The following is a 72,089-nucleotide window of genomic DNA, read 5'->3' as shown; positions in this document are numbered from 1 at the left end:
GTGTGCAAGAATCTGGTTTGCAATTCATTGAAGAGTCTGTTTTAATCCTTTTATTCTTGAACATCTTAATTCTAAATTCCTCAGAGCATTAAGATTTACATGGATTATAATTCTACTTCCTGAAAAAACAGTGGAAAGCAGAGTTAAGCCAACACAGTGCTTCAGAAAATCTCATGGTTTAAGTAATTTTTCATGTCAGACTGACAATTTACAGCTCTAGAAAAATGTATTTAAGAACGCTATGCTTTTAAAAAGATACCATCTTTTCTGAACAAATAACTCATGCAATTTTGCAGACACAGTTATTTGGAGGAAAAATTAGTATCACTATGACATTTAGCTACCTGATGAGAAAAAAACAGTTTTCTCATTCCTCAAGTCCCTGAAATTGTGAGAAAAGACAACAGAGGATCTAAAATTCCTCTTAGGCTTTGTATCTCTTAAATTATAATGGAAATGGAAATACTTTCAACTTCATGCATCCACAAACTGAGTATTTAATTATGACTTACAAATAGGAGTGTAGTAACATGGTAGCAATGACACATGGCTTGAGGGTCTATATAAAAAGAAAAGGCAGTATAAGAACTATTTTTACTTCTTTGTGCAGGCTGCTCAAACATTCTGTCTTTGGATGGTAGGGTAGGGCTGTATGTGCTCCCTGAAAGTGAATGGGTGTAGAGTTAATTGTATGATATGTAGCTGTGACAGCAAGATACTTTCTTCCTGTAACTATGGAAATCATGATTATTTCATGTGCCATTCCATGGTAGTAAGGTTATAATCCCTCTTTTAGGTATAGTGTTATTAACAACATGTGATTCAAATGGTGATCTAGGTCTTGAATTTCCTTTTCAGTTCTGGAAAGGAGCCCAATAGCTCTGTATTTTATGTTTGCACCCCAGCCCAATCTCTGTGTATTTGGCATTAATAAGAAGGTTCTAACCTCAGTACCCATCTTAACTGTGCTTTGGGGTAAGTCCAAAGAAGAAGCAGTTTGGAGTTTACCCAATCTCTCTGAAGTATAAAAGACAGCTTGCGTATCAAGTCAGACCAACAGTAGATAAACAGGAACGTTCAATTGCTTCTCAGTAAAAGTTTGAAGAAGTAGCAGTAAACATCTCACTTTCTCCTGCCTCCAAATTCTCTTAAACCTATGTTTAACATTGTCTAAGGCTATTTTGCTGTTCGACATGCTGTTCTACAGAGCAAAAGCTACTTTAGCAAATCAGAAGTAAAACTTAACTTTGCATTCAAATTCCAAATTCATCAGTTTTAGTCTTTCAATAAAATCATGCCTGAGCGGTGTTATACAATCAAGATAGTATTATTTACACCCCAGTGTGAATTCACACATTGCTTTGTAGCCAACAATTCCACATTGATTTGTCTAGATCTCCCCTTAAGATTCTCCATGTTATCAGTGAAAATATGTCTTTAAATATTTTGAGAGAATTCTGGTAGACTGTAGGTTGCATGTGTTACTACACATTTAAAWATATGTTTCAAAGGTGTAGTTCTGTGTTTTTTACACAGAATTTAAAATAAATATTCCAGGAATCGGTCCAGTAGCATAGCTTTCRGAGCAACTGTAGCGGGACAACAGTGTCATGACACAGAGAGGAAACAAGTTAGTGGATTTGGACAAAATGCTTCATTTAATTGTTTCTGTGCATTGTGGTACAGAGCACTATGCGTATGGTTGTTCAAAGAATCTTGTGATGGTACTTGTATTTACATAGTAGGCAACTCTTGCTATGAAAAATACTGACTGTCCAAAGGTTAAAGTAAATCCTTATCCGTAAGAAAAATTGGATTTGTTTAATAAGGAAAGCCAACAGTGTGTTTCCAGAACAGTAATTTGAAGTTGGTTGAAAACAGGTGAAATTCACATCTTCCTGATTGGTCTTTATAAGAAGTCTGTCTTGATCTCATCTGTAGCATGAATTGTTCATAAATAGTAAGTGCAAACTGTTGTAAAAATGTTTCCAGAAAACTGWTTTACTTTATATTTACAGAACTATTTTCCATTATTCTTTGTTTATCTGCCTGATAAAGCAATTTCCCTCACATACATCTGAAAAGCTTCCAGAGGAGGTTTTTGGGGAGTGATGTGATCTTTATTATTAGACAGTCAATCAGCTAACATAGAAATACAAGTAAGAGCTTACAGAACTCCCAGCAGCCTTTTCTACACTGACACTGACTTCGAAAGGCATTTTCCAAGGAAATAAAGCAACTTTATCTGAACAAGCAGTTTTCTTTATTTTTTCTATTTTGCAGAAACAGCCATGATTTTTACTATTCATTCTGAATGTATATTTTTACTAAATGCATATCCCCCCTGATGACCTTTATTTTGCCACTCTTATTTATTTTACTTTTTAATATGGTGATCTGTAAGGATAACTTTGAAGGATGGAATGACTTCCTAAAGCAACTTTGTTTTGGAGGATTTAATTTTTTATATCAATGAGCTAAAGTGCTTTAAAAGGTGCAAAATAAATTCTTGGAAAGAATTAGAATATGTGAGCTTTTTATTATAGAATAGGGAGTTACAGACGAAATATTTCAAAGATCCCAAAAGCCTGTAGAAAATAGTGACATCTGTTTACCAAGAGTAAGCTTTCTCTTTCTTGATTAGAGCATTCCACCGTATTGCACAGTTTGAGTTCCACTGTATTGCACAGTCTGCTTGCCTGTTCAGTAGTAGGAAGAAAKTCCTAATGACAATTTAATGTAACAGTGCACATTTTTGAGAGATTTATAACTTCCTCTTTGGCCATATATAATTAATTGTAGTTCTAGCCACGTTAGCAGTCCACAGGATATTCACATTTATATATGCATGTTGCCTTTTATTTCCTGTTACCAAGCTAAAGTGAAGCTGTTTCTGCAGTCTTAAAATTCGCATTTCGTTGTATGAGAGTTCTTATTATGGGCTTATGCCAGTGACCTGCAGGCAGGAGTAAAGTAAAATGGCAGCAGCAACTAGTAAGAGTTGCCAATTAGAGAATATGTCTCCATCTGACAAAACAGTGAAACAGATGACTTCTATGGATATCAGTTTTCTGCAGTTTCCCTGAGGAGAAGGAAGAAGCTGGAGTAGCTTTAGAAACAAGGAAGAAAATGTTCTCTTATCAACAGTAGGATTAAATTCAAATCAAGAGAGAACAACAGTGATGGGTTTTGCTACTGTGTGGACTTCCTGGTTGCAGTACCTAGCAAGAACGGGGAAAGCTATTGTAGAAGATGGACAGTAGGAAACCTGTGAATCAAAGAGGTTATGAATTAAATGAGGACGATCATGAAGATCATAGATGTGTCTCAGAGCGTTAATGAAACGGGCAAGAAAAAGCATGATAAGATTTCCACCCCATTTGGGTTTGTGCTAWCTGAAGTAAAAGGACTACAGCTTTTGGAAGCTAGGGTAAAGTTGATATATCAACTTGCTTTCCCTTATTACTGAAGTAAGTATCTGTAAAGCTTGAGCAATCATAAAGCTGGAATTCTACAAAAGTATGTTTTGAGCTGTTCAAGACATCTTAAATCAGTGTTTTTCCTGAAGTTCTAGAGTAGCTAAGTTGTACTTTCTCACGTGCATGAAGTTGGTACTTTCTGAAGCGCAGGGAGAAGACAAAGACTGAGAAATGGTGATTGGCATCTACAAAGTCAGTAAAGCTATAGTCTTAAAATACTACGTATGGCAGCAGTGTTCTAGTCTGATGTTTCAGTCTCCTTCCTCCTTTTTCCTTTAAAAAAAAAAAAAAAGAAAGTGTGATCACAGACAGTCATTGGCCTGAATCTCTTTTGCACTGTTTTTTTTTTTTGTGCAGTCTTCAGTGCTTATGTTAAGTGAGGACAGAATCAAAATGCTAGTGCTGTTGTGTCAGACATCAGATTACACTTGTCAGTAACTACACATGGTGCATGTCAGAATATGATTCAGTATATACAGCTCACTTTAAATAATTCATAGGCTTTGTTATAGAATGGAATTCTGTAATTTTTTCCTGTCTCTGTATCAGCTATTTTCATTACAATATGTCCTTTAAGGGCGTAGGTTTTTTTTCTTATTCCATTATTTTCCCCAAGAATTCCTTTTAAATATTTCCAAAACAAAACATCAAAGAGTTTTTTTTTTCTTTGTTATGAACTCCTCCTCTCCCCTAGTGAGCAGACAGGTTCCTATATACTGAGAGGAAATGGTATCTTATCTTAAATTTCCTCTGTTTCCTAGTATTTGCAGCTCTTTCCCTCCAAAGAACCAAGACACTTCTCATAACAAAGAGTGCTTTCTTTGAATCAATAATAAATCAGCAAGAATTATTAACGTGCTAAACGAGAAAGCATGTTTTTTAAGCTTTATTCACTCATTTTTATCTAGTCTTAATGGAACACTTAAAATATATTTAAAATGTATAAACAATGTATAAAACAGTGAAATTAACCATTTTTATTTTAAAAAAAATCAAACCTGATAAATATAGTCAGTTTCTATTTGTTCCTATAAACACTTAATTGCCATAAAAATCTGAAAATACCTTTGAACTCTACAGTGCGAAGTTTCTCACCCTTTGATTTGTTTGGCTTATATATTAAGAAATGAGATTAATTAGGATTCTTGAGGAGATTAACAGTGTTTAGTGTTTGACATTGAATTCAAAGTTTGGCATCACTTGTCCTAGCTTTGATGTGTCAGTTTCCATCCCCCAAACAAAAAAAATTTATCAAGTGCATAATGTATGTTCTTCTTCCAGTAATCTTGCATCTTGTTTAATCTTCAAATAGACCTTATTTTTAGTTCAAATCTGGCCATTAGAAGGGTGCAGAGTCAAATACTGACATTCAGAGTTTATTGTATATCTTGTAGTTTGATTCTTATGTTGGCTCTTAAATTCCTGACCACTCATTCTCYCATTGCCCATTCTGCAATCATTTGGGTGGGAACAGTCCTGAGAAGGACTGAAAAAAATAATACCTTGGGCAAAAACTTGTTAAATTGATGAAACCAACCACTTTGTCCGAAGTTACAGGGTACACCATGATCACAGTTTTGTGTAGCTAATGTGTTTTCAATATTTGGAAATCCTGCAATGTATACAGTAAGCTCTTGTCCTTCTAAGGAGCTCTGAACTCCTTTCTCTTCTAAGGATCCCAATTCCCACAAATAGGTACCTGTCTCAAAGTAATTTTAGGCCAGTAGCATCCTAAAATTTTGCCAGGTTTGTCATAATGCTCAGTGAGGGTTAAATTCTGATCTTCACTTCTGAAGTGGTTATATTTCCATCTTGAAACAGCTTTTACTAGAGCAATAGTGTAATAATACATGATTCTATACCACATTCAAACTATTATACTTGGAATATTTTTAAAACAGAAGCCATAGTTTTTTCTACAGATGAGTAAATATGTTATTGAAGGCCTTTGGTAGTCCTTTTTTTAGATCCAACATAAGGCATCATATAAAGCGAGGAGGAGGAAGTGTGGCTGCAAAGGGTTTAGACTTTGACTGACAAAGATCTGTTTTAAGTATCAGTTAAACACAGAAGCTGGACTTCAGAGGACTAGAAGATTGCCGTTTTTTCTTGCTATGCTTGCTTTTCTTCTAAGAGCATACCTAGAGATTTTCTATCATGTCCAATTTACTAGAGATTAAACAGTGCTTTAGTCCTGTCTCTCAGCATCCTCTCGCTTAATTGTAGCATCGTTTATTTCCTCCATATACTTTGCTTTCTAACTATGCATTAAAGCTAACCAAAAAAATGAACATACTGCTTTCTAATATTTCTGGTTGCATCACCTGAATTAAATCAAAATTGTGAATTAAAATTAATGTTCATGTAGAAAATAAATATTTTAACATTCTTAATCTAATGAGAACTGAAAATACCCTTATATTCAGGCAAAAAGTGAAATTGAAAAAAAATTTAGAAGCATTTTTCTAATGATTACAGGTGAGTAATAAGCAATTTTTCCTTACTGCTGTTGTAATAGTACTTGTCTCAACTTTTATCTTCCAGTAATAAATTAATTTAACAGACTTCAGACCTCAGTAATTTACTCATATTAAATGGACAGCTAGGGGACTTACAGGGATCTACAGTGAAGAGGTAGAAAATATAGTGCATGCAATTAATAATTGTTTTTCTTAATCACACTACAGAGTTAAGTCTGCAAGTAGATGGAAATGCATAAACACACGAGAAAATAGATAATAAGAAAGAAAAGCCTCCTGAGTCAGGCATTTTGGTTGGAATTTTTGGAAACCTCTATGATTAAAATTCCTAATTTCCATTAGGAAATTAGTTCTGTTCACTTAAAGGGAATCCAGATATTTTAGGTAGCTTTGAAAACCTTAGCCCTTTTATTAACACTCTCCAAATAAAATGGATGGATATTATGCTTTTCATTTTTTTTCCTATTAGAAATCTGTAATGAGCTTTCTTTTCACAGTAAGACAGCCAGAATCATAGAGGGATTCCTACTGGTTTGATGAGACTTCGCAACAGATCTTTTAAAATAAGATCTGTGTTCTGTCTTATGAAGAGGCAGAATAGGATGCACTAGAGGAGTATTGGTAACATGCTGATAGTTTTATCTTACTAAAATACAGTCTTTGGGAAGATCAGGGGATATAGCCTTCCTTAGATCCAGCACTTGCTGTAGGTANCCCATGTCTTCCTAGAGTAAACGGATTTGTAACTTGTATGTTTGAAGTAAATGCCTGAATAGCTGAATTGTAATAAATCTAGCCCTGAGCAGGAAGGCAGTGTGATTGAAAAGTAAGTATACCTGCACACCTTAAATGTTATACTATCATTTGACTTCTAGGGCAGGAAGAAAGGTGTTCTTCCTGGAATGATTACTTGTTTGCTCTTAGGGCATCTACTGGAAGACTAAATAGCATTTGTCTCCTCAAAAGCAAAGATGCAGTATGTGGAAAATGACACTAACATCCAGATAGCTGTATCTTCCATGACTGGCCTTTGTAGAGCCGGTATTTATTCCATCTTCAGGTTGGTCCTGCCAGCCAATGTCAAATTCCTGAGATAAGATCTCTCCCTTTTAGTGCAATGTTTTACTTTTCTGTTTTCTTCCAAATTTTAGTTTCTGACAGCTCTAGAATTCTTCTGCTATTGAATTAGGTATAACATCTTTTAAAGTTTGTCAGTGTACTGAATTCACTGGGCTAACTAAAGGTCCAGTGAATTTTGAGGTCCAGAATTTTTTGACATTTCACTCTTCTTCCAGAGTTTCTCCTAGTGAGGGATCAGAGTTCTGTTATCCTCCAGAGTGTGTTTTAGGATAGGGCACCAAAATGCCTTTCTCTTTCTCTGTATAATTTGAAGTGGCTCTGGGGCTAACTGTGGCCTACCTGGAACATCTTACAGAATGGCCATGATCCTCTGTTGCTCCTAGTCTTACGCCAGTGTCACTAGAAACTAAGTGGTCTATCTAAATTACACTGAATATGTGAATACTTGAGGATTTTTTTTTTAGGCTTTTCTTTATATTTGAAATCTTGATGGTATATGGGGACTGGAAAGAAACAGGAGCTAAACACTTCTTAGGTAAAATGACGTCTTTAAGACATACAGCATACTACATACAAAGTGTTATCACTCTGCTTCAGWCTAGATTTGCTTTCTCCCTCTTTTGTATCTTTTAATATAGATACTTTTCCAGGTCAGGCTTGTTTTCTTCCATATATTTTTTGGAAACTTGGTGGGAAGAGGGAATGTGCAATTCTTAGGCAGAGGGAAGGCATCTGGAAGAGGATCTTCCAGATTGTATGGTAAGGCAGGCAGAAGAGAAGGAAAGTCACAGCAGCTCAAGAGAAACTGCTGAACAGAAAAGGGACCAGACAGGTTGACCTCAGGAGTGAGAAATTATGATTCTTTGGACCAAAGAGAGTGGTGCTGCAAGTCAGAAAGCAACTGGTGTACTGAAAGCAAGACTGGAAGCAAGGGTGCGTTTGAAAGGACATGCAGGGCAGGGAGASGGATGCTCCCATTTTATCTTTGTTTCACCATGTATTTAAAATGCATTTTGTTACTGCATTTTGTACTTCAGGTTTAGTATGTTTGGTTAGTTAGCTTCTTATTGTTCTATTACTCAATTCCCTCATGTTCTTCCGCAATGCAGATCTGCAGGGTTTGCATCTTACCTGCATCTGACCCTGGTTCCCTAAATGATGAAGAAAATGAGTCTTTTGGAAATTCACCTCTAATTAGCAAGACAGTGATGCGCATTCTTCAAACAGGAGAGAATTACTGCAGATGCAGAAGGAGGAATGCAGGCTATTAAATCTGAAAACAAGGATGAAATGCAAAGAGGGAGACAGTAATTTTTCCAGAGCAAAGAAGATTCCTTCCTGTTACCTACTGTAGGAGACACTTCTGAAACTTCCAGTGCAAACTCCTAGAAGCAGATTCTGATTTAATTTCTTACTAATCAGGATTTTACAGGAATTACATGTGATCCCTGGAACTGGCTGTAAGGTGGTTACCCTTAGCAACTTGTCATTTACAAAATAACATGAGTTCAGTGTATGTAGTGTTCCCCAGCTGTTCTCCTTAATAGCTGCAGGAAAGTAGAGAGAATATTGCCCTAAGCTATAAACAGTTCACTTTCTTAGGGAGGCCTTCCACTTGTTGCTTTACAGCTATATATTTCTGTGCTCTGCAGTTCATAAACTGCATTTCAGACCAAGTAGAGGGGAGAAAGCATCTAAACATAAGAAATCAGTCCGATTAAACCACCCCTCAACCCCCACAAAATGAAGAGGGCAAACTATAGTATTCAGTGGTGTTTAAGATATATCAGTGAATGGGTTGCGCAATAGAGAGTGGTGTTTTCTAGCTGAACATAAAAATATTTCTTACTTATTATTCAGACAAAGGCAGTAATCTTTCCAGGATAAACTCTGTATTTCTTCCAAATTGTCCTTGCCACAAGTAGGAAAGGAAAGGTAATTTTTCTGGTTTCTAAGATATTTTGAAATCTCTTGATACTTAATAATGAATTGGCCCTTTTGGACCAGCAGAACCTTGTGAAAGAGAAGCAGAAGYGGAAAATCCTGCCTCTACGTATCAGATTCTCTGGAAACTTTCACAGAGCTGACAATAATGAGGAAAAAGCTGGAGGATGTACATGAACTGCTTCATAGTTATTCCATGTCTGACTTAACTACTGATGCACTTGTTTCTCTCTTTTTCTGCTTTGAAGTGAACACATGAAAGGTCACATGAGAAACTCCTTCCAGGCATGCAGGCTAACAGAATACTTTCTAGTATAGTCCTGTGGGAGCCACTCTTACATGAGAGAAGCCTGAAGGCAAAGACATTTCTTCCTGCCCACCACCTCCAGACAAACTGGCCTCTAGCACAGTCTTGAGGTGGGTTTGTGGTATTTCTTTCCCTTCAATCAGAAAAAAGTATTTTGCAATTGAAATAAACAATAGGAGACCAGAGATTTGGCCCAGAACCTTCACAGTCTCTGAGGTCTATTTGTGTCTCAGATTTCTAGCCAGGGTTATTTAATTTACTGTTTGTGCTTTCAAATTCTTCTTCCACAGAACCTTGTGTACCATCTCTCACTGTCTTCTAAAGCCTAATTCAGATACAGTTTGTCCTTTATTGTAGTTACAGTTAGTCATTTAAGAGCAGCAATTACCACTAAAAACCCTGTGCTTAGATTGGCAGTCTGTGAACACTAACTACAGTAGTATGCATGTAAATTGGTCAGATATAAGAAATGTCACTCAATCTGACGAGATGAACATCTAAAATGCTTGGAGCTTCATCTTTTGAACTTTCTCTATAACTAATAATATAATTCATTGTTTAACACTTAAACTGCAAGGTGCTGAATAACTGAACTCAAAGTTCGGAAAAACTCATGTCTTGTGAGATTAAATATTGGGTAAATAATTTCCATCTWAATCCAAGCATTTATTCAAACACCTACTTAACATGAATTTCTGGTCCAGCTCTATGGTTAACATGTATTTTTTGGGCTTAGAGTCAGAATATTCGGCACTCTACAGGATCAACCCCTTGAAAAATTAAGTTAAACAATTCACTTTTGCAGTCTTTACTCAGAGAAAAACAAACAAAAGAAAAGACTTATGTGGAACTGAGAGTTCAGTAACTCTGCAGAGAGATGGCCCATAATATGCTTTCAGCAAATTAAAATCTAGTACGGTTTGTCTATATTTCACTTATGCCTTCAGGACAAATTAATGGTTGTTTTTTTTAAAAAAAAAAAAAAAAAAAAAACTTCAAAATGAAAATGGTGAGAACTCAGATTAACCTGTTTGTAGAGTTTTTAATTCAGGTTTCATCTGGGAATTGAATGTGACTGTTAAGCTCCTGGAAAGTAAAACATCAGTGACAACTACCTTGCATTTTTCTGCAAATTTTCACTCAGAAAGGTACAGTGGGATTTATAAAAATAAATATGGAAAATAAAAGTTAAAGGAGAACAGGGGAAGACCAACTGAAGTTATTTCATGCTCCAGAATTCAAGTTTGGTTAATAGACAAATTACAATGCGAGAGAACTGTATTTACAATATGCAGTGATTATTCTTTTAAAATTCACATAGATTAGAAAGTGGTCATGCCTCCCATGCAAAGTCTGGCAGTCTTTGCTGTGTTGTAAGATGGCCAGAACTTTAAATGAAACTTGTTTTTGTTATATGAAATGTAAGCAGCAAAGCCTAGCCAAAGCAGGGAAAGATGTATGTTTATAGATCGACCAGTCTCTCAGTGAGAGGGAATCCTCCCATGCACTTAATAAAGGTTCTGTCTGTCTAGCAGGATCCTAATAGAGTGCAAAGAGCCCAATATAACAGATTCAGAGGGAGATACTTGGCTTCTTTATTGTGAAGTGGTTATTCTGCAGGGAAGTTCAGTCTTCTGAATTATTACTAGGAAGGCAGTTAAGGTCACCATAGCCCTCTTGAAGCATTTCCAGCTTCTGCCTCGCAGCTGCTGCAGGAATCTACCTTCTGAAACGTGAGGAGGAGGCCATATATGGTGTACATACATGTATTTATCCTGTGAGAAGGAGTTAGAAGTAGCTTGGGTTTTTTGCTTTTTCCTAGACTCTCAATCACATTTTCAGGGCTTGAAATGAAATGTTACTTYAAGTAGTAGCTAACATTATTCACTGGCTCAGTGTGTCTGTGAGGTGGGAGCAGTGAAGAAAGTCCCAGGTGTATTTTCTTAGTTGTTAGCTTACCTATGGAAGTTGGAGAATATATGGTAAGCAAGCTATTCCTGCCTGTGATGTTTGACAGCAGAACTTCTGAATTCAGTGTGTCTGATGATATTTAATCACCCTATAGTCAACTTTTGAAGTAGTTAAACAAAGCAGAATTCTAGTAAGAAAAACGTACAGAAAAATACTTCCTATTTTTGTTCCAAGTTATTATATGTATAGCTGATATACTTTAAAACTGTTTTTCCAAAGCAAAAAATGCCTTTATCATATCCCATCTCAAAATAACTATATATACATTGTGGCTTTATTTAAAGTACAAATATTGTTCTGCTTTTCCACACAAAGCCTCCCTGCAGGTTTCAGAGTTAAGGTTRGTTTTTCCTTTTTTTTAATGGAACATTAAATCCTAACTCTTCTACAGCTTCTGAGCTGACTGTCATTCCTTTTCACCAATTAAAACTGGCTGCTCCTTTGTGGAAGGAACAGATATGAAAACCCACTGACAACCACAGCAGCAATTTCATTCATGGCGTATAAACCCAGAGGGTGAATGTCAGGAAGACAGCAATCTGTTAAACACATTATCCATGTTATGCAGAAAATATTTCTTACTAGTTGTGTCTTTTTTTTTTCATCTTTTGGTTTAAAAGAGCCCATTGTTTTGTGAAATCTAATTTGAGTTGCTGCATAGAAATGTATTAGTTGAATAGATATATTCTATCTTGTCTTGGATAGTTAAAAGGCTTGTTAAACGTCCATTCGCTTCAAGGCAAACACAGATCACCTCAGAGGTCAGAAAGCAGTTGCCTTCCATGGTGAAGCAATATTTGGTGTAATATTTACTATACTAAAAAAGATTGGGTTTTTTTGTTTTTTTGTTTTTTTTTTTTTCACTGCTCTGTACCATGGGTAGCTATGGTTTCTGATTTAGTGGGTTTCTGCACTCTGTCTAAGCCTCGGTCTCTCTAAAAATGTGTAAGAAAATAGAGACTTTTATGTAAAGGCTTTCCTACAAAGCCTTCCATACCAACCACCACTAGAGTTAAGTTACAGGGCCAAATGAACTATTGATCAAATTTGGTGTGATATTCCTGCTTCCACAACCAATAACTGCAACCAGACAGATAACGGTGGGCCTGGTCTCCCCACAGCCTTTCATATTACAAAGACCTCTACTTGCCCAGAATATTGCAGGATGCGGTCATTGCTAATTTAGTAGCATTTCACAGTGGTGCAGATCACTGTTTGTGGTACAAGATACTGAAAATGCCAGCATCATTGTGGTACAAAATACAGAAAAAGTAAGCACTGTCCTTCAGTAAGGATTCAGTTCAGGAAGCAGCCTACAAAACATGAGGCTCTATCATATGTGTTGAATGAGTTGCCATTTTTTTTTTTTTTTTGCCTATTACACCAATAGAAAATGGATGTGAAGCTTTGTAAGGGCTCACTAAACACAAAAGGTCTTGGCCCTTTTACCTCCATCTGCAGTAGTGAGTGACCAAATCACTCAATACTGACTCAACTGAGTGTCTACTGTTTTATCTTTAAATATATTACAGTTCTACCATTTTAACATAATTATACCCATAGCAGCTTTCATTTAAAGGGTATTTTTGCAGTTTGGTCTTGACAAATACTTTTTTTCTGTAATACTTTTATAAAGATTTGAATATTTGTATGCAATATCCACTAAAGAAAGATGCACATCAAGTTTCATACTTGGATCTGTCTCTTGCGATTTTAACCAGTTTGGTCTTGTTCAGTTCATTTCTAATAGTGGGGAAGAGTTTTGATTATAAGCACTAGCTACCTATTTAATGAGTTAGGAAGTATTTTAATCTGAAATCTTACTTTAGCCCATTCATACTACAAATGCATGGGAAAAGGTTATCTGTAAATGGCTGGCATGGCACAATACCCCACAAATCCTTTGAAAYAGTTACAGACTGGAGGATAAGTCCCTCACAGGGCCTAATGTGACAGAATATAGGGGAGGGAGTTCCTCATAGAAATTACACAGTATAGGCGTAGTGAAGTGCAGGTCTGCTTTTCTGCCCTCTTTGTGCATCTGTAGAAACATCCCTTTACAGATTTACCATTACTGTTTGTACATTTTCTAATGTAGATATTGGGAGTWTTGTTCCTCTTTGCATCGTAATTAACATTTGTAGAATTTTTGGATGGTCATAGAAAATGAAGGCCTACTGGCACTTGCAAAGATGACTCATACAACAGGATGTCAAACTAATCTAAGAACACCTAGTCTTACCCTGCTTCTATTTCTCTATGCTCAGAAATTCTTTACATACAACCTAATCCACTCTGCTGCAAGCTGATGTTTAGATCTCTTATTACCAAGCATGCAAGTATAAAGGAAATATGTGAACTTTCTGTAGCCTGATTGTCCAGCTGCAATTCAACGAGAGCCGATGAAGTGCTGTGCAATTAATAAGAGTATTGAAAGAGTGAAATGTCTTATTTTGTAATCAGATGAATTTCACCAAGAGGGACTTGGTATAATTTTGGAAGTTATTAATACGCTTTCTTAAACACAGGTACTTAATTGAGCCATGCGTTAAGACAAGGATATGTTTTGTAATGTTTTCTTCAGCATTATGTTTCAGTGTGGTTAGTCATCAAATCTGAAATGATATCTAGACCTAATTGGACTTTTATGACACATTAAGCAATCATACTTTGAATTGTCCATATTTTTTTCTTGTTTAACAGCTGATGAAATGAAGCATTTCTTACTAGTGATTTTGTAGTTAAGCATGCCCAAATAGCGTCTACTTCCTAATAGCATATTTTGGCAGGAACTGATCTCTACATATGATACAAGTATTTAATACTTTCTTGCTGCATATGATACACCTTAATGAGAGCATGAAAATGTATTTATCTCAAGATTGTATTTTCCTATTAATGATGTCTCTGCTCTCATTCACAAGGCAAACTGGTAAAATCTACTGTGTAGCTCTGTTCCGTGTTTCTGAACATGTCAAAAGAGCTAAACATTCAATCATGCATTTGCAGGATTGGACCTTGCAGCATCAGTACTAAGAGAGGTGTATGTTTAATTTCCTCTTCTCATTTTAATTGAGTTTTAGGCAATGTGCGTGCAGGAGGAAGGCRTGATATTTTAGCTGCTGTCATTATATTGTAGTTAAAGGCAAAGGGAAAAGCAGAAATAGGAGTTGCACCTGTGAGCAATGAGAAAACGGTTATTTGAGATGGCCACTTTTTATTCCTCCCAGCATAATGGAACAGCARTTTACGTATAGGAAGACATAGTTGTTAGCATGGGCCCTTTCCATCTTGTGATCCAGAAGGAGTAGTTACTACTATGAATATTCATGCATATGCTTTTAAATTTTTGCCAGCAAAATTTCATTGCTACAAATGTTCGCAGAAGTGAATTCAAAAGRGGTAAAAGCATGATTGGAGTAAAATCACTTGAAAGTTCAAACACTTACTGGAGATGTATTGCATGACTCATCTGCCTCTGCTGGAAGTACCTCAGGCTCATAATATTTTGGGGGACCCACAAGGAATATAAGAAACAATTCCCCCTGCCCCCGCTGCCGCCAGTTTCATCTGCAGTTTTGGGACTATAAAATCTTTTCTAGCACAGCAGTGCTGATCTGCAAATTTAGTCAGTCCTAACCCAGAGAAGGCTTTAACTGCGCATGTGATTCATGTTAAAAGCCCTAAATAGTTCTATTATTCAACTGCCACCAGCTATGAAAGGCTGAACTTCTCATAATGCAGCTTTGTAGGCCTATAAACCATCATATCAAGGCATTCTTTCACTTCAGTAACCTAATAAATACTTTTAAAGGATTGTTTTTGTGTTTATGTCTGCCAGTAATAATTACCAGGAGGCCAAATAGAATAAGAACAAATGCAACAAATCCCTTGTGTCCTCAGAGAATTTTCACGTTTTTACTCTTTGTTCTTGTTCCAGCAGTTTCCTGGAATAACTTCTAGAAGTAGGTTGGCCAAAATAGTGATAAACTGGAGCCAGAGGTCAGCAGAATATGTGAACACTGTGTCAAAGGAGGAGAGGATGGAAAGGATGTGGGGGTTTTAAAATATATACATGTACTTATGTTAACACATACACACATCTACACATACATAGATAAATCTGCACACACACCTGTTTTCTATCATATGGTTGGGGCTTAATAAAGTGCATTGCATTACCGAAATACTTCCTAACTATCTGAGCACAGATGATTTTGGAGATTGGCCACAGCTGTAGCCAGAATGCTGGGTGGCTTTTTCAAGCCTTGTGGTATTGGAAGTATCCCCCATGTGACTACCTGACAGGTACTCCTGTGCTGATCATTGAACCATTGCTAAATTTGGAAAAGGGAATATGGCTTTCCCTTAGGCAGAAGAGGGAGGCAATGTTCTTTTGAACTGTTCATTTAACAAATTCTGCTAATTCCCCTTTGTTACAGGGATTAATGTGTAGGTAATGCTCCCTTCCCTTTTCTTCTAGTGCGTGGTGGATTTGTAGTATTTGTGCTTTGTATCAAAATCTTTATTGCTGTAGATTGATGGGAAGTGATTTGTGGTTTATGGTATAAGAAGTGAAACAGGTGGTTTTTGAGCTCTTGATATGTGTGTCACTTGAAGTCGTGTGTTCTCTTTCTGTTCAAAGCTACAGTTGTAATTAGAGGAGTAAGATGAGAACAAACAATAAAAGTCCTTTTTTTTTTTTTTTTTTTTTTGATTTTATGCTTTCCAGTATGCCTACATTTCAGCAAGTGTCTATCCTCATTCTAAACTCACGTTCTCTGTAACCAGGCACCTTCTTACTATGTTATTATGCCATTAGTTTCAGTCCTTTTCTACCTGTACCGATCTGTACACACACAGCAATCAGCAGATGGTGTTAACCTGTGGCAAAATGCCTGCTATATTTTCCTGATTTACATACTTTATTTTCTTTCCCTCTGCTCCCAACCACTACATTGTTTGACTTCTTACATTGCTGTCAGCATAATTCTCCCTTGTGCCCATCTCATTGTCTTTTCTCACTGTGAAGCAGTCTGTTATTAGCAGTTCTGATGCAGCAGATGGAACACATAAGAGTTTGAAAAGTACATTTGAAATTATTTTAAAAGGCGTATGAGATTGTCATCTGCTTTCATATGTCACCTGCTTTCATATGTGCAGTTGAATGTTCTTCCTCAAATCATCTAAATTTGATTCATTCTTTTTAACAGATGCAATTCTGTTAGCAGTTGGAAACTCTGTCTGAAAACCAAGTGTCTAAGCTTTTATTTTGAGATGTAATACACCATAATATTTTGAAAAATGAACAAGACATGCCTGATGGGTTAAAAAGTGTGCATTTATGTAAAAATGTTCGACAGGTTGAGTATTGTGTGGGAAATGCCGGCATTCTAAACTTTGATGTAAAGCTAATGTCATGAGATATTTTAATACAGCAATGTATCATGGAGTAATGTCTTATTAAAAGAGACATTTGGAAACATTAGGCAATGTACAGTTACACAAAAGGAAATATTTTACACAGTAGTTGCAACACAAATTTTAATCTTTTAGTATTTTATGGTAAAATGTTAAATCACGGGTGCAGACAAAGCTGCTTGCCTTGCAGTCCGTAGTTAGTTCCCCTCTTACATTTCTATATTGCATATTATATCAAGAAAACAATAGAGAGGAATTTTCAACTGTAGTCTTTTTAATGTGSTCCATTTTGAAATATTTATTTGTATTCCATGAAGAGCTGTGGTACTTGGTTATTGAAAACACACCATCTTTTCTCTCTATGCAGTTAAAAGTTCTCTCATTGTCTTTTACATTTTCTCTGCCCTGAAAAAAACTGCTGTCACTTTCAGTGGGGTTTGCCTTTCATCTCACTGCTTTTCAATAGCTTTCAGGTCTCTAAATAGTATCCAATTTATTTGTATTCTGATGCCACTTCTGTGAGACAGACCTTTCTGTCTGCTGAGTGCAGGCTTTAGGTGTTTCGTATTTGGAAGCTATGATATAAACAAATTGGCAATATCAAGTGCAGCCAATCCTGTTGCAAGCAATTTCCACCTGTTTGCTGCAGAGCATTATTCCTTCAATTCATTCAGCAGAACCATTTACTTTCAGCCAAGTAGAGTTGAGGTTACTTTATCTGACTCTCAGCCCTCAGAGGTTGATTTACAGTTGCTTGGGTTTGTGTGGAGGCCATATACTAAACATGAAATTAAGACCCTGTATGCTAATATACTGAAGACAGTTACTCCCTTCWCCATTTTTCTTCATCTCTTTTCTTCCTATGTTAAAGGTTTCTTCAGGGTTTAGAGTGGTTCTTCTGCTGTATCTTTTTCCTGAGTTTGTAACTGCGCTTCTGGGATCTGAATTTGCTTTCAAGTGAGCTCTTAGTGCTTCATTCACAGTACTGCAGAGATGAGTGTTCGGTTTTATACTTACTTTTCCTTTTCTTAGTTATCTCAGTCTTGTACTGTCTTTGTAATTTACTGTTTATGTAAATAGCAGCCAGCAGTAGTTTGTCTTTTAGCACTGATACACATTTTTATTCTACTTTCCCCATTTTTAGATGTCAGCAGCTTTTTTTTGTGTGTATGTTTTTATATATATGTTAAAAAAGAATAACATAAAACATGCACGTAAGAGAAGATGGACTTAGGCTTCAGTGTTTGGGATCAGATTTCTGGACACGGGGATGTTTGTAGAATCAAAATCCTGTTCTTGATTCATTTATCAAAAAGCTTTTAGTTTGAGTCCTTTTCAATGCATAGGTGTGAGTATGTTTTAGAAATAACATTTGAATTAAAATTAAAGATGGCAAGGCAGATGGGACACATGTACAATCTCTTATCCTATAGTCATTTATTTTCCTGTGGTGCATTTTTTCAGTGTGTGTTGAAGCTTTAATGACAGCCATAATAAATGACATCACAGAGTAGTATACCTGTAAATAATRACTTTTTAAAAATGTAATAAATCTTAGAAAATTAGTTAGCCAAACGGCCCTCTGAGATCTAAAGTCTGTGTCCATTTCCAAATTTACATTCTAAACAATAACAATCTTTTTCCCTTCATATTAATTCATTGCCAAACATAATGGGATTCTGGTATGTTTGGTTAGGGCTCCAAGTTGTGAACACTACCCAAATAATAATCAAAAAATATATATACATACCAAATTAAGAGAGTAGTGAAATAAGAAAAAAACTAAAAGTATAGTCTATACAGTTTGATTTATGTCAAAATTTTTATAACTACAGCTTTATATTACAGTGGGATGTGACWAGGACCCATATTTCTAGTACATATTTACAGGTCAGCTTAGTTACAATATGAATTTTATGTAATGTTACTGTTTTACTAAAATAAATTTTGTTAGCTGACATTGAAAAGCCTGGCATAGTATAAAAAAAACTTTGCTTAGTATCACTTCTAAGTTGTAATGAACAATTCGGGTTTGAAAGGGATATTTTTGTTTGTGTTTCAATGGTAATTGCTACTTTTCCTTTTATGACATTTTAAACATAACTTTAAGAAAAGCTGCTAGCCTTAGATATATCTTTTGAAGAAAAAAAAATCTATTTTCCTGTCTGAAGATGTACTTTTATGTCATAAATGCTTAAGCAAAACAACAGTGAACCTCAAAGAAAACTAATGATTTTTAGTCAGGAAAATCCTGACTGAAACTTGAAGTATGTAAGGAAGGGGCTAACACAGGAATAGAGTTGCAGGTGTAACCAGGATGCCTTTAACCTGCCTAACTCAATAACCAATAAAAAGTATAGATGTCAGGACAGTGCAGTCTTAAGTGATTCTGTATTTATTTATTCCTGGTGTTGGAAAGGCTTACTCAGAAATCTGGGCTAAAGCATCTCCCATTCTGTCACTGTCCCTGCAGCTTGCACTTCATTTACCCCTATGTATTCCGCAGTTAGATATCTGAGTTACTCTGGGCATATTATTTCAAGCCTGTGCATGTCTTACTACATGAACAAATCCTTCTTTTCAGAATAAGAATATGTAGAAGRCTGCTGTTGCTACATACAGTGCCATCTTTGGCTCTTAAATAGTGATGCCAAGTGCCTGTGGAACCCAAGGATTGCCTGGAATATATTCATTGTTTAGACTTATCCAAAGCTATTGAAGGAAAGAAAGCATAATGAAATGACTCCCTGCTCTGCAATGTGGTCTCAGTCAGGCCTGGGAAGTACAAAGTTGTGAAGACAAGAGCAGACAAATAAACCTCTGGCAACGTTTAGGACTTGCTCTAAGGCATGCTGAAATTGGTTGAAACCTTTCAGTAGACATTGAGGATCTTTGTGTATTGTTCTGGTACAAATAAAGGTAACCAAAGATACTATCTCAAAGACAGGGTAAGAAGGAGGAACCAGAAAGAAGAGCAGCATTAAGGGAATGAGAATTTTGCCATTACTTACAGGGAGCCAAACCAAGCACTGTATTTTCATCAGTAATGATGGAATAGATCTGCGGACTAAAGAGATGAGCATGATACATTTTAGTGAACAAAAGAGTAGGTGGGTTGTTGCTAACTTATGCGGATGTTTTCAACAACTTCCTTTTAGTCACCTACAAATGGGGTTAGAGTAAACTCCAGTTCCAGTGATTTTTATCTCAGCTTCCATGAAGCCGTGTTTATCCTACTCCTAAACTCTGCCAAAGTCTATCTATTAAAATCCCTCTTACACAAAAGTCTTCAGCTTTACAAAGGCTGAGAATTGGGGAGCTCTAGAAGTGTCTGGTATGGACAAAGCTAAAGGCAGTTTCGGTGGGTGTCCAGTCCTTGCAAGATGGGGCTCTATACTTGTATTCCTGTGAATGTGGCAGCCRAGAAATCTAGAACTCTTAAACCCAACCCAGACTCTACAGAAGACTGTCAGGATTTAACTTTAAACTTGTCATCTGGAGGTAGATGTCCTTTTGCTTGCTCATTGCATGAATCTTGCATGTTTTCAAACCAAAATTAGTACATGAATAAGCAAGGCCCAATCTGTATCAGCTGAAAGGCTCATACTAAAAAGAAATTTATCAGAAATAGTTAGTTTTCCCTTGAAAGGAGTTCCATTTAATGTCGTCATGTGCATTTTTACTGTGTGAATATGTTTAATATATGATAGCCAAATGGTGAAGTTCCTTGCTTATTTTTTCCCCACCTCTTTCTCAGCAAAAATTCTCACTGGTTTCAACAACAGTAGTTTTTCAGCGCTTGGTCTTGGATCTAGACAAATACCTATTATTAGGATAGATTGGCTATAGTCTGTCTAGTTCTGAATTTACTCCCTCTGATATTCTGTCTTAGCCTCGTCAGAGCTATGGGTTTTTTTTGCATCCAAGTCTGACCGCAGTGGTAATGTCTTTAAGCCCTTAACCTTTAGGGAAAATGTAACTGGTAACGTAGCTCTAGGCTGCTTTTCCCATAAATGAGTGCTTTTGGAAATGTATGTGTATGTTTGAAGTTAAATGTGGCAAAATGTGACCCTTTCAATACAAAGGCTTTTTCAGTTATCAGTGGTTACTTTTGGGGGGAAAACACATTTTATGACAGTCTCTAGGCCCCCTGTTATTTCTTAGGGACACTTAGAAGTTCTAGTCGTTGGTCATAAAGGGATGCCGTTGTGAAAAGCATCTTACATACTAATAGTACATTTTGAAAGTGGGAAGCCAAGGTGTCTCATAAAGGTTATGCTATCCTTCAGATTTTCCAGGATCCAGACCTTGAATCTGAAGAAGTATTTGAAGCGAGGGATGAGAGCCACCACCTGCAACACTCTTCCCCCAACCTAGTAACTTTCTTTTTTGATGACAAGAAGTACTTGCCTTTAAATGGAAAAATAAAGGCTGTATTTGTTTTCTGTTAGCCAGATGTTTACAAAGAGGAGATATCTGTCATCAGATATCATCTGATGGTATCATACATACCGGTCATCAGCCGGTATGTATGATACAGCGTTGAATTCCAGCAGAACCTTATGCAGCAGAGYGCAGAAGCTATTTGTCTGAGGTGCCTGACTAGTTAATTTGACTCAGTAATGTTACTCCACAGTTGAGCTTAACTGGCTTGATGGGACATGCCCTTAGGAACTGAGCTTGAGTACTGTACTGATGAATTAAGTTGTTTATATAGACATCACCACCACGTCTGCCTTCTGTTAGTTTTAAAAACTGTAGAAAACGAATGGTAAGTCACACTTGTATGCATACAGGATATTAAGGCAGGTGATCAACACAGCAAGTCAGCTACTCTAGCTCTTTCAGCATTGAACTGAGTAAAGAGTTTATTCCTTGCTTGGGCTAGGAGGTTTCCTGTACTGAAATACAGCATGAGAAGGGCACGTTCAACGAAGGAATCTGTCAGAGAGAAAGATCCTCTGTGCTTTGTCATCTCTCCTCTCCTGGCAAGCCACAGTGACCTGAGCGTCTGTAATGCTTGAATACAGTTCAGGTAGAATGCTGCTAATTTTGCAAATGCTGAAGAAGAGTTTTGTTTTCTGTACTCATTTTTTGTGAAGTTCTGTCTCCTGACCCAACAGCAAATGCAATAATTTGCACTGCTTTTTTTCAAGATGTTTGAGTTTCATTGGGCAAAAATGAACCTGCATAAGAAACATATCCACTGATATGCAGAGCCTGCTGCTGTGTTAGTGCCTTATTACAGGGTCACAGTCTCTTAATGTGTGATGCTGAATGGAATTCGTACCTTAGTGATACACAGCAAAAAACAAATTGCCCCTTGTCTTGATGTGAACTTAAGAAAAAATATATACTGGGAAGGAACCTGTTGGAACAGGTGAGCAATTTAACATGACATGCTCACAATCAAATGCTCTCTACATTCCAAGAAGATGTGGGTATATATGTTGTTGCCAGGTTTCTCCACTGTTTCTCACTTTTCTTCAAAAAGCAGTGTTTACCTTCATTCTGTCTAATATTGGGGAAGAATGTAGTGGATAGTGTGTGGATTACAATATGCATGTGACATCCTTCTGCTAAAATTCATATACCACCTCACTACTGCACAGTGATCCCTAAGGTAGGACTGTGCCTGAAAAGCCTTTCATGGAATTCTTACACTGCTCTGTGCAAACATCACATCTTAAAACAGTATTTTAAAGATTACCCTTTAGCTTATGTCACGTCTCTTTTTCATGACAAGCAATTTATTTTGAGGTTGAGGTGACTTACRTTGGATCCCAGTCACATATTGTTGTACTAGCATTCATACTTTTTTCTCTTTAAGTTAAAAATGCATCTAGTATTAACATAACAAATTGTACTAAAATTTTTAAACATGCTCTCTTGTTTTTACTGAATGGAAAGTATTAATTTTTGTTCTGTGACACAGATGTGTACATTTCGTCATTTTTGTTGTCATTTCTATCATCTGCATTTAGTTGTAGATTCAGAGCCATTCTAGAACTTTTTCTGATATATTTAAACATTTGTGTTCTGTTTCTTCTAACTGTAGACTACTTTCAGTGTCTTTTGCTTTTCTTACTGCTTTTCTACAATATTATACTGATACATGATAATTTTAATTTATACTGATTTATAATAATTACCATCAGTCCTCATTTGTATGTGATTTGATTCCCACAAGGAAGCTCTGATATAGAGCAGTTTTACTAATTTCCTTTTAAATTCTGTTTTTTTTATGCTGAGAGACAAAGTCAGTCATTTCCCAGTGTATTTGACTACCATACTTTACTGTTGTGTATACTGTTGTTACTTCAATTACATTTATGGCAGTGGATATCAACACCTGGTTGACTGCAGAGAGGATTTTTTTTAATGTTGACAATTGCAGAGGTTCATTTTCTCTTAAAGCTAGAGGATACTAGTATTGATAAACCTTTTATTATATGTAATATCCAGTACAGTGCTGCAATGAAGAATCATCATCTGGCCTTTGTAAGTTCTCTATTCCTGTTTTCCTCAGCTTCTCCGTCGTATAAGGAGGAGGGTTAAGTTATTCAGAGGTTAAGGTGCCCACATAATATTTACATATTTTTTCATGTGATTCCCCAGTAATTGGAAATTACCGGAGTCTTGAAGAATATCTAAGCATCTAGATCCTAGATGTTGTAACTGATGACTGTTCTTCCAACAAACAAATTCTTTATAATGTAGTACGTAGACTCAAAAGATCCAGTGCAACTTCTTCATCTCTTGGGTTGCTTTTGACTTTTTTTATGCTTCTTAAAGTAATTTTTGCAATAGTCTACACTTTTCTCATTTCCATTGTTTGAGATCTTACTCTATGGGCCAGCAAAGCCAAAACTTTCTGTTGATTTTAAGTGGCCTCTCTAGGCTTTGAGTAAGGTTTTCCGAGACAGAACTAGCTTGTTTAGTAGCGTTTTAGAAATTGAAGTAAATATATTGTTCCCTTAATTACAAAATTGGTAATTCAGGGAGTAAGATCAACATGAGGGAGATATAATCTCTAAATGTTAAAAACAGAATACCTGTAAGTGTGATTTTTGAACTAACTTCTCTGTAGTTTGAGCAGAGAACTGTAAGAACTGTAAGTTCTCACTTACATACTGTATTTATATATTGAGGTTTAACAATGAAAAATGCCTGGTCATCTTGCTTTATTGAACTGTTGTGTTTTGTTGGATCTGAGTAACATTTCAGATAGTCTGTTTTTCCATGTCTGTGATTTTAGTACTGATAAATCTGAAATCTTGAGTGTGGTATGAAATATGTGTTTTTCTGAAGATTATTTGTACTTGTTTCTTCAGCCTGGAACATCAACTATTGCACGTTTTATGGAGTCTGAAGTAAAATACAATCAAATCTCTTCAGGGAAAATACCAGACCCAGAAGGTAAGAATATGGCTGTATAAACTGAGTTTTGAAAGCAAACAGTGTTAGGAAAATTCTTAGAAAATGAGGAACTATTCAGTGAAAAGGTAATGAGTCAGATCCTCTCAAGGCAAAGAATTACTGTTATTTGAAAGTGAAATGGTGTTGAAATGCTAAATAGAGGACAGAGTTAAACTAAGAATATGTATAAGAAGTGATGTCCTAAAATATTCTTACAGGAATAATTTAAAATACATGAATCTTAGATAGTTAGCAACTAAGCCATGTATATCTGTTGCAGTTCTCAGATGAGATGAGAGGAATGTGTACCTGGGATTAATTTGCAGAGCTCAGACAGTCTTTAGGTATCTTTAAGATCAGGATCCTCCCTCTTGTTAATTTGAGCTAAATACAAATCTGCAATTCTGTATATAGCTGGTTCTCAGGAATATTATTTTAAGTAATTATGACCACATGAAGAAGTAAAAACATTTTTTCAGCATTTTATTCCTTACAGTAAAGGCTAGTCCTGTAAATCTTTCCTCCTAAGGAGCAGTTCTTAACGCAAGTAAGCCTTTTTAAATTAATAGGACATTAGGGTTTAGAATTGGGTGCATTTTATATGTGACTGTTGCATTTTGGAAAGTTACAGCACTTGTAATCACAGGATATTGATTATTTGGACAGTTCRGTATACCACTAAGCACATGGTAATATGTATGGCTTTGCGGTAATAGTAATAATACCTTGTTGCTCCTGGCTAGTGAACTGTAGGATTCCAAAGTGCTGTTTTGATCACTGATGATACTCTGTTTTCATAAATGGTGAAATTGAGATACAGATAGGTGAAGTAACTTTTCCAAGATTCAAGAGCAGCCAGGTGACATGGAGGATGCTAGAATGCCTCTAGAGTCTAGGCGCTGGTGCATGGCTTTCAAAAGCTAACCTGCCTAATAGAATTCAACCCTCTGTGTCAAATAAAACCTTGCTGTTATTCAGGCCTTAGGATCAGGCTACATGTATGTAACACACTAAACATGACTGTGAATACAGATTTTCTGTTGAGTGGTGAAAATGTGGAATCAAATCTGATTTTATTCCAGCAAAGGATCTTGTTTGCGTGGGCCAGTACTTAATGGTTAATAACTTTGTATGAGTGAGGAAAAACCCTTACCAACTTCTAATGTTACTGTGACCAGTATAATAGAGTTATGGCAGCAACAAGAAAAACTTGGAACCTGCAGGTTGGCAGATACTGTAGAGCTGGCTTTGTTTTTACATACTTACTGCAGTAGCAAGTCATTTTGTATAGTCAAATGAAATAAGACATGATGAAATATTACTTAGTTCTCCTTTAAGATCATGGCACATATAAGCATAAAATAATGCTATGAATTAAGAGGATGTTTTACTTTAAATTGTTATAAGTGACTTTGGGAAGAAAAAAGATTTTAATTCATTTGTTTTTCAAAGCCTCAGCATTTTTGGAGAGAAACTAAAAGCATAGGYATGTAGATGTGTCCTTTCTTCTAGCAGTTGGCTGCTCTGAGTAGATCAGGCATGTTAATGGTATTGTAATTTTAATATTTTCATTTTCAGAGGAGTTTGAAAACCAGAAGTAGACTTAAAACTTTCTCCATTTCCTTCTATCTATGAGTACATGACCCGTGCTCAGAGACACACCAGTTTGTGACATGTAGTGCTGCACTCACTCACAATGTCTGATGAATTCTGTCAGCACATTCCATAAGGGGATAATTTTTTTTTTATTTTTTTATTTTATTTTATTTTATTTTATTTTATTTTTAGCCATTGCTTCATCGGCTTGGTTATAGTCATATTTGACCTCTGGATGCTCGGAGTTGCATTGTCTATCAGGTTCCTGATACTGGTAGATTAGGAAAAAATTAACTTATCTGAACTGTGCTTCTCTGATTTTAATGTTGTGTTGGTGAAGTGAAGAGGAACGATGTTTTATGCTGCTACCAAATGTGTTTAATATAAGTTTGAAAATGTATTGATACACAGTTGTTCATAGTGTGCCTTATGTAGCATAACATTCATGTTAGAGTGAAGTTTTTTTCTGATGATGCATCCATAGTCTATTAAAACTGTTCTCAAAGGTAAAAATGGCATGACATCTGGCAAAAATAACTGCGTATTGTACAGCTTTGATATCAAGTGTGCAAGATGAAAGCCGAGTATCAAAGAGAAAAGGATTATTTCCCTGGTTTCATGAACATATGCTTGAGTCAGCAGCCAGTGTATTAGAAGATTCCCTAATGCTTAGCCTAAAATGTTACTGTTACTGATTAGGTCAGAATTTTGACCTGGTGACAAGAAAGCAAGTTTTCAAGTCTCAAACAAACTGACATTTACCCTTGAAAACTTCATGGGTCATTTTTCCTCCTTTCCATCTGCTGATAGACTAAGCATCTGAAGCAGTCATGACTGGCATGAGTTCAGTAGCAGTGGAGCCTGCAGTGAGTGATCTCTGGTCTCCTAAGTTACAATATTCGTTGAATAGTAATGGCTACAAATCAAAATTACCTTAGAGACTTTTCAAATGACTGGATTCTGTCTGTCAAAAATACCCTAAGAAATAGGATTTCAAGCATTTGCTAAGTTTAAAAACTTACATGAGGGATGAATGTGAAAACTAAGTCACAGAAATAYATGCTAAATGCCCACAAGTAACCAAACCATGAGTGATATCAGTTTATAAATATGTTCAGTGGGTCCATGTTTATATGGCCACAGGTGACTCTTACTGGAAATCACAGATGCTATATGCATTCATTTTTTGCATCCACTTTGCCATCTCTAGTATAATGATTATCTTCATGTATTAAAGAATTATAAAAACATTTTTCAAATGTGAAAGTCTTAGTGCCCAAGGGTAGTTCTGTTATACTGTAGATAAATAGATACCTTGCTGCACTTCCCTGAAACCAAAGATTTTTTCAGAGAGGACATTATTGGACTGATTCTTGAGCCATACTCTTTTATGCTACCTACCTGTTGATAGTACATCTTGAAATACCAGAAAACTGGGATTCAGCAATAAAACTAATGTGATGAAAACATTGAGTTGTCATTTGAAAGCTGAGGGKTTTTTTTGTTTGTTTGTTTGTTTGTTTCTTTTAAATGCACAAAAGCAAAGTCAGTGGAGATACACTGGAGTTGTCTGGCTGAGTCTAATGCACTCATTCTTAAATTTCCACTATCACTGCCATGCTGCTCACTATGCTAATTGCAACATACTGTTCTAGACATAGTCTTGTCATTTACATCAGTAAGCAAGTATTTAAATGAGACTAATACTGTTTTATGAAATACTTAAATACAAAAATTGGTAATTGACATAGTGCCAGCTCCTAGTTTTAAAATGTAATTAAGTTGATGTTAAAAATACCTATTGCTGAAATGATATGTAATTGTTTTAACCTGCTTTATTTGAGCATTGAAGCTAAAACTCAAGCTAAAACTGGAAACCAGAAGTTTGAAACAACTATAAATCAAATAATACAGAAGTACTCAGATTTCCAGAAAAAATACTTTCTAATTATTCAAATATTCATATATTTATTGTTAGTTAACAACAGGATTAAAACCTGGGATTTCACAGTCCAAAGGCTAGTATCACTAAACATGTGCAACTACGTACTGTCTGAAAAAGAGATTTGATTTGGATAGAAATCCAAATTTATTCATTTGGAAGTGATTATTTAGGTTTCTTTGGTAATAACCGATTCAGGAGTCTCAGTTCTAGGAGACTAACAAATTAATGGTGAAATTGGGAAAATTGAAAACTGAGTGATACATGACACATTTCTAAAACTTCTTTGTAGCACTTGCAAGATTTTTAAACTCCATGGCCATAAACTGCCATTGAAATCAATGGAAGTGTAAACTAGTTCTTACTGCATCAAGATCCCATGATGCATCCTTACACCAAAGCATTCTGGATTTTTATATCATCCAGTGTGATATAAGAAATCCATATAATGAATAATGCAGGGTTTTGAGGATTTTTGGGGGTTGAGAATATACAGAAATTTAATTTAGCTGTATTGAAAACATTTCTTTCTTGCTTTTTATGACCGTACTGCGTAGACCTACAAATCTTTTTTTTAAAAAAAACTTCTGTATCATTAAAGCAAACTATCTAGTAGCTTTTCTGGGAAATGGAGAAGACAGACTTTGGCATAGCTGCTGTTTTGTGGTCAAAGTCAGGCGGTTGCTTTAACCACTGCTATTGTTTTGCTGGTAACACTTGTTTTATCATCATCATGCCACACTAAAACCCAAGGGAAAAAAACATATTCATCATCTTCCATAGAAAGCTCATTTACATAATCAACTCAATGATCTAAACAACAAGTTGAATGCACATTTGAATCAATTAGATGGACAATCCCAGCTGTTTCAAATCAAACAGTTCTGCACAGTTGTAAATAGAGATGATAACAGATTCTTTTCAGTGTGTAGCGCTCTTGCATTTTGTTTTTGCGTGGTCTCTATCATGTGGTAAATATTACATGAACAGTTTAATACGATTATTTAAAAAATGCACAGCTGTTCTATATAATATTTATATCCGAGTATAAAACCTTGTGTTCCATAATGTCCTCTGTCAAAACCTGTTAAAATAACTCATTAAACTGAACTTTTGATTATACCTTTAGTAGTAGAAAACACTATAGCTAAGGCATGGAAGAGTTTTGGTTATTGAACAGAATCCAGGCTACAAAATGCTTTCCATCTGTTCATAGCCCTTTCTTTGTACCTTTTCTGGGTAACCTCTTGTTGATCTTTTACTATGTGAGTATGAGGAGTATTATTCCACCATGCTCTCAAAATAAGCATGATTAATAATGTCACAATTGTCACAATTTTTTCCAAGTATATTTTTGACAATGTTTAAAATTGATTAGATATTTATTTATTTTTTATTTTTTTATTTGATTTGGTAAGGTTGGTTTTGTTTTTCAAAAACTGTGTTTTCCTGCGAAGTTGAAAGATTAATAATTTCTACTAATTTTGATATGTACTTAAGATATAGCATGTTGTTAGTCCCTAAAAATCACTATACCCATGAAATCATAGAATCATAGAATTGGTAAGGTTGGAAGGGACCTCTGGAGATCATCTATTCCAACTCTCAAATGAGTGGCCCTTAYGGGGATCGAACCCGCGACCCTGGCATTGTTAGGACCACGCTCTAACCAACTGAAAAGCTAAAGCAAAGAAGCATATGAATTTCTGAACTGATTCATTAAAAATCCTTATTACTAGAGTTTGTGCAAGAAAGACTTGCTTCCCATACTTCAAGATGTATTTTCCACCCTAATCTTTTAATTGGAAAATGTATGTTTCATATGGAAATCAATTTGTTATGAAAAGAAGATATAATGGAGCACTTCTAATAAGAGCACCTTATAGAGCAAAATTTCACTTTAATTGCAGACATTAAGTGGATTGTGTAAGTGAATCAATAGAARAATAACTTTCAGCACATTCTAAAGTTATTGTTTGTTCAGCTATAGAAAGGTTGGTGTTATTTATCAAAGCAATTAGTATTTATGCACAGTGCAATGTGCATACACGTTATAATTTCTAGCCAATTTCTGGCACAACATAGTTTCATGTGTGTTTGTTTAAGGACTGCTGAAAACAGTTTTGATCTAGCTTTTTGAATTTGTGACATTAAGCAAAAGTTAGATAGGAGCACAGTGAGCTAACTTGCTGCCTGAAAATAGTTTTCTACAATTCTGTTACTTGTCTTTGTAGAATTCAAAACAAGATGTGGGAAATCAGTGTTGACTGTACAGAATCTATTGCAAGGCTCTGTCTTGTTCTAGACTCTTTATATTTTAATAGATATCGATAAAGGCTTTGTCTTTACAAGGGTCTTGCAAACTATCATTTTTTACATGATTGCAATGTGATTAATCTGTAGATACAGCCTAGTTCAAAATTCTTAGTTGACTTTAAGCATCATTATGGTCATAGCTGGTCTGTAGAGAATCCAGAATGGAATTCTTGTCTGCCCTAAGCCTCAAATTCTGGTAAGGTTGTGCCTCATGCATTTCTTGCAGAAAGTGCTAGCATAAGAATTTGGTGTCCCAAACTCTGTTACATATTCTTCTCTGTCCACCGCCCTTTCCCAGAGCTGCTGAAGTTGCTGATCAGTGAACTAGAAGGACTCTAGTTTGGTTAAATCGTAACATTTGGAGGGGAGGGACCTTATTCTTCAGCCAAATAAGTTTCCAGTTTGACTCACTGCTTTGCTATAGACTGATAGCTCTGACAACAAACAGAGGTGTTAGATTGAAGAAGGAATTGGCAGCCAGAGGTGAGTTTAGGCAGTTCAGCCAGGTTTGGGTCTGCTTACAGCAGTGTAAGCAGCTCTGCCATTGAATATGAAAGCACAGCCTACAATTGTAGAAGCACCTCTAGCTCAGGAGAGGAATATGACAGAGACAACGCCTGCCGAAGTCACGGTTGCTTTAGGTAACATCCCAAGATACGTACCACACCAGGCAGTAGTACAACTATGAGCACATCTCAGCAACTGACACTTCAATCCCAGCTCTTGTCTCTGAAGGAAAAATAGCTATGCTGAAAGATCACATGCCAGTCTCATGATGCATGTTAGAGCATACCTTAATGCTGCCAAAGATCCTTCTTTGTGTTGGTAATGCAGGATAACGATACAAGGGAAAATTCACTGCAGTTGCATATTTTCCTGGTTCTGTAGTAATCCCTAGCATGCTTGTCAGTGATCCCATTGTAGCCTTTTCTAGTAACTTCCCAAATAACATGGCCATTTGGGTGATAATTTAATGACCAGACTCCCTCTATATCTTGACTGAGATGTATTCATGAATTTAACAGCACATTTTCTAGTCATATAGTATATTTTGTTAACTGAGTTGCACAGTTTTATAATTGATATTATTTATGATTCTTCTTTGTATGTACTGCTAGTGAAGATAAATACTTTCTTGATAAGGGCACCTGTTTCTCTAGCTGAGCTGCTACACGGCGTATTTCAACTGTGTAATTTTTAAAGTACTTTAGCAACTGAGCTAGATCTTGACTAGTTGAGCGGTATATTTCAGCTGTAAAGTTATATACAAACTTTACTGATCAAGCTGCATATTCTTGGGCTGATTTGCTACAGACAGCACTTTGCGGATGGAACTGAGTTCTTTACTAATCGTGGGAGATGAATTAATTTATTTGATTATTTACTGATAATGTTCTTCATTTCCCACCCTAAAGTGCTGTGCTGTGTTGTGTTGCTAGTGCTGGTTAATCATGTATTACACTACTTCAGAGAGGAAGACTTTTTGGTTGTGAGTGCAGACAGGTGGTTCTGTGTGCAAATCCTTCCCAGAAAAGTGCTCCCTCAGTGTCACATAGACAAAGGCACTATTTTTTTTAATGAAGAGCACATGTTAAACCATGTTTTCCTCTGACTGTAGTCTTTTTTTTTCTTCCTTTTACTACAATGTTTTCTCTTTTCTCATTATTTATTATGGTTATGCAAATGCTATTATTATGTCAATAATATGGCAATGGCATTATTTTTATATCGGTGCCAAGAAAAGTTTTATGAACCTGTAGGTGCACCCACTGAGGTTAGGTTTGCTGCTGGACATGACTGCAGTGTAGACTCACAATTGGAACCCGCTGAACTGCAGTCAGATACACATGGGAAAGTGAAGTGACCTATTCACCACTGACGAGTTAGGAGAGTGCCCCAGYGTAGTGAATGCAACTCATGTGACCAAGCTGCCTTTGTTTTTTTTCTTCAGTGTGTATTTAAGAATACCATGGTATGGATTCCTCTATAGATGAGCAGAATTCATGCAGATTCCTGTATTCGTATAAACTCATGAGTGTATAAACTTGTCCTCATAAACATTTATCTACTCATTTATCTCTGCTAGTTAGTTTTTTACAAACATAAAACATCTTTGAAACCCCTGAGGGTCTCTCTTACTAGGCACACTTCTACACTCCTTATGTAAAGAAAGTACTCATTTACTAACTTAAGTAATGCTAGAGTAAGGAATTTTTCTGAGCATTGAGTGTTCTCTCCAGCTTGCATGGTTCACACCCATCATTCCTATAACTTAACCAGGAAGATTTGCTGTAAGAGAGCTGRCATATTGGCATATGTACCAGCTAGAGCCGTGCCCTTTCATTTTATTAGTGCAAAGAAGGATTAGCTCCCTGATAAAGAATCTGAAGCATTAAGTCGATCTTAGCACCTAAGTTCCATCCAGCTAGGAAAATSAATTTTGCAGGTTTGGCTTGTTCAAAGTACAATATAAAAAGATTAAAGACTGCAAATGAGGAAAACATTATCTCCTTGCTTAATAAAGGCTATAATTAGAAGTTGGTTCTGAATTACACAGGATACAACTTGATCAGTCAAACACATAAAGATTCAATGATCAACTTTTTCAGTTGGCTGAAATTTATTGGAAAGTAAGTAAGTATCAAAATGGAAAAGCTCTCATTTTACGTGTCTATTTTGGACAACTTACCTCTTCAGTTTTTGTTCCAATTTGGGGTTCTTACGCAGCACTGATGGTGAGAGATTGCTGGAAAATTTGGAGGTTTATTCCTAGAAAAAAAAGTTTTAAAAAATCTAGTCTGCATCAGAAAATATGAGAGCTTTTCAGAATGTTCAGAAAACTATTCATGAAAAAGCATAGCAAGTTCAAAGTGCTAGTTGTATATACAAAGCTACAGTTGTTTTCCCATGTGTATCATCTTAGATTTATGTACATTAAATTTCATCTAGTATTTTACTGCTTTATCTTTGTGTCWTGAGGTCCTTCTGCAGCTCTTTGTAGTTAGCTTACTAATGTGTTGTTCTCTAAATCCYCTAAGAACTTTTTCAGAATCTTGGTGTCACATCAGTCACCTCTGTATTTCAGGCACTAAAGTAATTTTAAGCAAAAAGTTACACATTACAGCATTACAGTAATTTTATACCTGAGTGCCTTTGGAATGTCTTAGTGAATAGTTAAGTGTTTTGGGGATTTGTTGCTTATTCCTTTTACCAATTTGTTCCTAATTTTATTCTTCTAACTCCTGGATTTGAGGTGGAGTGTCTGACGTGTCCATCATAAAGTTTGTGGTATAACTTAACAAAATCCATCTTCAGTGAACGTAGGAGACAGAATTCATTTAACTTTCTTGCTGTAGTCTTTGCCTTCTTTGAGCACTTCTTCCTTAGTGTAAATGTTTACTGGCTATATAGAATTTCAGGCAGCCTCCTTGCTTCTGATATGTTTGAAAGCAAACTCATTTTAGTTTCTATTCTTGTTAACAAGTTCTTTGGTATTTTTGGTTGTCTTATTATTTTTTTATATCTCTTTTGAATAAGTTTGTTCTTTTCAATTTTCTGTGTTAGGACAAGATTTAAACTTTTTTAAAACAGTAAAAATAAGAAAATTCTAGTGTCATTTATCTTGCTTTTAATTATACCAACCTACTATTCTTTCTAAACTCTTAGTAACTGATTTGCGTTTTTCTCCGAGTCCTTAATATTATAACCAACCTTTGTATTCCTAAAACCAATTTATGCTTTTGACTGCACCTTTTGACTGCACCTTTTAAGTTTCCATAATAAAAGGAAGCATTCCTTCTTTGTTAAACTTACTCATTTCTATGTCATTCCCTTTTGGAAACTAAAAACTACTTACTGTAGCAGATCTCTTGGTTCTTCTGGTTCTTTTTTAGTGTCATCCTGCAYGGATATTGAATGAGAATACTTATAGCTTTTGTTACTGAGTGGCTCTATTTTTGTGCGGCTTGCTTAAATGTTTTTTGTTTATTTGTTTACATTGACTCTTACCCATTTTCTTCTTTGGTTTTATCCCTTTGACTCTGCCCTTAGARGAGGCATCTTAGTGCCATTAGAACAGGTATCTGGGGCTGGCTTGGGCTTTCTACCCTTCCATACCTCTTGGCTTTTCCACACTGTTCAGTTTCTGGTTTCTAAATACTTACTTGACTTGTCATATAGATTCTACTTTGAAGCACAGAATACATACAGTACTCCAAAAACTCAGAAAAAGGGGAACTGATAGTAATTCTGTGAATTTGAGTGCCTTTTACATATTAAAGTTATTTTTTTCAGCTAGTGGGTCTCCTTTCTTTAGCTCCAGTAGGTTTTGTATCGTATTCTAAGTAATTCATATTCACTCAGCTCAACTATAATAACTAATCCTACTATTCCCTCATTATTCTTGTTATTCTTCTAGAGAAATTGTATTATATCTGTAAAAATTTATAACAATACTAAACTTGTAAGGAAAAAGTGATGTTTAATATATATAAAAAAAGATACTTTCAGTGTATGATGTCAAAACAGTGAATTCTAGTGAGAAGGTGCCTCTACAGTTTAACATATTAAACAAAGCTGCTRCAGATGGTTGTGTCTTTTTTGGTAACATAATTGTTCTGCTGGCATTACACCCACATTATTTCCAAGGGTTATAAATACAATTATGAAGTACTGCATAAAGCCTGAAATGGCCACCTTTAGGTTTAATCTTCCCCTTAATGTTGTAGAGTCTATAAAATATGCATTAATTCAGGTTTTTAATAGCTTTTATCAATCCATCTTTCCTTTGTAAAGTAGACAATATCTAATATGTATGGTCTTTCTGTCTTTATAGTTCCAACTTCATGATAAATCTTACTATCTTACCTTGTTTTAAAGTTACTTAAGCAACGTTTGTTTGGCTGGAGCATACAAAGTAAGAAACAGCTCCTGTTCAGCTCATATCCTAAGACCAGGCAGTAATGCAATGACTGTATCGTGTAAATGTACCATAGCTCAACTGGCTGAATGGTAATGCCTCTGCACATAAGCAAAAAAGAAGTGATTCATAAAACACTAACATACTGGCCAAAGAATCATGTTTTATGATGTGCAGCAATTAATATGCTCCTGTTGACTATGTACTTTTCCTTGAAGTATATACTTCAATAATATCCTTCAGCTTCCTATTTTCTTAATGAACCTGGGAAAACTTAATAAAAGAAATTACACTGAAAGCTATCAGTGATTTCAAATACTCTATCACAAAATAATATTAGAAAGTAATACTAGGATGTTGCATGAGCACCTAAAAGTATCATGATTGCAGTCATTCTTTTGCAACTGAGTTAAAATACACAAAAGTCAGGTTATGACCAGAACTGTATAACCAAGGAATACAATTGCAGTTCTGTGCAACGTGCTCTAGGCAACCCTGTTTGAGCAGGGGGCTTGGACTAGATGATCTCCAGAGGTCCTTCCAACCTCAACCATTCTGTGACTCTGTGAAAATAGTGAATCTGGCTAGAATCTATATACCAAGCATGTTAAGATGAGCTATCRCTAATGCTGATTTTTCAGTACCTGTGAACCAGTAGCTGAGCCTTTCTTCCAGTGAGGGCAGTCACAGGCATCACTGTAAGGCTTTCTAAGGAAAGGCAGCCTCACTCGTGAGTTCTAAACTGGAAGATTTTTAGGCTGCATGGAGCTGATGATGAAGACCAAAAAGCCTTTATTTGTGATGGAAGGAACAAGCTCTGGAAGACAGTAATAYTTTGTTGATTTCAGAGGAGGGGCTGTATCTCATGCCTTGTGGCAAACCTTGTTTTCATGACAGAGTGGTCAGGTGAAAGCAATCAAGCGAAGACTCTGAATAGGCTCTTAAGAGCCCTTTTGAAGCATCTCCTGTGTTTCTGTGTCTGATTTAACTGATTTATCTATGTTTGCTAGTGTTCTTTTAATTCAGATATTTTCTAGGTTAATGAAGAATTAGCTGCTTGCATCACTGAGCTGGTTGATTTGTCAAGGAGCTGAAAAAACCATTGTTCTGTGTTGGCAACCTCAGTTAGTTGAAGCCTTTGCTGTTAAACATTGTTTCTGACCATATGTCTTGCAGATATATTCTTGCAGAGCTCCCAGTCATTTGTCCACAATCAGTTAGGACTGCTACAGATAACTGTGTGGTGACAGGACCTTTCCCTTTTTTCCAAGGGTGCCCTGCATTCTGGAAGTTAATGTCATTATGCTGCAGAATAGCTTTTTGTAACATTACACTGTAGTACAGTCAGATGTAAGGTTTGAACATGAAACTGGGTATTACTGCTATCTTAAGCTTAGTCTAGCAGCAAGGTGTTTTGTAGATGCCAGAGAGCTGTTGGTCTTCAAAAAATGCTGCAAACTGTACTGAGTGAGAAGCTGATGAGCTAAAAAAGGAGAGTTCAGGTAAGAGTGAGTGRATTCCAGACCCAGCCCTGCTCTCTTACAGACAGTAGAACTTCTCCAATAGTCAGTAGAAGTTTTATGTGCCAAGAAATTCCAAATATATTGTTATCTCCTTCAAGGATCAGAACATTTACTGAAAATGGCAGGGGCATAAGCCTGTGGTTAAAAGCAGAGGAATGTTACGCAGTTGCTCAAGATCTTCATTTTGTTCTCCATCTCAGGATGTTCTGAAACACTTTCCCAAGATCCAACAGCAGGAGCACTGCCAGTAGACCTGAAGCCAGCACAGGACAGCTATAACTTTTCCTTACATTTTTTTCTTCTCAGATCTCAAGTGTTGGAAATCCCAGATATTTTTCCTGGGATTCTTATTAATTAGACACACTAAAAATACCAGTATACTGTTTTATAAATACTAGTATTCTAAATTTCTCTCTAGGGGCAATAAATAGAAAAGTCAATTCCCTGGTAACCAGCAGAATTAAGATGCTGTTATTTAATGGTTGTGCCTGTCTGTTTAGCTGCCTTTTTTCTAGCAGCATGCAAATTAGTCAGCAGTGGTCAGCATTGCTCCTTCCTTCCAACCCTTTACTCTCTCTTCATCCCATTGGCAAAGCCTAGTGAAGGGTATATTGTTTGTGAACTTTCTGCTGAGGAATTAAATTGTTTCACTCCCAGTAAAACTCCTAGTGATGCTAATGAAAGCCAAATGTTGTTGCTTCAATAAAAGTGGAAAAATGTATTAATGACAGGAATGCATTAGTGAATTCACCACTGCATTGTAACGTAACATGTCTGTGTAAAGGCTGCGCAAGATATCTGGAGTACCTGTGATTGTTTTACCTGATACTTGCTGGCCTACAGTTGGTCTTGCTGTTCATGCTTGTCAGCATTAGTATGATGTACTCAGATTATTTTAGCCATGTGCCCTACAAGACTGTTTAAGTCAACTATCACTTCAGCTGTTAAAGATACTTTCTTAAAAATAGTTTTAAATTAATAGCCTAGGATAAGTTGCAGGTTCTTCATATAAGAACCAGATCCTGTAATTAAGGTAGTTATTTACTAGCCAGACTGGCTATGACAGATTGTTTAACGTTTCTCTCAAACAAGTAAATTTTTGTTGATACTGATGCACCAAGTCAGYTACTGTGGGGTTCTTCCAGTTATGATACGTGCTAAGACTAGAGAGGAGATGGTAGCAAATCAACAGTTGTTTACTAGAACGAGTTTTGCAAGACACAGAGGTTATAAATGGTAGTTGTCTATCTCAGAGACAGCAGGTCTTTACAAAACATATCTCCACCCTGCATCCTCTAGAGAATAGTTAGGTCAGTCTGTTTGAATCTCTGAACATCTGAGTTTTGTTTCCAGGATACAGGTAGTGAAATCCTCCCCAGTCTGTCAGTTTTCTTTATTACAGATAGAGGTTTCCTGCTGTCAGAGTTCTTAGTTGACGCAAATATGAGTTAAGAGCGACACCAAGTGGTTAAAAACTTACGCAATTTTTCTATATTTTTCCTGTTTCATCCTCACTTGTTTCTTTTGTTTTCTGTTTTAAATAACCCTGATTATGTTACACTTTTCCCTTTAAATACAAATACACACACGCCCATACACAAGCTCTCACTTTTTGTATTAACATTGTCCTTGGATTGATGCTCTGATTCTTCATGTCCGTATAATGCTATTTGTGTAAAATTTCTTTTCTCCGGAGTAATACAATTGCTGGATTTTTATGAGGTACAGGTTGAGAAAGATGAGGTACCTGTTCTCAAGGTGAAACAGGAAAGCAACAACTGCACTAACTTTCTTTGTAGAATAGTAGGAAGAATCAGCAGCATGATGTGTTATTGGGTTAGAAATCTTTGGGGCAGAGAAAATCTAGTCATGATAGAATAATGCAAAGTTCTCTTATGCTTCTTTTCAAACGGCAGATATCTAGTGAAAAGCTACCTCCCCTCCCTGCCCCTCACTTTCTCTCTCTCATCAGAAACTTGGTGAAGGACAGATGTGAAGTAGCCCACTTACAACCCTGCTGAGAAATAACTGTTAAATTAAAGCCTGCTGCCAGAAAACTCTTTCTATGGTGGTTTCATTCATATATTCAGGAAGGTATCATCAGGAAGCTCTGATGATAGTTGCCCCCTCCATTATCAGTAAGTGATTCTTGGTAGCTTTATTAACAGCTGTGTTTCCCAATTTAGGTAATTACTGTTCTTTAGAAAGAAAAGATCTATTGGCACAAAGTATTTCTCCCTGTGGCAAATAAGAGGACTAAGTCTAAGTGGACTTTCTTACCAGGTATCCTGATTATCCTAGCCAAAGTATATAGTCTGTAGAAGTCCAGTAGTCTCATTTTTGTGGTCAAAATCAGAGAAGGAATTTAGCCTTAATGAACAGCTAGACAAATGACAGACAGAAAAATACATATGCCAATCCAGAAGACAGCCTAACAAATTGAGAACTAGAGAGAATGACACTGGAGATTACAGAACAAATGTTACTTTGAACAAGAGTCATTGGAAAGTCTCTGAATTAATGGCCAGTCCTGCTACCTACAGGGAAATATTAATCATGTAATTACTTGCATTAAAAATGATGCCAAAGATAGATCAGTTGAAGATCTGTGAATAGTGAAATAATTACATAGGTTAATCTGTTACATTTTCTAACAGTATCATACTCAAGTAGCATTTCCCCCAAAATGGCAGATATTGTAACTGAAAACATTAAATTGTTTCCGTAATTGTATTTTGRCAGAGCTAACATACATGACTGTTTCTAGCCAAACTTCTCAACAGTCGTCATCCAGAGAAAGAGCACTTCTTTTAGTCCCAGAGCTGCCTGATTTTCATAGAGACTTGGAGTCCACTCATTGTGATTGTTGCAAGTTACTTAAAAATTTTCTGAAGAAAGACTGTGAAAAGAGCCATTTATACTGTAAAAGGAATTCCATATTATTTCACTTCTCCCATATTAAAATATTTTTGTTTTTCTCACTTATGTTTTAGCAAGTCAAGAACTGTGTTACCATCTTCCACTACAAAAAAGGGCATTAGAGATAGTGCAGAGAATGAACTGTAAATGCCAGAAAAAGTTGTTGCTGTCTATCAGTGGCAAACTAGGACTGATCCCAGAACTTTCGCTTAGACCTGAGGCCAGCATCGAAGAGTGTATCAGGAAGTGTTTTGAGAGGATGCAGTTTATCTCTGTTTGATAAAAGGAAGTAAACTTTTGTGTATTTAATTATTCATAAGCCAGGTTCTTTAGAGGTTTGTGCCTGCAAATATCAAGAGTTCTGAGACCTCAGGCAGCAGTCGTTGGAGAATAAGTGTTAAATTTCCTTGAAAGCTGTAAACAAAAAGCAACATAAAGATAACATTTTCCAAGATGGAGAAACAGGAAGGAGAGCATACTTACATTATGTTTAGTTTGTTTTAGTGYTTTTCCTGTTGGAGAAACATCACCTTCACTTTCAAGATACAAGCAGGTTTTGTGACATCTGAGGTACCATATGGCTTGTTGCTGAACCATGGGACTCACTTTAGCTCTTGCTGAAGCTGTTTAAGAGGTATTTTTGAATTGTTTTCATATAGTTTGCAGAAGTTAATAAAATACCATATGAAACAGTCTCTGAATCCATCAGAAGCAATTTTGAATCTTTCCTACCCTTACAGAAAAGGCTCAGCTATTTAATAATGACTTGCCTCTATTGAGGTGCCAGTCAAATCAACTGTAACAGGTTGACCATGAAATTTTGTAGTACTGTCAGGCACACTTTAGAATTGTCATGTGATGGTCTTTTTTTAATGTCTGTGAAGAAGCCCAATCAAACATACATATTTCTGATAAACTCCCCATTGACCCTAGCAGAGTGAATGTGATACATGAAAATTGCAGTAATTCCTGGGCCTCATACTAGAGTGACAGTGCACTAGGCTTTTAAGAAAATCTCAGATGAGATTTTACAGTCTGTGCTTTCAAAAGCCATGGGCAGGGCTGCTTTTTCTAGCAAGAATTATGAGTCAGTATGGTCAGTGAAATATTATTTCTAGGAAATACTTGGTGAGTCAGATGCACAGAGTTTATGTAGAAGACTGAAGAAGGGTTTTACTGATGTGACTCTGTACTTTTTTTTTAAACAAAGTAGAACCCTTAAAATGGAACTATAAAAAAAATGCAGTGGGAGAACATCTTAAGAATGCTAGGTAAACATAAGTTATGTGAATTCTTGGCTATTACAATTTGAAAAGGTTTTTGTAGGGCCTGTTTGTGTAGTATTGCTACAGCTATTTTTTGGAACTCCGAATATATCCTCAGGTATGCTCTTACTAAACTGAGAGAGTCCTGCTTAAACTCTAATGTAGGCAAGTAGCAATATCAAGTGGTCACTGTAGCTGGAGTTAAGAGCTACTCTTTGGGTTAACTACCTGGATCAAGCTAAATTACCGCTTCCCTTTTTGCAAGATAGCTATCCTTTTTCATTGTCAAAAAAATATCTTTTTGCTTAGTGAAGACAGTCTCATCTTTCTTGTACTTACATATTCTGTCTTAAGGCAGACATYACCAGAGACACTAAATCTCAGCTTCAGGAAGACCTCATTTGCCTTTGTTCCTTCTCTTTATTTCAAAATATTTGCTGAGGTTTTCAAAGATTTTTATGGATTGTATCAATTAAAGACTCATTACCATAATTTTAACAGATTTATACAATGCAAAGAAAAAGCAATTTATCCTTCCTGTACAAAAACAATATTATCATCTCTCTCTCAGGAAAAGCAAGCTCTTGCGATTTTTCCCTAGAAATCTTGTTTCTGCCAATTCAGAAGACCTTTAAGGAACCTAAAAGTAGCTTAGCAGATAGAAGCCCAGAAGCAATTATCAGTAGTTAAAATTAAACCTAAATTTTTCTCCCTTAATAATGTACAGTTGATATATGACACAGGCTAAATTCTSAATTAGCAATTCATATATAGTTCTGTGTAATAGCCGAAAGTACCTCCTGTGGGAATATTATTGATAGTCCAGCTGATGTTTCCAAAGCATCCTCCCAGCAAGTTGCATTTACTACCCCAGGCATGGTATAAGGGTTAAACCAAGATTCAGCCCTTATTACTGTGCATTACTAATTGACAAGACATAAATGACTATTCATTATTTTTCAGTGAGGTGATTATGTATGATATCTTAGCAAATCAGCTAATGAAATTATCATGCTGTGCATGTTAACATTAGAGCTGTACCCTACTCACAAGGGGGAGACACGAAAAGAAAAAGAATCATTAATGAAGCACTGAAAACTAAAAATATTAACCTCTTTCTCTACTTAAGTTGCCTTGTTGCTAGTGTTGCAATGTATATTCATTCAGAGTTTCACGATATACCTGCAAATGTTGAAGGCAGATGGGAGAACCCAAGCCAAATCTTTTTCCCAAGTCTGTCTTCTACTCTGCGACACTACAAAGTACTATCTAATCAACACAGTACTGCCACTTTTACAGGTGGATGCTGTATGTTCTCTTTACATCTCAGCTGAAATAATCGATTCACTGATTTATGGAAGAGTAAACATAGATGAGGGGAGTTCATCAAGTTTTTATTTCAACATTGCAGTGTTTTCTCACTTCTCACATATACCAAAAAAATGATTTTACTCCATTTCCTTCTGTGTTTAAATATGACAGTGGAAAGTGTCCTTTACATTTTTCATTTAAAAAAAATTAAAAAAAAAAAAAGACCAGCTGGATGACTGACATAAAAGAATAGTGGAGAGAACAGCCATGTAAGTCAATTCCTGCATCAGAATAGAGGATTCAGTCTTACTGCGCATTCGGCAATCCCAGAGTTTTCCATGGTAGTGCTACACCTAGGAATCATTGTTTAATGTGCTGAGAACCCTTCTAATAATCTCAATGGAAATAAGAGTGGAAATAGTTTGGAAAATCTTGAACTAGTGAAAAGTGTTTTCTTCAATTTTGAAACAATTCTTTACATTTTTAAAGAATGTAATTATATAGAAATTGGTCAAATTTTGTGGTTCAGTATGTTGTGCAGTAAGTTATTCATTCTACTCTCTGAAAATAAWTCTCTTAGATTTCTTTTAAATGCAGTAGATTGGGAAAAAGCACCTGTGGCAGGTTTATCCTTTTATATTAAATCTTACATGACTAAATGTTTTCACTGAAAAATTTTAATGAAATCCGTAGTAATGCAGGCTTATGTTTCTAGTTGAAAAACATTCTGCTGTATTTTAATGAAGAGTTCATAAACCTCAGAGATTAATTAAGATATTCTGTGATATTTTGTAGCTACTCTATTTAGGTACGTTTCCATCAATATTTGCAAGCATATCTTGAAACTGTGAATGAATGTACCTTGCAAGACTCATCTAAAATGGTTTACATTTTTGTCTTTTTACTAGTAATTTTTCTATGTATTCAGTCAAAGACCAGAAGACATGGCCCATTCAGGGAAGCTGCTTTGGAGAGAGATTGTAGGCAACGTGAAATCAGTGTTGGTTTCAGATATTAGAATTAAGAAAAAAATGCTTTCATTTTGTCTCATTTCCTACACATGAGAAATGCTTGCTCTCTTTTGCCCAGGAGGTTCTTTCATTCTGCATAATTGTTTACTGTTATCTGGCATATGAAGAATTTGTCATTGGCAAATTGAACAGCTGTGTGATATCCTGCAACAGCCTGTTTAAATCTCTGCAGCAAAGGTCTGTTCTCAAAGAGATTTCACTGTGAGAGCTTTAGGACAAGGAGGGAAAGCCAAAAATATTTCCATAGGAGTATACTGATTATGGTTATATTATACATTCACTTATATTAAACTTGGTGTCTCTAGTAACCATCAACTAAAGAAATAAATCAAAGCATGGAAAATATGAATGTCCATAGCACAACACAAAAGGATCAGCAGGACATTCTCAACATGTAGGAGCAACAAAACTACCCCAGGTAGTTTTTAAGGTTTTTAAGGCTTAAAAAAATATTGCTGTTAAATACAATTTCAAACCTTTCTTGTACGGCCCCCTTTTTTCTTGCTATTCTACTGAAATAATGATGAAATCTGAGCAGTCAAATTCCTGTTGCCTGAAGACTTCACTGTTACAGCATCCCTTTGGAATAAGAGGCCCACAGTGCATATCAAGGCAGCTGTAAGTTTAGAAAAAAAATAAATAAAAAATTTTTGAAGTTTTTCCTCACCAGTTAGAGTTTGCCAGAACTACCAACATTGTCACTGAGCAAGTGCTAATAGAGGAAGAGGAGTATAGATTTATCATAACTCTGCTAGAAGTTTATAGACTTTCAGGCACTGAGACTTGGACAGAGTTAGAAAATAAGCCACTTTAGTGGTCATAGAAAAGCAAATCAGAAAAATGATGCAATAAAAGATAAGTAAGAGTAGTAGATGAATCATTTTGGGAGGAAATGGCATTTCTCATGGCAGTGAGGAAGGTTTGAAAGCATGTTTGTTTTGAGTTTTCAAAAAGAACTGTTCTTTTTTTCTCCAAAATATTAGTGCTTACATCTTCTTTTTTGCAGTCTAAGTGAAAAGTGTTGATGGAAAGATCATTTTTAGTTGCAAAGAAGTAAAATGTTTCAGAATTTTTGGCAAAACAGAAAAAGTGTGTTGTGGGCCGAATCAGGTACTTTATTTGAAAAATTACTTTGTTCTAAATCTTTTGTGTCTTCTAAAACTCTAAATTTAAAATGGAAAATGCTAATTTGAGCAAAGCTGTATTCAGATTTGACACATTTCTTCAGAAAACTTTGAAACTTGTAGAAGAATTTCCTCACTTTCTTGATTGAAATTATTGACCAAATATGCAAATRCTTCTAGTCTCCTGAAATTGTAATGTGTGACAAATTTCCTGCTCAGCAAATAATTTTTTTTTTTGCCTATCTCTGCCAAATACCTTGAAACCTAGCAGAAAAGACAGATAATTGCACTTCCTTCAAGCTCATCTTTGCAATTAATTAGATAGTGAAGATGGGCATAACTTCTAGCTCTGAATTAAATCAGTCTGGGGTTTCTAGCATATTTAGTACCATGACAGAGATGCCTTCAGGCTTTCTGGCTTTTTTCATAATTAAGGGCTGGAAATACTATCTGTTTTTCCTATTAACAAATCTGAGATTCTGATGTAATCGTGTTACTGTAGGTGCTGGCTTTGACAGCTTCGGTTTATTCTGCTTATCCCTTAATCTGGCTCAGACAATAGCCAAGATAAGTTATCTAATTAAATATTTTGTGCAACTGTCTGATATAGTTACTTCCATTTTACAAATGAGCAGCCATGTGAAATTTATTTGCTGTCACATCAGCGCTTCCCGCTGCCTAGCCTTATGAGATATGGCAGTTAAATAGCAGGGAAGTGGTTCAAAGCTAATGCAAATATCTGAATGCATTCATACAGAGAGGTTGGAAGTGGAATTCAAACAAACAAAGGATGGGTCTTGTCCAGGAAAAGTTTTTTCCAGGTAGTTTTGATAGTTTTGGTTTGGCAGGTGACAGGAAGAGAGCACAGAGAATCTTGCAAAGAAACCCTAATCTCATGAGTTTCATGACTGTAACAATGGAGGAAAAATACATCCATGTTCACTTCTAGGTTTATGCAGAGCAAAGAATATTTCTCTTTTTATTTCTGGCCATGGACTTTACAAAACCAGCTGCAATCCAGTCTGGTCCCACTGATATTTTTAGTAGTATTCATCATTGTGTTTTCCATAACAAAGAACAACCATGTATTTTTGATCTCACTTTTATTAACACTATGAAAGAAACCTCAGTGGAAGTTCCCATGAGGAAGCACTGCATACGTGTGAATGTTTTATTTTGCATAACTACACTCAGAACAAAATGGTTCCTGTCTATGCAGAAATAGGCAGCTGTTAGAAATCTGAAATGTGAGTACATGGAAAACAAATCTCAGTTTGTAACTAATGTGTGCTGCAATAACTATATTTAAATAAAAGCTGTTTTTACCCATTCATTCTACAAACTGTATGCACCTTCTGCTTTTCCATTTCCAATAAAGAAGGAAGAAATGACATACAGTATATTWAAAAAAAAAAAAAACTTTTATTAGAGGAATACTTAAAAATGTGAACTAGTTACTAGGGTAAAAGCTCCAAAGGCATTGTCTAAACATACACAGAATCTAATTTGTACCTTAAACTGGATACACCCATTTTACTGTGCTTCAGTCTACTTCTGTCTTTCTCCTTAGTTCAGCTGTGTTTGTGGCAGTGAATAACTCCAGCTGGAATAGCAGTTCTCTAGGTAAGTGGGAAGTGCTGTGGCAAGTGCTCTGAGTTTGTGAATAATAATTCCCTAAAGTGGCGAACTAGTGGAGAGCTATAATCAAATCTTGAAAAATTTGACAAATTCAGACAAATTTTGAAAATGTGCTCCTATGAACTTTAATGAGACTCTGACATAAGCCAGTGCCACAAGTACATTTGGATATACATGCTCTTTGGATTTAGCACACAGTATCTGTTACACATTTGAAATATTGATCTTTTCTGTGTAGAGTTGAAAAAAAWGATGTCCGAAGATAAATGCTGCTGCCTTCCAAAATAAAAGAGTGGCCTGTTTAGAAGAGTGGGATCGAKGTGGGGGGGAGGACAGATAGTGGTTTAAAAATGAGGTGAAGGTCGAGTCCCAAATACTACAGTGCAATCCTGAAAGTGGTGTACCAAATGGAAGATAAATGAGAAAATAGGACAACTGTCGGTGCTTCAGAAGACTGTTTTTGGTGAGATGCAACTAATTGTTTTTAGCCCTTTGGTATGTTGAGGAAAATAGTCACCTCCAAAGTATATGAGATTTCTACTGTTTCCATAAATATATCCATTAGAATAAAGAGCAAACCTATAGGCAGTGCTAATATAGGAGTTGGATTATCTGAGCAGCAGGATGCAGTGCAGTGCTGCCGATAAAGTGAAAKCTCTCTGAGCCTGATCTGATTTGTAAAGAGATAGAAAAGGTGTTGAGATGTGAATAAATTCTTAGATTTATCAGGACTGGAGTAAGAGTTTGATTTAAGCATTCCAGCTGTACAAATACCGTTTATATTTCTTGTCAATAAGGAAAGTGTAGAAATGGGTAAGTACTTTAATTCAGTGTGCTTAATATTGTTCATAAAAGTTCATGCAAAATTAACATCTTTGAAGGGTTAAGTGTTCTTCCATTAGACAAATTTAACAGGAGAGTAGTGGGAGTTTTTCACTTTTGATTTTTCTCGTCAATACGTTAAACTTTGTGTACTAGGCCAAATCTGTGTGACATGCCAGGCCTGCTGTTGTCATTTTGGGTTGGTGTTAATAGCGTATGTGGTGATTTTTTCCTAAACCATCTGAGAGGATTGTCCCTTTTTCTCAGAAAAAGCCATTATTGGCTTCTAAAATCTACAGAAACTCTATTGTCAGTACAAAAAACAGGTAGTCCGTAGGAAACTAGATCCATGTAATCTGAGGCTCCCAAAAGCCTCTTGTATACCTTTGCACAGTCAAGTGTTGTGCAGTTTGTTAGAAGGCTCTCCCAAGGCTATCGCTATACAAAATTATGCTTTGGCTTCTCTAGGTGCTGCTTCTAATACCCGATCGATAGAGATCAAAATGGCTTCAAGGAGCAAAAGAAAATAGTATGAACAATTCCAGATTGGTAACAGTGTATTTAGTTGTGTTACATCTGTGCTGACTGTATATTTAAGCTCTTTTTTCCATTGTATATTTAAGCTCTTTTTTCCATTGTATATTTAAGCTCTTTTTTCCATCATAGCCAGGGTTGTTTTGTCCCCAGGGCCATGCTCCTGTGTGCTGTGCTCTTTGGGGAAGGCTACTCTGAATTTCTAAAATGAGATTTGGAATATATTTTTGTTGATGCATAGATGATGCATTCCTATACAAAGAAGTGTGCCTTAAGTGGGCAGAACATTTGTTCTGCTCTAGAGTTAAAAAAAAGCAGAGTTCAGGTGATTCATGACTCATTCTGTATTTGACATTACTAGTAGCTCAAAAATTTAAAAAGATCCTGCAACCTCAGTGTCCCCTGCAAATTTTACTTCCTTGGAAGTTCGTTGAGAGTCTCTCCTCTCCTCTGAGGACATATTTCAATCTACCCTCATTTGTAGTTACAAGTAGGTAGATCAGCATTTCATCAAGACACAGAATAATTACCCCAAATTTCAACACAGAGTTTAATACTTTGGGAGTGAGTCTGTCATCTGAGAACATGCTATTGGTTATGAGAAATGGAAGCCAGCATTTTGCTGAGAAAGTGGGTAAGATGGAAAGAAGCCACATCTAAACATCAATTCAGCATTTTGTCTTAGGTCAGAAGCAATGAAACTGTTCAACTTAAATTATTGTGGTAACATTCTTATTCACACAGCTGCACTATTTAAAAACAGTTCTGTTAGAAGCTGGGGTGTTTTTTACATGATTGGAATATTCATAAACTGGTACTAGTATAACCAGTTCTCTTCTAAATGGAATCCTTATAGATTTATAGTGAATGTCTCTTTCAGTGGAAGTTACCATAGTTACAGCACAGTTCTGCATGGAGCACGCTTTCATCATAAGYTGTTTCACATTTATGTATGAATGGTTTGAACACATTTTTTTAACTTCTTTTTACAGTGAGAGCAATGTGGATAGTCTTAAAGGATAATTCTGTATTCGTGCCTAGGCATAGTGATGGTCCAGTTACACTCCAGATCATAGGATAATTCAGGTTGGAAAGGGCCTCAAGAGATCTCTGATCTGGCCTCCTGCTCCAGGCAGAGACATCTCTGAGATCAGACTGGGTTACTCTGAGCTTTATCCAAGTGGGTCTTGAACACCTCCAGGGATGAAGACTGCACAACCTCCCTGGGCAACAGCTGGGAGAGGTCAACCCTGTGTGCAAGAGACAGAACTGCTGCTTAGAAAGTTCTTCCTCTTTTCTTAGTCTGTGGTAGAAGGTGCTTTCCTACAATTCTTTTCAGGAGGAAGACCTTACTGGCTTCTATTCAGTCAGCTTTGCACTCCAAATTCGCAACAAGCCTCTCCCTTTCAACTTTCTACCGTTTTGCTCATTAGATGGAGCATGAACAACAGAACTTTTGCTCCATTCTCCCTTCCTGTAGCTGTGCCTGGGAGTAGTTCCAAATGTCGCCATGTCTAATGATAGGCCTACTGAGGTAGTTTCCTCAGAACAGTTTAATTACGATTCTTTTGCAATTTATTATTCTGGTTGACTGAATCAGAATTTGATACAATTGCTGAACAAAATAACTCCTGGATAATCTTGTCCCCTTGTATCACTTAATGGCTGGTATTCAACAGAGATTCTTGCTTGTCAGTGTGGATACTGGATGATTTGTCAATCTTTAAGATAAAATCCAACATCTGAACACCCATCTGTTTCTATTAAATGTAGTTTTTATGGTTGAYAGTGTCTGGACAAGTTTTACTCTTTCTATGAAGTCATGTTAAAGCACTCAGGTTTCGTTTAAGCGCATAGCCATCATGCTATAATGTAGAGTTGAAATAGGGGCATATCCCTAAGTTTTGCTGTATGATTCAAAGGATGAATTGAAGCCAAGCAAAATAAAGGAAAAAGAGTATCATAGATTAGAGAGTATTAAGCTGGCAAGTCTTGTGCAATGCTTTCACTAACTGGTTTCAGTACTCTGGGAAAATGTTTTATTCTACTGTTGTCTGATGAATTCAACCATCAGCTAAACACAAGAAATGAAGTCAGTCAATGAGTTTTTCTTGTGCCTACATATTGTCTCTTTAGGCAGTGTCAGAAGCACAGATTTGCTGTGATGCTATTGGAAATGTGGAAGCCTTAAGAATTTCTGCCTCTGTGATGTGACTACAGGTGCTGCGGAGGATATAGAGCAGTTACATTATTTTTTTCGAAATATTAAAAAAAACAGAGATGGTTATTGCATTTACAATCTATATGATGACCTTGTAGCTCTTCTTCAGAGCCATCTTTCCTGGACTTCTATCCAAGCAAGCCATGGAACTCACTTGTCCTTTCATGATACCTGCATCTCCTGTAATGGTTTTCTCCGTTGCATAGGCTCAAGATGGATGTTGTTTAGAGTATTATAAYACAACTATGGCTACACAACTCTGAAAATACAGATGTGTTACTTCTTTTCACTAGTTGGATAAATTCACAAATAAAGCAAATTTTTAATGACTTTGCCTGTGATTCACATGCGAGTAATTTGACTCAAGGCTTCTTGGCACAGTTTAGGAGGCAAGGCACAATCTTTTTTCCTTTTCTTCTCTATTTCTCCCTTCCTAGTCCCTGATGAGTAACATAAAGGAGAACCTGCAGGAGGCCTTCATTTTTCTCTTTGAGATAATCCCTCAACATACGATCCTTGATAATTCAATTGTGAATAAATTTTTAGAAATAAGATGGACAATTAAGTGTTCTAACTATATTGGCACRTAATAGAAGTAAGGTCCAAAGTGCTGTCTGTACCTTTCAAAATATATCCCTGTGTCTAAATATGCCTGTTGAATTTTTTGCCTATTTCCAAACACATCTATGTCCAAGCACCTGGACATTTAATGCAACCTTATCTCATAGTAGTACTATGAGGAACCCTGATCCTGCTGAAGCACATGGAATCTGACTTTGCTCTGTTGAAAATTAGTTTGCCTTCTTCTTTGGGGGTTTTGGGTTTTAAATAATGATGCAAGCAGAGTCTACTTTGCTTTCCTGCTCACTTATTACAGTTCTACCRAAAACTTCACTGTGTGGAGTGTGTTGCTTTGTGTGTGTATATTTACACAGAATGTACAATCTTTCCTTATATCAGAAAAGAAGTGTTGACTCTCTTAGTTGATACGCAGTGCTTTCAGAATACCCCCTGGTCAGCTCTGGAAATAACCATTTAAAAATAAAACTAAAACTCATTTAATGATCTCACTGATGAACCTACCATTGACTGGCGTTTTGAGTCTTCACTACTTCAGTGTCTTCACAGTCTTCCAGTAGAGTTAATTTTTTATTTTAATCTTTCAGCTTTTGGAAAATCTAATCTCTTCTAAAATTCTTCTGGGTTTTTATTAAATTGCCTCTGATTTTTGCAATTTGCCATGAAGTTCATTTAAGACCTCATTAATCTTTATCAATCTGTAACAGTCTTCTTACTACTGTTTTTATTAGCTAGAATATAATTAACTAGGTTTGACTTCTTAATTTGGGGGGCAAGTTATTTATCTGTCCCATCACCGCTTTTTTAATAATTACATTTTGCTCTATCAGATAAGAAATGGTTCTCTTCTTTTCCATCAGTTCCAGTGATTAGGATGCTGTAGTTAAGACACTGCACAGTGCTTGTACTGACATTTCAGTCTCAATATTTTGTATTCTCATTCTCATTAAACTGACTGGACCACCGATCTTTTCCTTTTCTAGAAGAATTACGTTTTTGGATACTAGAAGTTGAAAAAGGCAAAGCAACTTCCATTTGACCTGCAGCTCAACTATGTACCCTAGAGGGATTTATGACAACCTGTTGTTCTCTTGGTGTTTTTCTGCCTGTTTTCCSCAGGGCAATGGGGCTCTTCCTTAGAATGAGGAAATAAGAAAATCCTACAGAGGTATGTTGCATATCAGACCATTAAGTTAGAACACTGATTAAAAGTTCTGTGGAATAGGATTCTTTAGCAAATTTTTATGCTTTGATAAAAATGTGGGACCATAGTTACACCATCATCTGTGGTATACCATCATAATTTGCATTTGACTTCAGATATCTCCAGTGATTTCCAAAGAGACTGTCAGGCTAGCACTGTGGGGTGGATGGACCCCTTAAGGGCCTAACAGATCACCCAGACCATTCTGTGATGAACGATTGCACAAGAGCCAGCCCAGGCGCCTGATTCCTGGTCAACAAATACAAGCAAGATATTGGCAAAGAAAGAAGTGGTTAAAAGCTGCATCTTGGATAGTGGAGGAGTTTGAAGGGCTTTGACTGTAGGAGAGAGGAGATTATTCCTCCTTGGCTAAAATGGTATTGTTTCCTGCCAGAAGAGCATATGTTGGGGGGATTTAAGGACGTTTTGTTTTGTTTTGGTATTGGTTTTGCTTTGGGTTTGTTTGTTTGTTTGTTGGGCTGAGTCGTTGTTCCTTTTTCTTTGTGTCTTAAAGCATAATCAGTAGAGTAATTTTCAGAGGAGTGCCTCTGGCACTTAACTGTCCTGGGCTGGCAGGAAGGCAGACTCCATCCTTTGTGTTACCGGCTTGCCTCGTAGATGTTGGTTCTGTGTGTTTCTTGGGGAGCTTTTCTGCCTCATGTGGGAGCTTAAGATCTCATGGGCTGATATGGATTGGAAAAGGCTGCTCTTGCAAGAGAGTAAGTGATGCTAAGAGTAACTACTACTCCTTGTAGACTRTGCCTTAGTGCATGACAAGCACTTTTTGTATATATTTTTTTTCTAAATTTGTAGGAGGTAAATAATAAGTATGTATTTAAAGCAAGGGTAGGACTGGAGGCCGGAGGGAGAGGAGGAAAGAAGCAGACAGTCCTCCTGATCTATCTCAAACCRAAGATTTTTGACCTTTTTTCCATTCAGTAGTCCAGAAATCACTACAAGAATATACTTAGAAGCTGAAAAAATGAATAATCAATATATTTTCAAAGAAAAAATGTGGAACCATTACCCATTCTGTCCTTTTCTTTCCTTTGGAACTGGCACTTCATCGTCATTTTCTTTAATGCTGGTTAGTAATAGTTAGAGAACAAACATGATCTGTGATCTTGCAAAAATAGCTGGTTTATTTTTAAATTTTGTTATATCTTCACATCTTCTTCACTTACCCTCTTCCATCTGTACTTGTCCTTGTTCAGAGCACAATACCTGTGTGAAAGGTATCAGTGTGAATTGGATGAGCACTCTGAGCTTTCTGCCACCACAGTTTTTGGAACCTTTAGTGCCAGAGGAATCTTTCAATAAATAATGAAAAATATTATACTTTGTAGGTATGGGGCTGTTTGGCACAATGARGTGAACTCTATTGCAGACACAGTGACCTGACAAACGTATGTTGTTTCTAATACCGTAAGTCCAGTGTTTTTAATTCCTACCTTTTTGAGGATTTTGACAGACCATGCATTTGAAGGGCTTCTGGGATGCACAGGTGACTCAAGTTCACGCAGTTGTTTTAAGGCTATTGTTCTTGTGTTTGCTTTTATAATGCTGAAGAAAATGCTTACAGAGAGACGAAGAAGGACCTTTTACATGCATTGAGAACTCTGCTTTGAAGCAGGAGTATATTCTGATATAATTGAGAGTTTATTCGGGGATATACACTTAAATTTAAACTTCATTCAGTAGCAAAGGAGTGAAAGAATCTCAGTTAACCATACTTTTGACTTCTGTTAAGGTTTATGCCACTCTTGACAGAGGGGAAACTATTAATATTATTTCTWATTTCTAATTCTAATGATTTTTACAACTAGCATTTTCTTACTGAGCATGATTTTTGATCTGAGGAACTAGAACAGGCTGTGTCAGCAAGGGAARTAGAATCGCAATCCTGTAATCTAGATCTGATCCTAGTCTCTGGAGATTATGTCCTCCATAATGCAGAAGCTTCTAATATATACTCATAATTTCCAGCACATGAAAATTAAATTAAACTTGATTGTATGTCTGAATTAAAATACCTTGTTCTGTTTAGGCTCCTTTATTAATCTTTTTATAACTATGGTTCCAGTCTTCAGTTTTTCTCTTAATTAGCAGTATTTCCCTTAGTCTTCAAATTGCTCCTATGAGATAGGCMCTATATCTGCACCAGCCTACATTAATTCAAGTGTGAATAGGAGTTTGCTCACATAGAATTCACAGCTTTGAGGACAATGATTTAACCTTCTGATAGTGTACATGTCAAGGTAAATTCACTTGCCTGTAGGATTTCTTACTATATCCTTAAAGCTTTGAATCCACAAAGATAAAAAGAAAGCAAAGAGAAATAAAGAAATAAATGAYTTCCAAGGAGCAGGAGGGAGGAGAAAAGGAAGTGTTTTTTGTCTTTGTCTATTATTTCATGCATTTTTTTTCTAATTCAGAGATAAAACATTGTTTTGATAAATTCTTAATGGTATAACATGAAAGAAAACCTGTCAGTGTGCAGTAAAAAATAAGCAATGTTAGTTTTTCAATTGAAAGATAATGGATTTTTTTAATAAAAATATAATTTTTAGGTGTATTTGAAATTCCGTTGACTGGAGTTTCAAGAGCTGAGCACCTCAAATTGCAATTTAAAAGCTTTTTAATAGCCAGCATCTTTCAGGATAGGAAATGCTGAAGAGCTGGCGAGAGCTGTCTGTGCTCTGTGTCTATTTGCAAAGACATTCTCTAAAGCTCAGAACGGATATGAAAACCATGGGGCAGCAAACACCCCTTACTGATTTCACAGCAGTGCTCTTTGTTTCCTTCCTGATTCGTGTGTACAGTTCTGTGACTTTCCAGCCTGTGCGCAGCTGCAGTTTACCTTTTTTTGATGGCCAGCACAGGTCGTAACCTTGCATCAGCTGACCAGGTGTAGCTGAAGTTCCTCACCAGCATTTAGTCATTTCTGATGCACTTGCTGCATACCCATAACTTGTGCTGTTTCTTTTTTCCAAATGCTTCTCCCACTCTTAGGTACTTGCTACTCACTGTTCTCTTCCCAGCTTCTACTGCCATGCCCCACATTCGGTGTTTTTGGTTGCTCTTTGTTACCCATCAGAAGCCCATCACTGCTACCATAAACCACTTCTTCCATCTGCTACTTCTACACTTCGAAAGCCCTCTTCCCACTCTACATGTTCAAAGAGATACTCCTCGCTATCACTCTTGTTGAATCTAGAGGTGTGCCTAGTCCAAATCTGCATTTACAAGTAAACACTAGCTTAGTTACTACTTTTCTTTTTTCCCCCTCCTCTGAAGTAGGTATTTTGCTTGTGGAGATTTGAGAGTCATCCAGGCAAATCGGTATTGCAGGCTTTTGCATGAGGTGCAGCAGTCTTTTCTTCTAGCCTTGCATTTGTCTTGCACACAGAGTGACAGTCTGCCAAGTCGCATGCAGATTTCACTTACACACACACATGCTTGTGCGCGTGTGTGCCCGCACACACGTAAAGATCCTTTATGGATCTTACAAAACTCTCAAAATATATATAAAGCCCAGTCTTTAGTGGGAGCAACCAATGTGATATCCCCTCTACTAGCTTGTTTAATAGTAATGGATTCTTTCTCTAGTGAACACTTTCCTCATCTTCATGAAATTTTCTCTTAGCCTTCTTCAGTAGCTTTATGGTTATTTTAAAATATCCTCTAGCACCAGTGCTACTCTTACATATTATTTCCCTTAAAATCAGTTCTCAATTTATGTGCTACTTATTTGGCAAATACTTTACTCAGAACAACCATATACTCCATAGTTCAGCTAAATATTCTTAAGTTTGATGAGGTGTAAGCTTTGAACCCGTGTGTACAAGTGTCCTGCAAATCAGTGTGCAGTAAAGTAAGGGAACAAAGCTATGTCTGTCATGTGCCTGCTTGTGTAGATTTTTCTTGATATTTTCAGTATCACCTGTTTTAAATATATATTGTGCTGAGGCCCAAGAGCAGAATAYTATAGGGTAAACTGCAGTGTAAACTTGTAACAGTTAGTTACTCCTTAGTAAATACCAATGCATAAATATATGTAGTAACTTAGACTTTCATCATGTGTTACATCCATCCATTACACAATCCACCCATTTACATATTCCATCAAAGCAAAGAGGGTGTTTGTTATTTTTTCCTCTTCTAATAGAATTTTGTCTCAGTTATCTTTACAGTCAGCTCACATTATCCGTCAACAACAGTAGACTGTCATATGATTTATTTGATCATCTTTCAGTGGAGGATCTTAAAAGTTAGGTGAACTGTGCAGAACCTAAGAGCAACAGCTAAGAAATGTATTTTCACAGCAATCTCTTCAGCCATCATTGAAATGCATCTTCTCTTAGATGGAGTGCAAAATACACAAAACAGTGCACAGCAGTATGCATAATGGTTTCCAGCAACAGGAAGAAGAAAAATCATATGCAGTTGAAACTAATATTATCTCGCTTTTTCCAAATGGATCCTGGAGAGTTTTTATGCATTCATTTAAAAGCAATAAATTAACCTATCATGTAGATGTTGGACTAATGTTTTAACTATAAGAGGAAGATTTGCACAATGAATTCTTTAAAGAGTAAAAGGAATGAAAAAGTCTTCAGAATAGAAAAAAATGGTTCTGAAGCTACTATTTTAATTGAATTTCAGCGCAACACATTATGCATTATCTGACCTAGGAAGGTAGTACTTCTATTACTGCTAGACTCATAAGCATTTCTATTGTTGTGGATGCTTTTTTTATATTTAAACTAATTGTTATATGTGAAAGCGTGTTGCACTTAAGTATACAGATAAAGAGACCTTACATGATTTTGCCAAACCTACCTAGAAATAGTAGCCCTAATATCTCTTTAAAATACAGTTAAAGGTAGGGTGATTTCAGGCCAGTAGTGAAGGCATTTTAGTAGTCAGTGTACTTTTGATGAAAACACCTGTCAGTTGGTCYAGACTTGTTATTAATTCCCTTGAGTTTTGATTAATCTGTTCCCTGTTGTTCTGGATGATACATCTCAATTCCCCATAATTTAGAACTAATTACTTAAGCCAGAATTTTCAGTTCTTAACATTTTGTTAATGTTTTCTTATTACTTGTTTCTGTCTATAATATGGAAATAAAGTGTTAATACTAGTATTTTAAAATAACTTTACATTGTGATTTTTTTTAAATCAGTGATTTTTAATCATTATGCAGTATGTGAAGACTAGGAGACAGACAAAAGGTTTATATTGATCTGGTTCAGTATCTGGAGAAATACTATTAACTTGCTCATGCTGCCAGCTCAGTGGCTTTCTTTCCATTGGGGTGGCAGACAGAGACATAATGCTTCAATGTATGCACTGTTTAGGTAGCAGTCAGATAAGGGGTCTCATATACAGTCATCAGAATCTAGTGCACCCAGGTTGTATCTTCCCAACTAAATGTTACTTCTGTAAAGAACTACATCAAAATTCAGGATTAAATACATCTAAGTAAAAAACAAATCTAAATTTCACAGCTGAGACCTATCGGTCCTATTCTCAGTGGATCCTATGCTTAGTAGGTCAGTCTCAAATTTCAAAAAACGTGGATGCTATTTTAAAATAAATATTAATCATAGTATTCTAATATTATCCAGAGCTGTTTATTTTGAAAGGCTTTCCTTAAACAGGAATAGATGTGAAATTTTAAAATTTTGTGATCAAATGACTGCTGTGACTGAGCTGAGTTTGAATAATGAATCAGTTGTATTTAGCTCTTGAAGTTACAACTTCTGGCTTTCAAATATTTTTTTTTCCCCCCAAAGATTCTGTAAATCCCTGTACAGACCTGCCATAAATGCAGACCAGCTGGAATGGTTAGACTTGTTTTTGAAACAACTTCTCTTTGTTCTTCACATTTGAAATTAGAAATATTTCTATTTCCTAGTGTGCCAGAATAGTTTGTGTTTTGTCCTCTAAGAAGGAATGTACTTCCACCATGTGAAACTATCCCTAATAATGTAAATAAGAAGAGATGCAGTGCTCACTTCAAGTTATCAGAACATYTTTAGAATTGTTTTTACTATGTTACATGGTTCTTACGGTTGCTCCACACACGCGCATATACAGAAAAAATATCTAGTGAAACAGAGCAAAGGTGCACAATGCATTTGCTTATAACAGATCTTCACTGTTCTCCTTCTGCAGCTGTATTTCTTTGGAGTTTAATCCAATGTCTTTAAGCCCCTAAGCAATCTCAAACACCAAACAATTAAAACTCTGTGAAAACTGTATCCATTCCCCCACTTACGGAATTTCCCCTAATCTTGCATATGTTAGCTTAGTGGGTGGCTTGCTCTTAGTGTGTTTTCAGAGAGCTACACCTCAAAAAGAATAGTGATCTATTCATAAATAACACAGGTGACTTGTGGAAAAGAAGTGGTAGAAACAAAACTGTAATTATCTATCTATGTTTATCCACAACAAAAATGTATAGTCCGAGTTCAGTTCAAGGCAATGGCAACTGAAAAGTCCTGGTAGCTGGAAACTCATCTGCTCAGTCTCTGTTTTAAGACCGTTTCTGCCTTCCCTGTGTGGCTACCCTTCTCAGTTCCTGATCTTTGCTCAGATCTTTTATTTAATCTTTCACTCAAGTTCTTAACCAATTTCTCTGTGCTCCTATAGCAGCTTGATCTCTCCTGTTCCACTTCATTTTTTTTTTTGTTCTTTGTCTCTTGTTTTCTCAGATGCCTAGACATTTCGTATCTCCCTGTGAGCTCTATCATCATAGCTCATGTGCTCTTAATTACCACTGAAGTAAAATCATCATTATTTATTTACAAAAAATGCAGGTTACTGCCCTTCAGCACCTGGGCCAACTTTGCGGACGCAGCCATAGAAAAGAGGCAAATTTTCATTTTTTCCTTTGCCATTGCTGTAAATGAGCAGGTATGCCAACAGAATTCCAGGGCCAATTCTGAATTCTACCATAGCAGAAAAGATGTAGCTGTGCAGGAAATACAGCTCCTCGACATTCTTGTAATGTAACTCACCACAGAATTCTGCCAAAGAGCTATAAAAAAAGATACTACATGAAAGTAGGCTATGAAAAGAGCAGTAAGATACAGAAGATTATTCCAGCTATACAGCAGAGTCTGGAATTTAATTTAACAAAATGACAAGTTGCATATATGTCTTAAACTCTTGACATTCATTTAACAATATTTGTGCTCTGGTTGGATAAATCATGGAAAGCTATGCTCTGCCACAAAAGTAGTCTGTGATTAACATTGAATAACTACTTTTCCAAGCACCTCTTGCTTCTCCTGTCATGACAGAAGTAGCTGCTTACTCTGTATTATACAATTATCAGTCTCTAATTCTTTTATGCTTTAGGCCTTTTCCTGTCCCTAGCTATACCTCTAATTATGTTCACTTAGGAAGTGAATTATGCAGTTGTCAGTAGCAAAACTGACAGTCTCATTTTTCTAGTTCTCAAACAGCTAGCTATGCAAACAGCCATAATACCTGGCAGAATCTTGTTAYTTGTTTGTCAACTCAACAGTTTTTCTTCTTCTCTATCTAAAATACCTTCTATCTCTAAAATGATTTACAGGTTTATATGACTTCCTGAAAAGTTGGAGAGTCTGTAAATTCTGTCAATTTGGTGCTCAGCAACCTGCTTGTTTTACTACTATGTTTTTTTTTCTGTTTGGTTGGTTGGTTGGTTGTTTTTTTTAAGAAAAGGAGGTTGTCTGCCCAGATCAGTCTACCCAGAATCTAACAGGATTTGGAGCTGCTATTCCATTTCAGTTCCATTCAGGGAAATTGTGTACACAAATCAGAGGAAGCCAAATACTCCTCTTTTTTAACCTTGTGTAGAATTTGGAAACATAAATACAAAATAGAATTTTGACATTGACCCAGGTTTATCAAAAAGATTGAAAAGCCAGTTCCTATCTCAAGGAGCTTCCAAACAAAATAGCAAGTAAGAAGGCACAGAYGGGTACAGTGGAGAAGTATCTTAGAGGAACTGTATTGAAAGAATTAGCATGGTTTAAATGTGGTTCTAAATCAAGGGAAATGCTTTGTTACAGGAATGAGTGAGACARAGGTTGATGATATGGTTGCAGCAGTCATAGTGGGTGAGGAGGCCTGGCACCCCTTTTCTTTGCTTGCAAGAAGAGAGGTGAAGTAACTCAACCTACACTCCAACACAGTCATTGCCATGCTTAGTGTGCCTTTGGATGGAGAGAGGGCTGCAGCCCGCAGGGAGGGAGACCCAAAAGTGGCCTCTGAAAGGAATCTATATATATATATTAAAAAAAAAAACTCAAAAAATTAAAAAAAAAAAAAAAAAACAGACATGACATGAATCATCCTTCTGATGCAGATATCATTAACAGCTTAGCCCAGAACAGAAAAGACCCCATAATGAAGAAAAACCTTCAGGTGACGATTCAGAAGGTGCTAAATTGAAAGTGAGGGATGATTGGTTACAYAGAATGAAAGAAAGGAGATGATGATCCAATTTCCATCTCCCTGCATAAGACAGCACTCCTACAGTTGTGTTTAACTGTCACCATGAAAGGCAGTGTCCTTCAGCATGGAGAGATATTTTAATTTGCCAGTATTATCATTTCAGATTGGTACTGTCTGGGTTAATTTGCTTCTCCACCTAACCTGAAAGTGTGAAAATAAAGGCTTGCAGATGCAGGAGCAGGCATTCACTTACTAGAAAATATGTGCATAACAAAAAAGCAAGCCRATCTCTTTTCAAATGTTTAAGTGTTTGATGTTGCTACTGAATATTCCAATAATGCAGYGTTGAGGAGGGAGGATGAGAGGTGCAGTAAGTGGCCATGTATCACTAATGCTAACACATTGTATCTAGATGAGGTAGTAGTTCAGACTTTAGTACTGGCACATTTGACGTAAAGTATTTTATCTGTGGAGACTACATAAAGTGTTTAACCCTCTTGCTTATGAATGAGAAAGCCTCTTGTTCACTTTATGCAGTATTGGCCCAAATTCTGTTCTCTTCAGCATAAATCCCACTTCAATCTGCATTAATTTCCAGCAGGTGATTATATCTTTTGCTTGTATTGAAAAATTGTTAAACTTTTTTTTAATCTGGATATTTATTTATTTCTTTTCATAAATCAAAATAACAATGCCGTAAGATAAAGTTGCTTACATCAGAGCTTTAGCTTGTCTGAGATTATTTTTGTGGTGTATCGTAAAAACACCTTTAAAGGTGTTACCACTGAGCTATGGTATAACATGAAATCTTCTGGCCCTTCCAATAACTTTGTCTTTCTAAGTGCTAATGGCAGCTTATGTCACTAACCAAGAAAGGTAGCAGGTCATATTTCAGTGATTTCATCATCATTGGGCTTCTTGTTTTATTTCCGCATGGCTCTCTTGGGCAAGACACAGTTACAAATTCAAAAATCCCACAAATTACAAAGCATAATTGTTCCACACAGTGAGCATTTCCAAATATGATTATACCTATGTTTAGTTCTGCCTATGATTGTGTCTTATGCCTATGATTAATTAATTATTAATAGATAATAATAATAATAACAACTTTCATAGGGTGCCCTTCTCATTGAAGTGTATGACTTCTGCAGATCAGCAAAAGACTGTCCTTTCCTGTTAGACTCTAATATGGCAACAGTGATGCACACACATGATTTCTGTTCTTGATTATTTCAATATTGGCACTAGCTGCCAAGCACTGAATGAGCTCAGAGACTGCACTGACCGTTTTCCTCCAGATAGACTCTCTTTGCCTTTTTTCTAAGCCAGCTCCTGCATTCTTGGCATACTCAAACTGTTCACTGAATTGAGGATGTTTTACATGCACACAGAATGAGCAGGATCACAATCTCTTTTTTTCTTGCTCTAAAAAATGTTCAGTTAATTAAGAAGCTGAACTAAAACAGGCATTTATAGTTCTTTTCTGAACTAGTATCTTATGTGAATTGTTTTGTCTGTAAATAGTATTTTATCAGGGTTTATAAAAAACTGAGCAACTGCTGCTTGCCAGTATTACTGTACGAATCTTGATTATTCAGAGGCTCTTAAGATTGTACTTGGGCAAACCAATGATCCATCTAGAAATGGACCAAAAGTCTCTGATAACAGCTAGTGATAACGTCTAAGAGTGATAATACTGGGTAAGCACACAGGGACAATTTCCTTGATAATCCTTCCCAACTCCCTGCAGTCTCTTCATTAGGAACTTCCTGAAGGGATTGTCCATATTTTCTGTGTTTAATGGACTTCATGTGGCTTTTGTTTCACATGTTTCTGAACTGTTAGTAGAAGGGTCACCTGGTCCGCAGCAGGCTAACAGAGATGAGAACTTTACTTTCCCTTCTTCATTCTGCAGTCTATATATATTATCTRTATTAAGAAAATGAAGCTTTCTGACAATTTTCCAATTCCCTCATAAGCAGTGACAGCAGGCAGTATATTGATCCTGGCTGCACACACTGACAAAATGCTGTTTTCAGTTCTGCTGGTCAGCCAGGCTGAAAACAGAGCAGAATTAATGTAAGCACTGTTTACAGATACAGCAAACCTCAAATCAGCCCCTTGCATTAATAATTATGGAAAATTTTCAGTCTTAGTTATATCACTAATCTTTATATTCCACACACATTTATAGAATATTTCATACATATACACACACGTGTGTATGTGTGTGTTGGGGGCAATAGGAATGTAAGCACAGCATACAGGGTCATGCCAAAGGTGCTTTCTCTTCTGTGATGCTGGGAGAAGAATGTAGGAATAGGTCCCATGTGTATATAAGCACCTTTAGTATTTCCCAGCCTGCAATCATTTGCAGTCTTCTGATATTCTGACTAGAATGTGATTTTGGCAWATGTTTTCTGATTCTAATGTACCTTTTTTGAGAAGTAGGGACAAAAAGCGCCTTCATTCAGTTTGCTTTTTTGACCATTACTGAGCACTGGACTGACTTTTTTATGGAATTGTCATAACACTGAGATCTCGGRGTCAGCTCAGAGATCATTTGGCTTGGAACTCAACATTTTACTCRATTGCTGTGCATCAGCTTACATTTATTTATACTGAATTTCATTTGCCATTTTATTTGCCTAGTCACTCAGTCTTGTTTCTTTTGCAATCTCAGAAATTATCACTTTCAGAAGAGATAGGGAGTCTTTTATGGGCTCTGAAGATGAAAAAATAGATAGCAGAAGTACCATTCAATGGGGGRAAAAAAGGTATATTTGCATTTTGGGAAGTAAATGCAAATCATACAGGACCGCAAAAAATGCAGTAATTTTGATTATTCTAAGCTGGAGAACACAGTTTATTTGGCATAAAAATTGCTGTGGTTACAAGAGGGATGGGTTTGATACACTGTGTTTGGATCAGCTTCTTTTTAAGTACCAGCAGAAATAAATCATTAAGAATCTGATAGGCTATATTACTGATCAGATGATAGGAAGAAGTACTGAAAATCTGGTGAATGTCCTGACCCATTTTACCTACTCTGCAGGCACTAGGTGTTAGAGTGTCTTATGTCCAAATCATCGGCAATTCCTCTATTACAATTTTCAGATAGGTTATAGAGGAAATGAGCTTTAATATTTTTAAATCCAACTTTATAGTATCCTAAATAATTGCAGACCATAATATCCTAAATAATTGCAGAAAACAAGTAAAGCACAAACAATGGGATAAATTTTTTAAGATATTGCTGGAATTTTGCAGGTAGTGCACAGTAAATAATAAGTCTTTGGAAATGTGGCCATTAAACACAAATTTCTATCACAAAGCCTGGACAAATTCATTTGTAGGAATAATGCTTGCTTTTCACTGTGTTATTGGCATTTCTTGTAGTCAGAATTTTGAATCAGTGACCAAGTAGTAGTGTTACTGTGACACCAACATCCTCAGCTACCTAACTAGAGATACTCAAAAGAAATGTGAGTTCAGTTGTTTTTTCTCTTTTAATTAGATAGCTGTTATGGTACACCAAAGTTAAAGGTCTCTTCTGCTGTTTAGCCTAACTTCAGTGAGTAGCTGGGCGAACCCTAGGGCAACCTCCTGACAAAGACATGAGCAGCTTATTCCCAAAGTACCTCGTACTGAGGATATAATGAATAAAGCCTGGGCAAAGCTYGAACTCAAGGGATAAGACTGAAGTCACTGGAAAACAGCTGTTTCATCATTGCCTTCCTTCAGCGGCTGACGCTGAAAGGCAAAAAGTATGGATTGTTGACAGGAGTAACAATATCCACTTCAGAGGAAAGCTGAAAAATTTTAAGTGTGACTGCAAAGATAGAGAAAATCAGAGTGCATTTAAAAATGGTAGAACATGTCTACTTATGTGGTTGGCTGGATTCCCTGCTGAATGCTTTTATACTAGGCCACAAGATTTCCTTGTTTGTCATAACATCTGGTGTAGTCTTACTAGGTTACCCGCTATGTTATTAGTGCTAGAAGCAGGATTGAAGCTGTAGGCAGTGTTCCTTTAAATCTGTATTAAAAATGAGTATCTCAGAAGAATTTTCAAGGCTGGAATGTGATGTAGTTGCAAAGTAAACAGAGGAGCAGAGGCATGAATGACAGCTTTACTAAAACATTAGGCTTCACCTTAGGCCAAAATCATGCGTAAGTGGAATAAAATCACCAATAATGATCTTGGTCATTAATGCTTAATTATGAATTTCATTATGTAAAGTTCTTGCTGTAAAGGAGTTCATTAGTAACAATTAGAGGGCCACTCTAATTTTTATGCAACTGATCTTAGTTACCATGGTATTGAAATCAATACTGAAAAATACCCAGCTCCTTTACATTCAACATAATCAATGTAAACAGCTATGACTGCAGCACCTTCAGTGAGCTCTGCTGACATTGGATATGCTGCTGTTCAGCTCCATATGATTATTATCTGAAGATAAAGTTCATATAACGTCTGATAAAATATATTTCTCTCTGTTCTAAAATCAGATCAAATCATATTTTCRTGTCAAATCCGAACTTTACAGGGAAGGCAGAAGTTACCTGAATGAATATTTAATTGATCTTCCTAAACTATTTTAAAATAATCTTTTTTTTCCCTATTTTCTCTCGCATCTTACCTTCTCGCTTGTAAGTCTCTGTCACTGTTACATACCATTATTATACATAGTGTGCATAATATAACTGTTTTGCAGCATTCATTATCATATGATGTCTTGAAAGAAATAGTTACTAGGGATAGTAACTGCGTGCCAATAGCAATTAAGTTAGCCTCAGAAGTTTCATGTGAGACAGCAGCCTAAAAGCCTGTTACCAATTCACACTGCTCATGCATAGAATCACAGTGTCACAGAGGTTGGAAGGGACCTCTGAAGATCATCTGGTCCCTCTCCTCCCCTCCCCCCCCCCAGTCCAGCAGGGTCACCTAGAGCATGTTAGACAGGGTTGCATCCAGGCAGGCCTTGAATATCTCCAGAGAAGGAGACTCCACAACCTCTCTGGGCAACCTGTGCCAGTGCTCTGTCACTCTCACAGAAAGAAGTTTTTCCTCATGTTCAGGTGGAACTTCCTGTGTTTAAGTTTGTGCCCGCTGCCTCTTGTCGTATTGCGTGGCACTATTGAAAAGAGTTTGGCCCCACCCCCTTGGCACTCCCTCTTAAGATATTTGTGTAYCTTGATAAGATCCCCTCTCCATCTTCTCTTCTGCAGGCTAAAGAGGCCCAGCTCTCGCAGCCTTTTCTCATAGGGCAGATGCTCCAGTCCTCTGATGATCTTTGTAGCCCTATGCTGGACTCTCTCTGGTAGCTCCATGTCTCTCTGAACATAGTAGTTCTGCTCCAGCAATAATTCTGAATTTGGAATATTGAATATAAAGCTAGACATTGTATATATAGAGTCCAGTTTATAATATTTAACTGGACATGAATAATGGCCCTTTCTCACGTAATTTATGAAATGTTTTTATTGATGCTTACCTGTGGTAATATGTAACAACTAACCTTTAACACATAAACAATACTTAAAATAGTAACTTCAGCAAAGCATCAATGAGGTTAAAGAGCTGTGCCCTAAAATTACTTGGATCCAGTACTAAACACAGGAGTGGAATGAGAACTTCTCTGGATTGTGTCTCCAGTTCTTCCTTATCTTTAGCATTTTTGTTTTGAAACCATATAGCCCACTGGGATTTCAAATACTCTGCAACTTACAGCCATTCGATCTAAGAAATCATTTGTGGTAAATTGAATATTAAGCATAGAGGGAAATGCTTAGCATCTATAGGAAGCTAGAGATGGCTTTCTAGATGATAGGTCTGATTCCTCAGCTGTTAGGCAGGTATTAGGTTTGCAGTTAGGCAAAATGTGGCTTAAATTATCCTTCCAGGTAACAGACCTGTTCTGTTTGATTTTAAGCACGCTTCAGACAGATCAGCTACGCTTTTTCTCATCTCTTCTCTGGCCATTCTCTCGGTTACTCGAACTGCAGCAGCATTGGAACAGTGGCTGCTATGTGAGGAATAGCCTTTATATCACTCAAACCTCTGGTCTGATCCATGTGGTCACTCATGTTATAAACATGAAATATTTTGACATGTACTGTATTGCACCTATTCCAGAATTCACGATACAGTCTTTCTTTTGCAAGCAAAAAGAAGAGAAAGCAAAGTAATACTGCAGGACCAGTATAGTAGCAGGAAATATTACCAAAATAAGAAGAGACTTTTTAATGCTAAGAAGAAAATTGGCCCAAGATACGCTAATATGCAGAAATAACAAGAATCAACCTGGTTTTCATAGGAACCTAAATGAAGTTTATTCCCAGTTATGACGTGTCCATAGTTGACAAACTGTAGCCTCTTTTTTAGGTGAAAACGGAGTTCTCAGACACCTTTTCTTAGGCAAATTGAGTGTTTCAGTGCATTCTGTACTAGATGCCTTGATACTTGCTAGTGTTTCAAGATAATGCAACAGATTTTGCCTGTGAGGTCCACAGGAAGGTGAAAGAGGGGAATTACCTTCATAATATGATTCTAGCAAGAGGAACCTTCAAAGAAAGCTGACTGATGCAGCAAATACACAAAAGTCCTGAGAACAAAATCCAGTGTTCTAGATTGTGGGGAAGTTAGGTTTCAGATTTGAATATTGTACTTCAGCCTCAAGCAAATACAAATCAAAGTAGCACTTGGCCAACAAGAGTTAAAGTTTGTTTCAAGAGCAATTTTTTTTTCTCTGAACTGTGGCTTATAGATGCTACATTTGAAAGCCATATTTGAGTGTGATAGTTGTTACTTTGAAATGGTTGAATGTGAGATGGGAACTAGTTCAAACAGGGTTACTTAATTGCATTGCCCTGACAGGCAAATTTTAATGTGCTTTTTTAAACAAGAAGCTGACAATCCAATAGCATTTATTCAGTGTTCATTTACATGTATTATTTTACATATATTTCTGTATTTTATTTAAAATATTTCTTCACATGAACAGTCCTGAAAGATCACTTTGTCCAGAAAGGTAATCTCAGCATTGCAAAAATGTGTGCAAAAGAACTAGATTATCAATGTATTTTAAATTATGCAGATAATTACAGCTTATCTTCACAGAAAAATACTTCAGATCATCACAAAATAATTAATCAGATAAAATCTCAAAATCTAATTAATTCTCATATCTGAATATGAGAAATGTGGTATTAGGGCTTAGTTTGGTGCTTGTGGAAGAGTAAGGAAGGGAAGAAAGTAAAAATACTTGCATTCGACAAGCATTCCTGCTTTTATCCTCCAGTTCACTAGACACCTGTTGTTTCTGTTTCTGGGCCTCTCCTGAGTAAACTACTAGATACATTGAACTGGATAGCAATTTTGTGATGTTCACAAATTATGTATCGTTTTCCCTTTCTCTCTGTGTAGAAACCCTTAGTAATGCAGTACAAGGCTTTTGTCTGGTTTGGGATCAATCACTGAAACTTTGCTACTGTAAATCAACTAGAGTTGTTCATTGATCTTCCACTCCAAGAGTTCTATCTTTCATGGAGTAAAATTGATTTCTTTATCTGAACTTGTGAAGATCTAGAGTATGCACCTTCCCTGATTCATGGCTCAGGATAGACAATAATGAAGAAGCTATGAAAGCAGCAGCCTTTAGGACACCAGAAATGGCAGTTTTAGGTGCAAGAGCCTGATATTTACTCATGAGTGGAGTACATATTACACAGTAACTAGACAGCAGTATGAAACTAGGAGAGTAGTTGTACTTTGTGATAATGGAAAGCTCTCAGCTCATAAATGTTCATATTATGAAATTTGGGGAAATTATATCCTAGAGGAGTTTGGTTTATTTATTCTCTACTTAAGAGCTTCAGTTTATATAGTGCACCGAATCTCTGCAATTGCAAGAAAGAGACATTTATTCTACTGTGTTTGAATCTACTGGGAAAATTAGAAGGAACCTTGAGTTCAACTACTGAGTAATTTATAGCTTCTTTTTTAATTACTGGCAGACCCAGRAGTAAATAGCCTTTCTATCAGAATCTTAGAACTATTTTCTGGCCAGGTGGTAGCAAGAAGCATTGGATTTCTTATGAATATCCTGTCCCATCTGWGCACCTGTGTGGGTACTGAGCTTTCAATTCCTTATCTGCAAATCTGTAGGGATTCTTCTGTTCCTAATTTTTGGATAGGTGATAGCAACACCTAGTGACTCTTCGGGCCATTACGAAAAGGAGCCAAATCCTGGTTCTGTTCTTGGATTTAACTTCAGGTTCTATGACAGTCTTGATGCTGAAGAGCTTTATTGTTTCCCGTTCATTTCCTGTATAGTCTCTAGGTGTGCATATACAAACCTCACATGAACACAAATTCTTGAACCAAAGCTTGAAAAAGAGGATCTTTATCACTTCGGATTTAGTCTAGACTTTACTGCTTTATCCATCATCTATCCCATCTACTTGGTAGTGAAAATGCAAATTACGTAAGCTTAGAAGAGGATTAGTGTCCAAATCTGTATCACAGTTCCACATGGCTGCTCTTTGACTAAATTCTTGCTTTGTCCCTTCTCACTATGAAGATACTCAGAAAACTGCACTGATGTTCTGTGAACAGAAAAGAAACAGAGACAGAGTAATCAGCTGGATATACCACAATCGTTCCCTGGTCTGAAAAATGAATTCCTTTTTAGCGGTTTTTCTTGCTGCCAAATGCTGTTAGCTCTTACTTTTAGAACTGTTTGCATTAATAATGAGACAGTGCATCTAGAAATTCCTAGAGCAGGGCATAAGCTCTGATAAAATTATGGTTAACAGCCACTGTCTACACGAAGATGAACTCTATGGGCTCTACCTGCACAGTAATTAGTGCTCTAAATTTGTGTGTGTATCATGAAGCTGTAATTTAGAATTAATAGTCTACTTCTGGGCAAATTTAAGCCAGGAGAAAGCAGAAAGAATTCAGAGAGAAAAGAAGAGAAATAATTTCAAACAACTTTAAAAGATAAAAGTCTGCAGACTTAGTCCAGGGAGAGGGAAGGGTGCTTTCACACAGTTAAAAGAAATCAAAGCATGATTTTGACTCTGAACACACTACCATTTGAAGAAGCAATAAGGAATTTACTTGCATTTGTATTGCATCAATAGAGCAGATTTGTACCACTATTAACAAAAATGTCCCACTCACAAAACCGGAAAAATCTAACATAGGCCTTTGATGGTTCTAGATTCTCTTCTGTACACAGTCCAGTATCCCATTTATCTTTCTGTTGTCACAGATATTTCCATGTTTTACAAAAGTGCTACCCACCAGATGGTTGAATCACTGCTGAAGATGATTCTAGCAGCTGAATTGATACCTGAAATGCAAATCAGACACTGAAAACTAGGTTAGTCTCTAAAAACTTTAAAAGTGGGATTTACTACAGTTTGRAGCCTCAACTTGACAGTGTGGTTCTGGAAAAAAATCATGTTTTGTAATTTGTGATAGCATCAGTAGCACTTAACTAAGCTTGTGAGTAAGGAGCTTAAAAAATATATCCTTACTGTTCAGTACAGCCAGAGTGTAAAATTTGCTGTAGGAAAAAGGAAATCAGTATATCCCAAGAACAATGGGCCAGGACAAATTACAGCATGCTATTGGTGTGCTGCATGGTGCTGTACACAACTCAGCTATCAAGAATTGCTCAGAAATAACAAAAGATGGAGCAAAATCCCTTGTATTATAGCTATATAGAAAACGAAGTAGCTGTAAACAAATGAATTTAACCAGAAAGCTGTTGTTCTCCTCCAAGGAAATGGCTAGCTTATAATTGAACTGTCTTAAAATAGGGCGCAGAGGGGTAACTCTGTAAATAGAATAAGCTCTTCATTTTAAGTTCCGTAATTATTCATTTCTTTGAGACAAATTACTCATCTCAATCTTCTTATTCCAATGAGATGTATTATGTGTGGGTTTTTATTGTTACAGGCCAGTGGTATAGTAGATGTAGTTTGAAGGATCCGTTAAAATGCCACTCTAAGCGAAAGACCTGAACAAGACCAGACTGTAATCAGTAGTACCTTTTTCTGAATTACATCTCATCTGCAATCACCACAGTTTTAAATTACTTTCAGATTGTGATAAAACTGATTGCAGATCAGAGTCCTCACAGAACAGATAGAGTAAGTAGTGAATGAGACATCAGCTCACTCAGAAGGGCTCGAGCAACTGTGCCATTCAGCAGGCATTACCCAGATTCCTCTCAGAGGAGAACTACAGAGCTAGTGTCRCACGTAACTCTACATGAAATTTCAGAGTACAGACTGCTGAACCTCAAAAAATCATGTTTTGATCCTGTCTTCTGCAGGGATGAGTGAGATAAGTACTTTGGAAACACCTTTGAACAACAGATCAGAAAACATAACTTTGGTACTTTCCATTTGCTTTGCCACCTGATGGAATCCACAACAGGGTGATATATTAAATATTATTAATATGGGGCTGACATAGAGGGCCTTTGTTCTGCAAATGTCAGCATTGAGAGTGAAGGTACATCCAATACCAATGCAATCTAAATTCCAACACAGAAAAAGAGCTGTGGGAGTTGTCTGAAAACATTATTAATTCAATGGATCGTGTTTATATAGACACTAATAATTACAATATAAATAAGATGGTCACAATAATATAAAATAGCCCATCATATAATATTCAGTATGTCAACTTTATTACTAGTGTTAGAGTTACTGGAGTGTGATAGAGAAATACAAGATACATACAGAAAGTAGTTGAGATAGAAGAGCACAGTAAATTGGTACAATACTGCAGTACTTGGTTTGACCAAATGCAAACTTRCAGAGCAAGTTCTGTTTGTCTTAGACCAGTAATGATTGTGTTAAAKTAAATAGTCTGCACTCTTAATATAATTGCCCTAGTCTGTAAATACAGAAGGTTTGTTAAACACCCTACCTAGATTTTCTGCAGTGTTGTGATGCTTGAGTTTGAGCGTTTTTCCCACCATAGTAACTACAAACGGGGAAATTCCTTGAAGTGCTGTAGAATGTCGCTGTGTTTTGAAGTGTCTATCCTGCATGAAGTAGGCATCAGCCTGCCTCAGAGCTAAGGACATTCATCAATTTCAAAGGATGTAAACTAATTCTTTTTTCTGTTTCCATTACACTAAAAATACCTTTCCTTTATTGTCTCTAGAGTTTTCTTGCGTGCTCCTGTCCTTTTGAGTAGCATTTTAGGAGCAAGATAAAGGAAATTGGCTGGCTGTAAAGAGAACGTTAAGTGCTATATGCAGGAGAGCACTTTCCAATAAGACGTAGTACCAGTCAACATAGTCTACATATTTATGACAAAAACCATGACACTGGTTTTGCATAACCAGGATAATTGCCATTATAAGGAGTAGGCGAGGTTGAGAGAAATACTAAAAGCCCAGCAAGACAACCTGCTACTACCTTGGCAAGCTTTACAACAGACAGAATTTCCATTTATAGGGGGAAGGTCGTTTTGGGTTGAGAAGCATAGGATGCTGGCTGACTCTGTCTGCTTTGGAATTCAACAGCTGATTGAGATTTCATGATTAATGAGAAAATCCACAAAGYGCAGTGTTCATGGGGTAAGATATCCAGGAAACACTTTGTCTGGCTCCTCCAGCTGCACATCCTGTGAGCAGCCATTTGTCCAGATAGCTGTAACTTTTCTGAAAGTGCCAGCAGGTCTCTCTGGCCTTATTGCACTGTTGGTTTGTGATCAGTTATCTTAAATAGTCTGAAAAGCTAGAGTGACCTAATTTCCTGCGCATTTACCCTTATCATCCAGCAATTAATTCTTCTGTTCCCAAATCAGGCCCCCCTGAATCTGCTAGGTGCACCTACGTTGCTTTCACAGCTTGTTCCTCACTCTGCTTTCCTTAATCCCAGAGGACTACAGAGGATCCTCAGTCTGGCAGCTCCTTAGAGCAGGAAGAAGTGGAAGAAGAAAGCATAGGATTTAGTGTGTAGCATCAGGGCTGAGGAGAAAAAAGGTGCAGATATCCTGAGATGTTTCAAATACTTCTAGTGAATGACAGGATATCATGAATGAAATGTTTTCAAAGAATGAAGGAAAGCTTTTAAAAATGTTTAAAAGCTCAATTTAATGCTTAATAATTCACAGATATTATGAGGGGAGCTCACGCTGAATGAGACTGAAAATATATATTCTGAATCTGAATTTTTGCAAGCAATCAGAAGGACAATTAAAAAGGATTACGTGAAAATAAGGAGGGAGAAGAACAACTTGAAAATTCATTAAAATAGACTCTCAAAATATTTTGATTACCAGAACCTTTTCATACAATATTTAATGTATTTTGCAGCAGTCCTAAGACTCTCAGGTGAGAGTCTTCAGCTGAGTCAGTCTGACTGTGGCAAAGGTGGGGCATTTGTGTCTGCTTAACAGAGAATGATCTCACCTATGCATCTGAGCATAAGGAAAATATGTGAAGCTAGGAGAGGGAGTTACCTCTGGGTCAAATGTATGCTTTTTCCTGCTACTGTAGGAGTGAACAGATTATCARTCTCAGTCACTTTGTCTCTGGGAGGAGC

Source organism: Rhea americana, unplaced genomic scaffold (genome assembly GCF_003343005.1).
Source record: "Rhea americana isolate MKP2758 unplaced genomic scaffold, rheAme1 scaffold_15, whole genome shotgun sequence".
NCBI classification, from domain to species: domain Eukaryota; kingdom Metazoa; phylum Chordata; class Aves; order Rheiformes; family Rheidae; genus Rhea; species Rhea americana.
This window is presented reverse-complemented; position numbering follows the sequence as displayed.